Source organism: Pholcus phalangioides, unplaced genomic scaffold (assembly GCF_987345545.1).
Source record: "Pholcus phalangioides strain wild (caught in Gottingen) unplaced genomic scaffold, Ppha-v1.0 ptg000004l_1, whole genome shotgun sequence".
Classification (NCBI taxonomy): domain Eukaryota; kingdom Metazoa; phylum Arthropoda; class Arachnida; order Araneae; family Pholcidae; genus Pholcus; species Pholcus phalangioides.
The window spans coordinates 51,319,833-51,380,780 of record NW_028301597.1 but is presented as its reverse complement, the minus strand read 5'-3'; the positions used below and the strand labels follow the sequence as shown (position 1 = coordinate 51,380,780).

Here is a 60,948-nt window from a genome sequence, read left to right as displayed (position 1 = left end):
GTCCCACCCTCCACTAACATTTTTGAAACAATTTGATGAAACAAGAATTTACACTAGTCTGCCCTTCTTTCCATGGAAACCAGGCATGTTTTCAACACGATCATTCAGGCACATGCCATTTTTAATTCAAAATATAGAAAACAGATGACAGCTTCACTAGAACACACTAACAAGCATACTTTAACACCTTAGGGTCATACATGCACTCAGAATACACATTCTGACAGATTCATTAGAAATTCTCCAGAGAAACAATGGATTAGTTGCACGTAATTTTTTTCTTTTTTGAACCTGTTGGAATCTCATTAATCTCAGTTATGCATGATTGAATAATCTTCATTTATATGTGAAATAAAATTTTCAAGTCTGCCTGCGCACCACAGGTTGAGAAATGCTGGATTCCACTAAACCATGATCAGAAAAATAAAAGCTTATAACACAAACAGTTAAAATATTTATTTTACAACACAAGATTCATACAGGGTGATCAGTGAATAAGCCCTTATTTCAAAATTAAATATCTCTACAACAAAGATCAATAGAATTATGCGGTAAACGGTACATTTATTAACAAAACTGTAAGAATGTTGTACAGAAATTTCGAAAATTTAGGTTTTTTTTTTAGTTTTTTTAAAATTTAAAAAAAAAACGAGATTTTGGGGTCCCGAAAATCCTCATTTGTGTGAAGAGAAACCACTGCATTCGCCTTAAGTTACTGCCTGCATGGGTTGCGGTATGCGCCAGAGGCATTATCGGCCCCTTCTTCGTGCGAGAAACGATTACTACTGAACGTTACGTTACAATTTTGGAACAATTTGTCAGCACACATGGCGCATACCGTAGCCCATGCAGTAACTTTAGGCGAATACAGTGGTTTCTCTTCACACAAATGAGGATTTTTGGAACCCCAAAATCTCCAGTTTTGTTTTTTTTTTTAAATTTTTAAAAATTAAAAAAAAAAACTAAATTTTAGAAATTTCTGTACAACATTCTTACAGTTTTGCTAATAAACGTACCGTTTACCGCATAATTCTATTGATCTTTTTTGTAGAGATATTTAATTTTGAAATAAGGGCTTATTCGCTGATCACCCTGTAATTACAAACACTGTTTTTTCATGTGCCACAGGTGAAGTATACAGAAATTCACGAATTAACCAAAAAAGTTCTTGCCAGTTTCGACAGTCGGGAAACAAAACTGCACGCAAGAAATGTCACACTGTTTGTTCTCAAAATTTTTCCCAATCAGCATCCAGTACTTTTGTCAACATGTCTCGAGTCGCAAAAATCTCTGGTGGTAAAACTTAGGGATGTTGAAAGAGCAAATAAGTTGGCAAGGGACTTGACAGAGGTGATAATCTGTTGGTGGATTGTCACCTTCTATACTCTTGACAATAACCCCCCCCCTTTCCCGTGGAAAATCCTCCATAAATTACACTTGTAGCAGCAGCAACTTAAGTATTGCAAAATTACAAGATTTTCTTGAAGCTTGGGCAGGGTCTTTTGATAACCTCACATAGCAATTTACGACTGTAAATGGTGAATACCAAAGTTTTCAACCTGGGAAGTGATGTGTTAAACTCGCTATAAGTAGTTCAAAAACGTATTGATAAATGCCGCCAGTCACAAGTACTGCAAGGAGTGGACTTACTTTTTGTTGTCCTGTAAAATTTGCAATTTGGCACTTTTAGTTTTGTTTTTCATTTCTAGTATTAAAATTCGCATCAATAGCCCATGATGCTCTTTAGATGGCTCCTCTCTTATGCCAGTGGCCTTGGCGGTACTTGACTATTGCTATGCAGTTTTTGCAGTTTTCTGATGTTCAGAAAGGATAACTTTTTTGATTATCTTATAGTATACCAGAAATATGCATTAACCACAGCAATTTTGAAATCATTAAAACTTTTGTATTCAATGAATGAAATAAAAAGATTGTTACTTTTTAAATTCACAGGTTGTGAGTATTTCAATGGTTTTTGACCACGTTCCAAGGGATCCGGGATCTTGGGAGAGAAAAAAATTAACTTATGGTTTTTACATTATTATGTGCTGAATATTATTCCATAAAGGGACCTGGCTTTCATTTTATTGGCACGGAGGTCCTTGACCATCGTGTTGTTGGTACAAATGGTTAAGAACCCCTGGTGTGTGTTATGAAGTGAATTATCATAGCAAAAGCTATTACAACGTTGTGGGTATTGGACACAATTGTTGCACAATTGAGTTTGTAGCTGTTATCAGAGAATTGAGTCTGTGTACCTAGAAAGAAAGAAAAAAAAAGAGAATTTTCTTAAATGATATCTTTCGAATACACAGAGTGGTCATTGATTGATGAACCTTATTTCCAATAGATTACTGTGCGTTTAACATCATAATAATAGAGGAATTCATGGAACCTGATGGAGGTACAGAATTCGAAAATGCTTTATCAGAGTATACTATACCTAAACAAGTCTCAACACAATTTGATAACGTCTCAAAATTGTTTTTACTGCCACCGCACCCTGTATAAGAGAATTTCTTGCATTTCCCTGCTAACACGTCGTAATAGTATCGATCAATCTTATCGGTGCACGAACCTGTGTCGTCTTCTTCGAGACAGACTGGAATTTAGAAAATATTGTATAAAGAAAAAAATATATATATTTCTAAAACGACAGAAAATGGAAACGTGCCACCCTCTTAAAAGTTGCAGCAGAGAAATATTTCTCACACTCACTCGAGGATTTGATCTTCTCGAAGATTTTGTCTGGGCATTGGCAGGTGTAGCAACCTGGATACATTTTCTTCGATGCGCAGTGCAAAGGACACCGATTGAGCGATACGCAATTCACAAACTTGTCTGAAAGAAACAATATTATTCGAACTTTCATAGCAACTTCACATAAGAATTATTTGCCGGAACTTTTGATCATAAAATACAGTATAGTATTTAATATTAATTATTCCGAAAAACTCAAAAAACATGTTCAATTACGTTTACGACCAATTTTCCAAATTTTGAGTTAGTTAATGCTCCCCCCCCCCACCTGTAGATCTTTACAAATCAGTTATCAGGGACAACTCTTGACTTGACTTGAATATTATTCAGGGCCTTATGCATCCATGGCCATACCCTGGAATGAATCATGGTGAGAAGAGAAGGCAGAGACCTATATGCCTCAGAGGAGATATCCCTCTATAGAAAATCATCACAAAAGGGACAACTATAATTCTCGCCATAAAATTTGCAAATCGTTGCCAAAAATGTTTTGTTAAATTATTTACGAGTATGTTGCGAGGGTCTGCAGTAACATGTGCTTTCTAACGGATTTATGACTAGCTACCGTGGGAGAAGGGGGGGATTTGAATCTGGTGAAACGAGCGTTGAACAATAGAGGGTGCCCGAACTCACTCTTTTAAAGACACTTCAGCATTACACAAGATCGCAAAATTGTGTTCTTCGAGTATCTAGTTGTGGCCGTGTTTATGATGAAACTGTGTTCTGCTATGTCCCTGGCCGAAAATTTGTGCAAAATAGGATACCCGTGAAAGCTCTCTTGTTACTTCATTTTTTCTTTGAATAACTCCCTGTACATAATTATATTTTAGAGAGAGAGAAAATATACATATGAGAGAAAAAGTCACCGACGACGACGTTTTCACAGTCGCATTCGATGCATCCATCACTTTTTTCACGGCAACATGGCGGACAGTGCAAGGCGCATCTAGACGTATTCCTACAAGTCCGTAATATTACGTCTCCTGTGAACATTATAAAAAGAGAGAACAGAAAAAAAGAGTTCACATTGCTGGAACCAATTCTGATAGGTTGGGAGAGAAAAAGTTTAAAATCAGAGTTATGAACACATAAAAAATGGCTTTTAAAAAAGTCATACTCTTCAAAAATCTTGTACATATTTCACAATTGCGATTACGGAAAAATTTCTCAAATTTGTGTTTTAAAGCATCCATCATAATTAGGGATGTTTGTTCATATTTGTTTCAGACAAAAAATGGAAGCGTTTAAAAACGGGAGTGGGGGGGGGGAGAGAATGGTGAATTTTAACACAGTTCATCCTTACCTTCGGGCTGTTCCTCTTCGGACAAGTGAACCGGTGGGCATATCCCTGAAAATCAATCGTTTAAAATACTGTAATAAATTCACCCAAGTTTTTTTTATATTATTGAGCAATTTATATATAAAAATGTACAGGGTTGGCGAGAAATAATTTCCCTATTTCAGAGAGCTTTGTAGTGCGTTCTACCGCTCCAAATGAGACGAAATTTGTACTACTGGTAATTCAAAATGATGGGCTTGTCATTTATTGAATTGAAAAAAAAACCCTTCAAAAATCCGACAATAGGTGGCTCTGGAGAACACATATAAATACTGAATACGCTTACGCGTATGAATATCGAATATATCACACAAACTACCCCTTTCATTTCGAACAATATAATTATATATATGCTGCAATAGGAAAACCATATTTTCCACAACTGAATGTTGCGGGTCTTCCGAAACATCCGGAACACGATTCTGAACGCTGCTCTGAATGGTTAGCACATTGTTCGAAATGAAGAGGGGGGAATATATTGAGTAGTTAAATGCTGCAGTTAAGCATTTAAATGCTGAAGCGATCGTTGATTATTTTTGGCGCGACACGGTCATTTTCTGCACACGAGGGCTAATTAGACCCGGACCTGCAATTTATTGCCGATTCCGAACACGAAAGATTTTTTTTATACTCACCGAGAGGTTGGTGAGCTAACACCTCGGTGCGGAACTCTTTGCGGTAGTAATCTTTTCCTGTAGCCATGTCGCCGTTTCTGTTGTACCCGTGTGTCAGGAAAGTTTCTGGCAAGGACGGACCGGGTATCGAACTCGCGACACCTCTAAATACCCTTTGGTACTTTAGGCGAGTATCTTATCGATCAGAGCTACCACGCCCTTGACGAGGGGAAGGGGATTTTTGAAGTTTTTTTTTTTTTTTAAATAAATGACAAGAGTATCGTTTGAATTATCTGTAGTACCAATTTTGTCCCATTTAGAGCAGTAGAACGTGCGAAGTCCCTCTCTGAAGTGGGGGAAGCTACAGGAAGTGTGTGTGTTATCGCTAACCCTGTATATTGAGTATGTACAGTGGAGCCTCCCATGACACTTCCCAAAGAGCAGACGCATTTTTCAATCACTTGGAATAGGGCTTTAATACATTTCACTACCTGTTAAAAACACTACCCGTTAGCGGATAAAATTTTCAGTCCCACGGATGTCGGTTATCGAGAGGTTCCACTGCAGAAAAATATTTATTTATCGTCTATGAAACGGTTGTAGAACCTTGTCCATGTTTGATCTTGATCAAAATACTGAGATTATCGATACAGGCTCCATTCAGGACTTCCAAGGCGTTGTTGTAAACTTGGAAATGCGGATAAGACGAACGGGTCCACATGGCGCCTATCACAGCGGTCGGATGACAATGGCCGTCAGACGTGACGTACATGCAAGTGTACACGGCCGCGAACGTTTCATAGTCCGTGTCGAGAACTCGGATTCTTTCTGCAAAATTGAGAAATGATGAATGAACTGAACAAAGTGGTAAAAAGAAGTGAAACGTAGTTCATTATAGCTTTAATATTTTACTCACCTACAACTTTGGATTTACGAGTCCAGTAGTTCATCAACAATTCGCCTGGGTTATTGGGCGATGCGACAGCCCTGCCTGTAATAGGTCTCATGCAGTTTCCATCCCTGTATAGAGGGTAGACACGTGGTTAGCTATTGCATTTAATAATCAAATCAAAAATCAATCGAATCCAGTCAATTGAACAGGGAATCCAAAAATTTTCACGTTCGTGGTATCCTACGAAACGAAATAAGGTCTCGAAGCCGTAGGCCAGGGATCTTCAACGTATCACCCGTGGGACACATCTGGCCCTCGGAGCTTTTTGTCGTGGTCAGCCGATCGTTTTCAGAAAACGATTGAGTAAACATTGCAAAACGATTTGTTCTAGAATTAATTAAAAATATGATTTTGGAATAAATGAAAGTAATAATTACAGAAATAATTGATGGAAATTGAGAGAATTACTGAAATAAATAATTTTTGAATTTCTTAGAAAGTAATAATTTCAGAATTAGTGAAAAAAAAAAGTGAATCAATGAGAGAAATAATTTCGTGATTACTGATAAGAATTGTTTTTCACAATCAATGAAATGATAATTGCATAATTATTGAAAAAAATGGTTTCAAGGTGTATTGAGAAGGAAAATAAATTCAGAAATACCGCAACAAAGAATCACAGAACCATTTAAAGAGATTTTAGATTAAAACTAATCTCATAATTAATTAATTTATTCAGTAATTAATCAAAAACTTCTTCAGAATAAGTGAAAAAAATTATTTCAGAACTAATCAAAATTGATAATTAGTAAAAGAAATAATTTGAGAATAAACAAAAGTCCTCATTTATTTTCACCCCTTTGGCCCCTTCTGTAATTGAAACGACGCTAAATTGCACGTGTTGGTGGCCCGCAGGCTTCGTGGGAACTCTCATCCTGAGGATCCAGGTTCGAATTCTGTTCACGGGGCAGTGGTTGTCGGCGGAAGTTGCCTTTTCTGCTGTTTCCCAGCTGAAAAAGTCTCTCCGCAGACAGCAGGCAGATCTACAACGCGATACTGACGTGAAAATTCAAGTATTCACATCTTTACTTCAGAAAATGAAAGACAGGTGGCAGTACGAATACGAAACGAGCTCAACTCGACAACATAAATACATTAGTGCCACACATACACTGAGAACACACATTCCGGCACGTGCCGATTCGTTAGAAATTCCGTAGAGGAATGTGTACGAGGTGCGTGTACGGTTGAGTAGTAGAAGGAGGCTTCGTGGGAAATGACATCGTTGCTGGGTGTGCCATGAACGAGAAAACCTTCCACTAGTTTGTGCGCACCTCAACTAACATTTCTCCCTATTGATAAGTCCTCTACAGAGCCATTCTAGTGATCTGAAAATATGTTGCGGGCCGCTGAAGTACTTTAGAAATGTGTCACGGGCTGCTTGACTGCTCTGGAACTGTGTCGCGCGTCACTCAAGTGATCCGTAACTATGCCGCGGAAAACTTGAGCGATGTAGATAAGCTGCACTGCGGGCTGCTTCGATTCTCTAAAAATGTGTCACGTGTCACTTAAGGGATCTCTAAATGTGCCACGGGCTGCTTAAGCCTTTTGGAATAGCGCCACGGGCTGCTTAAGCCTTTTGGAATAGCGCCACGGGCTGCTTAAGCCTTTTGGAATAGCGCCACGGGCTGCTTAAGCCTTTTGGAATAGCGCCACGGGTCACTTTAGCGATGCGATCTGTGAATATGCCGCTTAGTTCATTTTCACAAAATTATGTTTGAGGTGGCTGGCCACATCATTACATCCGAGGGCCACATTTGGTTCGCGGGTCATTGGCTTAGCATATATGGCTTAGAGGGCGGATCGCAATGCGTTTCTTAAAGAGAAATTTTGAGTTCTCAGCCTTCAAATACTATTTAAAATTTACAGAAATTGATTATAGCATATAAAGGTATTTTCTTTTGAAATCTTAATTTTTGCAAAAAAATATTGTTTGCACGAAATTTTTTTTTTTGATCATCTGTGGGGGGGGGGGGGCTGGCACGATTTCCCCCTATGCCCCCCCTCCCCCTGTACGTCTCTGATCCCAATATGCATTAGAAGGTAGAAAGCAGAGCTGACGAAATTATTTTGTTGACAAGGAAGGGGAGGTCAGAGTTTTGCTGACTTTTGTTGACGGGGGGGGGGGGGGAAAGGGGCAAAAATGACTGAAAATCTACTGACGCAATAAAATAAAACCCCTCTTAACGAACGCCCCTCAGATGCGGACCCCCTCTTTTAAGGCCAAATAATAATTTCCCAACGCATGACTAAAGTATGCGTACCAAACCCCTGATTAACGGTCGACTCTTTTACGGACGAATTCTTTTGTCCCGCCATTGGCCGCAAAAGAGAGGTTTTACTGTACTTGAACGTCCCCATAGGAGTTAAATAGGGAAAATATCACTCGACACAAACAATATAATAATATTTACCTACTTCGACCTTCGTAAACGAAGTTGTAGCCTCCAAGTGTGAAGTTATTGGTGAATGTCCATTTGCCGTCGTCCGGATCCATAAATCCCGAGACTGTTTTTCCCAGTTCGTACCAGACCCCGGAAAACTGGAAAGCAAAGCACGCAAATGTTAAAATCGATTCAATATCCTTCAAACTTGCCTTAATATTTTGATGCGACGAAATATTTACAAAATTTTATTTGTTTTTAGGAAGCTAATAAATGCGTTTTATGATCTGGTAGCCATCACGTACAGTTACCGTGGCTTATTAGAATCACGGATAAAGTTATCATTTTGGTATTGTTATCACTTTCGCAGAGAAAAGAACGGACCAATATCATAGCATGGGGAACAATTTATTTGTAGTCATCGTGACTTCGATATACAGGGTGGGCAAAAAGTCCCTAGAAACTCTAAAAAGGAATAAAAACCGGAAAAATAACCGAAATAAAAAAACGGTTTGCAGGGTTGGCATCGCTAGGTCACGGGAATTTCTTTGACAGGGTTTAAAATAACTCAAAACAGCCGATAGGTTACGATGACGTACACAAGTCAAAGAAGAGATACGCAAATAAACGAACAGAATGCCTCCAAATCGTTTATCACAAAAGTATGTGACCGCATGACCACCATCACAGGGGATAACACATTGCAGGCGAGTCACAATTCAAGCAACGGCAGAGGGCAGCTGGTTCACATATACGGTTTACAACGGTGAACTAGTTGGGAATCAGGAGCGTAAGTTCTTATAACCGTCTCATTTGCATATTTCCACCGAAGTCACTCGTACCAGCGTCACCTATCGGTTTTTTCTCAAGTTATTTTTTTTCCCATGTCTAAAAAAATTCTCGTTACCTAGCGATGCTAACCCTTTAAACCGTTTTTTATTTCGGTTCTTTCCGGTTTTTATTCATTTTTAAAGTTTCTACGGACTTTTTGCCCACCCTGTATTAGTCAGAAAACTGTGTGTGTGTCGTGAATATGGAGATCATAAATGCTCGTAATTTTTTACTACATAACATGATGTATATAGATAGATTGGTAAGGAAATTAAACTTTTACGCGATCGGAAAATTTCATTTTTCAACATAGTTTGAGGTGCATTCATGGTTTTGTCATTAGCGCGAGCTACAGTGTTAGATGATTTGCTGCCCTCCCTCTCCCCACGCAGATGTGTAAACTATTTGTTGTGTAAGCTATTTGGGGCAGCCTGAAAAAACAACTCGCGCATACATTGAAGCATAGCGTGCACAGTTTGATCGTCATGGTCCGATGGTTTCATCATCATCATGGAAGAATGTTTATGACAAAACTACCAGGCGTTACATGAACTTGATGGAAAGTAAATTTTATTTTTATTCATTATTGATTGCGTTAAATATTATTGTCCACCATCGTATGAGATAATTATGAGAACCATATTTTTATATTGGGTTGCTGTATTTCGGTTATATCTACATTAATATTTTTTATGGCATAATTTTCTTTTCAACCATCCCGTTGGGCAATTTGCTTGTTGTAACCCCTGTATATGTACGTATTTTTGATTTTAAAAAAAAGACCATTTAATTTGAATCAACGTTACCAGGAACGAGGGATAGAACGTATATTGAACGAGAATAATGTGTACTAACTCTATCGACGTCGAAAATATCCATAGCAGGTATTTCCGTCTGATCGCATGTCTTCATCCTGAGGATGGAAGCTGGAAAACAAAAGAAAAAGTGTCAATAAAACTTGATCGATCAAGAATTATGACAACACAATAAAATCTTCGATTGAGAACCATTTTGATACCATAAATTGCCTCAAGATCGGTGAAGAGGCGTGATCAAACGGTTGCATGTACGGTCATGTAGTATTAGTTGATGCTAAGTATATCTATATCTCCCTCTTTCTCAACAATGATTAGTTAAATACAGTGAAACCTCGATATAATGATATTCTGCGGACCGAGGAAAAATGTCGTTGTGGAAGGATTATCGCGTTACATCGAGAGGCAACACACATTGTCATCACGTGCCGCCAAGTTTATGCTGTTGTTGGCATCTTTTCTGAATCGGTGTTGCATCAGAAAACGCGCTTTAAAGCATTAATTCACCGCGAAAAACTAACCAATTAGTTGATTAATGAAATTTATTCAGATACATTATTCCTGAAAATAAGTTTACCGTATTGCACTTTTGTGTCCTACAAAGAAATTAGAAATACCAACAGCTTCAACAACATTTTCGGTTATCATGTGGTGCAAAATGCCGATGTTAATACACGCTCCTGGAAGAATGAAAACAAGTGACGAAGTTAAAATAGAAATTTAGACGATTTTGACTGAAATATATATGTAAAAAATCATTGTAGTGGGGTTTCAAAATCTTTTTAGAAATGTCGTTATAGAAGGATTCATCGTAGTTGAGGATATCGTTGTATCGAGAGGGGTTTAACATTAGACTATAGGCAATTCTAAACAAGACTTGAAAAAAAATTCGTTGTAGAGGAATTTATCGTTACACCGAGTATCGTTGTAGCAAGGTTTCACGGTAAATATCTGGTTGTTTCATTATTCAATCGTATATGAAGTATCTTGAAATAAATATTAGAAAATGAATACAGTAAAGAGTATATCTATAAAATGAAAAGTTTCCCTTCACACCATTACTGATCGAACACAACTTCAATCCATTGCCATCAAGGTATTTGATGTTTTACCAATTTTTCAGAAAAAAGGCTAGTTTAAAGAGACAATTTTCACTTGAACGTGCTCATTCTTTGTTATATAATTAACTCTAAAAGGCAAATTATTTGCCTATAACGAATATTTTGGTGGAACAGGAGCCTCTTCATAATATAGGGACTAGGACAGCACCATGTGGGCCTCACGAGCAAAATGTTTTGATACTCCTACTTGGTTGGAAGTATCTTCCTACGAATACTCTTAAAGTACCAAATCCCGTTATTACGAGGCTCCTATGAAATTGAGGTCATCGGTCCCAACCTGGGTGGATCCATGTTTTAAGACGACCCTGATGAAGATTCGGCTCTCAAGAAATTTCCAATTTTGATGATTGAAATACTTTAAAGCAGTGTTTCTCAATCTTTCTGAAAACACAAGGACCAGTAAAATGTTTGGAAACAATTTAACGGACCACTTGCGTCCCGTATTACAGGACATTCCTGTAATTTTTTTTGTTCCGTTTTTTCAACAATACTTAATTGAATTCGCAATATATACTAAAGTCGCGTGAATATACACAATTTTCATAATATAAATTATATTATCATAACTTATGGCAAAAATTATATAATTTTGTATGGGGTTTTTTGACACAAAATAAAGTGTTCCAGACTCTGCCACGAAGCTGGGCCGGAAGAGATTTCGGCAACGGGATAAGTCCAGTGGCAAAGCTGGCGTTCATTCATTCATTGGCAAAAATTATAAATATCCATCTCACATATTTGTCGGGTTTAACGCTTTGTCTTAATTTTTTTTTCAATTTTAATTGCGATTGTGGTGATTGTGCCTAACTCTGACAAGGTTTTTGATAAAAATTGGCGGTATCCCGTATTTATAATTTTATTATAAATACGAATATTTTTTTTTCGTGAAACACATTTTTGTTTGCAGTGATTTATAGCAGCCCTTTTATTTCCGCTACCTTCAGCAATTATCAAACTTCTTTTGAAGCAAATAAATTGCAATTTTTGGCAAAATTTAGTGATATCCCACATTTAGGATCGCAATTTCTCCCCAAAATAATTTTATCAAGTCTGCCACCTCTGGTCCGCGGACTCTTTTAGGACTATAGGCGGACTATAGTTGAAAAATCGAGGCTGTATAGGATTATTTACCTTCGACGGGCGAAATCCTCCTTTTTACTCTTTGCCCGTAGCGTACCGTCGAACTGCACAATCCCGGATCCACTGCGCAGTAAAATGCCACAGAAAGTGTTAGTGCAATTGCATAAAACTCTCTTTCATGCATGGTAATTAACAGAATATATGCATAACATATGGGAAGAGAAACGAGCGTATTAGTCCAGTTTTTCGATGTCTGTTTTTTGCTCGCGTTGTGACATGAGTTCAATCTCAGAATCTGTTGTGTGTCTGCGTCCAATACTTCGAAAATGTAGAAGCTGTACAATCTCATTCATTTATCAGTCCAGCAAAGAAACTGATAACGTTCTTTTTTATTTGTATGCATCTCTCGAAATATTTTGATATGATAACGGACGCGGGAGCAAAATAACCTGCTTTTGTCACTTAACAAGTCATCTTTTTATTTTTTCTTCCTTTTTCTTTTGCTATTTCTCAGGAACGTATGCCTATTTGCGTTTGAATGGGGCTAGGAGGAGGAGGAGGAAGACTTTCTGATAGCAATTAATACTAAGATTGTAAGATTCCAAAAAAGAGAAATTCCTTTGAAGTTCTCAATGCTAAAAATATCTAAATTCTACAGAAAAGACTAAAACACGAATAAACACATAAAAATGTCGAAAAAGTCATCTACGGCAGGAAAAATTCAAAGGGCATTATTACGAAGAAAAATTGAAAAAAGGCATTTTGCGCCTCTAGTGATAACATCATCCTTGATTTTAATAGGCGCTGTCGACTGCAATAAATTGAATAACTACTCCGTATACTAATTCCATCGAGAAGAGAAAACGTTTTGTTTGTGGGGCGCGAGAAAATCTATCGACATTCGTTTTTATAATAATATTTTATGTTTATTTTCCAAGTTGACAGCACCAACGCGTTGAAAGTATGAAAGTCATTCTTTTTGCCATCATTGTTAAGTAGATGGCAGCACTAACAGCGGAGGACTGGAAATCTGACCATATTTCCTCGAGAAAAATATTCTAAATGCGATGCATCAGCAATTATTACAGCAGTGTTTTATCCGGAAATGGAAAAAAAAGAAGAGTAATTTCATTTCTTTTCAAATTTTTAAGGGAAAGTTTTGTAAAGAGAAAAGTATTTTATCAATAAAAAACAATGAAAAAATAATTCATTGAAAAAAAAAAATTACTGAAATTTTTGGAAAAGTATTTTCCCTCCTCAATGAGAAAATCGAATTAAAATTGAATTTTGATGATTGAATTACACAACTAGATGCGTATTGGCGAACACTGCTACAGTGGATCCCGCTTACAACGTTCCCACTCAGAACTTTTAAATACAGTAAAACCTCGATAAGTCGTCACCTCAAGTTATCGAAAAATTATGACGGCTTAAGCGGAGTTCCGTCAGTTTTAATGTGCAATGTTATGAAAATCGTATAAATTTAAAGAAATATGACATTTATTAAAGTATGAATCAAAATAACAATATTAATAAAATTTATAGATTGCGAAAGAAAAATAATAGCAATTTATCTTTTTTATCTCTTATTACTTATATTATTGTGGTAAAATGTACTGTACACTTTGATTTATACTAGCAATTTTTAATTTAGACTAACAGAGCCACTGTTAGAATAGGTAGCTTTTCTACATAATAGAACTCTCTATTGCACATTAATTTTACATATACATCAAATTTAATTTTAGGCTTTAATTCTTCATCAGTAGTTTATGATACAACTACAAAGTAATCTCGAACACTTTCGACTTGGTGGAGGGGCCCTGGGCAGTTAAAAGTACACAAAAGACCTCAACTTGAGAAAGAATGTCTGATTTTTTTTAACAAAGATATTTTGTTTAAATTTCAAGCCCTAAATTAGGTAGAGTCCATGCCTTCTATGATTATTTATTATCCGTGCCCATTGCACTTTGACTTAAACTTGATTAATTTGATTCTTTGATTTACGTAAATTTTCATTTCCTTGCACTATGTGCAATCTTTGACATATCAATAAATTTTTGTTTTGCCGGAGATGCCCTGCGTCCCCCCCTACCCCCGTCACCTGAGGCGAAGTGCTTACGTTGCATCTTGCGACAGAGCTTGGGTGTCTCGCGGTTTGTCCAGTTTCTCCAATTGAGCCCATGCAGAAATGAGATCTAGCTTGAACAGTCCACAACGTTCCAAAAACCTTAGTCGGCAAATGAACTTCCCCAGCGTACTTTCGTTACTTAAACAGTTCCATTTGGGTATATAGGATTTTATGGTGGCTTTTAAGCAAATGGCAATGCTGTTAACAAGCTCTTTTTTCAATGGGAGCAATAAAAATATTTTGTTCCTCTTTCTCAAACTTTTTCATAGTGACGACTTAACCGAAATTAGCGACGAGTAAACGAGGGTTTAATAACATTGTGGTCTATGAGAGCTGGAAGTGCCTGAAGAAAAATGACGACTTAATCGGAGTGACGACTTATCAGGGTGACGACTTAACGAGGTTTTACTGTAATAGTAAGACTCATTTTTGTGATCCCGTCTCTTGTTAATGCAGTAAAACCACACATAACGGTTACCTCCGAACAATGGTAACCTCTGCACAACGGCCGCATTTTCTTGAAATATTGGATTAACATTAAGGTTAACCTCCGAACAACGATTTATGTCACCTTCCTCTTTGGGGAATCGAGCCACGAACCTCGCACTTTCCGGGCGCGTGCTCTACCATTAAGATACATTTTCTTTCCTAAGAACACTTAGGAAAGTGAAACGTACCCGGAAAATGTGAGGTTGGGGGTTCGATTCCCAACAGAGGAATGTGGCTCTTTCCAATTATCTTCGCTTGGTATCAAGTCATCTGTACTTCGCACAATTAGCGGAGAGGTCCATCGTTTTTTTCCACAATACTTTTCAATACCTGATACACGGATTATACGCAGGAAAATACAGTACATTGTCACGATCGCACCTCTCCCCCCCCCCCTCCCCATAGCATAGCGAAACCACAAACCACACGCTTTCACACATAAATATATTAGTAGCAACACTTTTGTGCTTTTCTTTTCCCTGACCAGGAATTCTACGAAGCATTTATCTTGTACTGAGATACCTATAACATTGCGCAACAAAGTACAACATTGCACGCAAGGGGGGGGGGGGAGGTGTTTGAGGTTCTCTCCCTTCAAGCCGAGATTACAGTAATACTTTCCGGGAGAAAAAAACATAACCCCCCCACACTCTTCAGAAGTAAATAATAATTCAACCTCCCCCATTAAGAGCATTCTACGTACACCTATGTGTGTGTGTGCGTGTGCGATTTCTAGAACTGCACTCCAAGCAATTACACAGAAAAGTGCAAGTACAACGCATAACAAGCAACCGCATTTCTTGAAATTAATGCCGCATCTCCCCGCTGCATTTTTCTACAATGAAATTCAATTTCCACATAATTATTGTTCTCTTTCGTTTCATAGAAAATGCATTTCAAATACTAATAATCAATTCTGAATAGTTGAAATGAATTTTATTCCGCTGACAACATTATGTTACACAGATTGATACTGTAAAGGGGGGAATAAAGTATTTTCCGTCCTCTTGGAACATGAAGATTGTTAGGGCCTCGCAGTCTTGGGCATAAAGTAGTTTACAGTCAATGAAAAGAAAAAAAAACAAACCGCCCAACGTGGGGCTCGAACCCACGACCCTGAGATTAAGAGTCTCATGCTCTACCGACTGAGCTAGCCGGGCGTCGATGTAGCTGTTGTTATGATTTCATCACAGAATTTTTTATTATGCTAAGAATTTCTGAATTCGGTGAAAGTTCGATAGAACCATAAGTGCGGACCAAGAAAAAATACCGTTGTAGAGGGATTATCGCGTTGTATGGAGAGGCAACATTATATTTTTCTACATCGGTATTATTAATACCCCTGGGAAATGCGCTTTTATGCATTTATTCTCCGCAAAAAATTATGATTGATTCGTTTATTGATATACGGGGTGATTATAAACAAACTATCCCGACATATGGGTCCCTAACTATCATACCATTCACAGAAACTGAATGAAATTTTGGCATAAGGTATTTTGAGGTATGCGCTCAAGAATGATATGGAAAACAACAGTGTCACTCTAACAGTTACGGTTACAGTAAGAAAATTTCGAAAATATCAAATGGCAACACCAAGTTTTTTGTATTGGAATGCGATCTCCATACTGAAAAACACTAAATAGCTTTGGAATGGCACCTGTAGCACGAAAATCCTCGGAGCTAGGCAAGGAAAAAGTAAAAAGGACTTTGCCGTGCACCAGAGCATTAATGTTCGTTTCATTCGTCACACCGTTTCTTCGGCTGAGATCCCAGCCCGATTAGTCCTCCACAAGGTCACGTGGAAAATTTGTGAAACACAATAAAATGCTTTATTTTATGCTGCTTCTCTGTCCTTATTGGTTGTCCTCACTTTTAGCCTATCTACTACCGGTGATTTTCATGTTACAGTTGAAGTTCGAACGCTATTTAGGGGTTTTCACAATAGAGATCACATTCCAATACAAAAAACTTGATGTTGCCATTTGATATTTTCGAAATTTTCTCACTGTAACCGTAACTGTTAGAGTGACACTGTTGTTGTCCATATCATTCTTGAGCGCATACATCAAAATACCTTATGCCAAAATTTCATTCAGTTTCTCTGAATGGTATGATAGTTAGGGGCCCATACGTCGGGATAGTTTTTTTTATAATCACCCTGTATATATACACTGCTGGCCACCGTAAATGCAACACCCTGAAGGAAGCATGCAAATAATATGAAATTTACAACATGCATTAGCGGAGGTGAGATATGCAAATGATTAGAATTTCAGCGCAGACGCACATCACGCGCGCCTGTGGCGCCACTTCAAAGCGCTATTTAAGGCTTGGAGATTTCGACGATTTGAAGTACGGCAATTGTGTTTTTCTTATGGTTTTTTCAAAAAAACGATCAATTATGCCTCGTAGAAAACAGCGATCATCTTTTGATCAAGTATCCGAGTTCGACAGAGGAAGGATAGTGTCCTACCGAGATTGTGGATTATTTTTCAGGGAAATCGGTAGTCGTGTTGGACGAAACCAAACAACTGTAATGCGGATATGTGATCGTTGGATGCAGGAGGGTACGACGGACCGACGTGTTCGATCGCATCCACCTCAATGCACCACTTCACGTGATGACAGGCGTATTGTGCGTATGGCAGTCACATCACGAACCATAGCACAGCACATTCAGTCTGTACCGCATCATCCAGTGTCTGCGCGTACCATTCGACGCCGTTTACAGCAGAGTGGTCTGTCCGCAAGACGTCCATTGCTTCGTCTACCCTTGACGCAGAACCACAGACGTCTCCGCCGCCAATGGTGCGATGAAAGAAGGATGTGGACGGCACAATGGAATGAAATTGTCTTTAATGACGAGTCAGTCACGCTTCTGTCTGCAACACCACGATGGTCGGATTCGAGTCTGGAGACACTGTGGAGTGAGGATGCTGAACAGCTGCGTTATGCACCGCCACACTGGTCCTGCACCGGGTATTATGGTATGGGGCGGTATTGGATATCACTCTCGCACTCCTCTAGTACGCATTGCCGGTACTTTAAAAAGCCAGCCCTATATCTCCGAGGTGTTGGAGCCAGTTGTCCTTCCTTACCTTCAGGGCTTGCCCACAGCCATATTTCAACAGGATAATGCGCGAACACACGTGGCACGCATTGTCCAAAGGTTCTTGGTCAATCGCCAGATTGAATTCCTTCCCTGGCCAGCTCGCTCTCCGGATCTTTCGCCGATAGAAAACATGTGGTCCATGGTTGCTCAACGATTGACCCAGATTACATCCCCAGCTGCCACACCAGATCAACTTTGGCAACGCGTGGAAGCTGCTTGGTCTGCTGTACCCCAAGAACACATCCAAAGTCTCTTTGAATCAATGCCGAGGCGTGTGGCAGCGGTGATCTCCAACAATGGCGGCTACTCTGGCTACTGATTTTGGCAGGAACCACACTTCACAGAAGTCCATAAATTTAATCATTTGATGCTTGGTCAACATGTTATCTACAAAATAAATATTGTTGCGATATCTCTTGTCTTTCTTGGTGTTGCAATTTGGGTGGCCAGCAGTGTATTTGTCCTGAATCCAAAGACAAAATTTACTCATTGAAGATCCAAGACTCGCTCTCTCTCCTCATTTCCTAGTTTCTAAAATCGTGATTCTCCGCGTTATATGTTGCTTAATAAATGTTGTTATGCTGTAGCGTTAAGATACGTTTTTGCCCCACCTTTTCCTTCATACATAGTTGGCAGCGAAATATTCTAGCTAAGTTACAGCCCCGAGTTCATGCGTTTGTGACCATAGGCACAGTGCGCAGGAGAGAATATAGGGAGGGGGGGGGGGCGTACCCTCCCCAAGACGATCAAAAATTACAAATATTTTTCTAATATTTCTGTAAAAAATTAAAATATCGGGAAAAATACCTTTATATACCGTATGATATCTTTATCAATTTCTGTTAATTTAAGATGCTTTTTGAAGATTAGTAGAGCTCAAAATTTCTCTGGGAGGGATTCCTTATGCCCCCTCTAAAGGGCGATCTCGTGCACGCCAATGCTCGTGATCAGGATGCTGAGTGTTGTAATGTGGTAGGTCTTCTCATGGTGCAACTTGGGTGAGGCAAATTCTACCACCAGTCATTGTGAAGACTGGCGGAAGAATTCAGTCTTGAAGAATTTCTTGCACACAATCAAGCCGTGTCCTTACACCAATTAAAAACAAACTCCAGTCCGAAACGAAGGTGCATATGCTCACCCTCGACTGAATGACAGAAAATGCGTTTTTGGTGAAGTGCTGGTGTGCACACTCCAAAAACACTTTCTACCGCCTTTGCCATTGTGATTCAACCACCCATTGTCCGACACAGGGCCGCAATTGGAGGGGGTAGGCTGGTCTGGTTCCCCGGGCGCTGAACCAGAAGGGGGCACCGAATTCCCCCTTTAACTGCTTCTTCTACATTACAAGGGGCGCCAAAATGCCGGCTTGCCCCGGGTGACAAAATATTTAGTTGGGGCCCTGGTCCGACCGAAAGTTCTTGTCTAGGTGTTTTATATCACCTCTTTAAGTTTGTCCCATGAATTTAAAATCACCCTGCATTATATGTGAGGAACATCAATGAAGTGGAACCCCTTCCGCCACCTGTCAAATAAAACTGTTACAATTCCTTTGATCAAAATCAGCGACTGGATTTTGATTAATGTGCCGCGTGAAAAAAAGCAATATGATATAATATTACTGTACATAATATTTTCTAAACAATAATATTAGCTAAATTTTTAGGTTTGCTTCGAAAGTTTAACAGTCGTTCTTTGTGTGCGGTAAAAAATATTAGTAAAAATCGCAAAATAAATTTAGTGTAGTGATAGCAACACATTATTCTTGGTGTGTGAGAGGAAAATCATCCGTAAAGATCTTACCACTGATCTTGGACTATAGCAAGGAGCTTGCAAATGCTCATTTTGACAGGCTACGATCTTCTGAACACCCGCGTCTTAGAGAAATTGTCTATTATGACCCTAGAATACCCACAGTACACTCTAGGCCAATGGACGTGCTAAACGTGGATTGGGTGACGAATTGATTTAATTGTCAGAACATTTTCATGATTTTTTTTTTTCAAACAACTTATCAATTTAATATTAGTTTTATTTTATATTGCAGATGCTGTGATCGCAATTCACCGGCATTTATATATGTTTTTTTTCGTAATTAATCTCATTTATTCATAATTTGCTCTTGCATTGGCTTAATTGTGCATAGCTTGCAGTTGAATTTTCTTATTTTTGCAATTTCAGCAATATGGTTATTTTCCGCATTCTAGATTTTTATTGTTTTAATTTAATTATTCTTGTGATTATTACTATTTTTGGATGAACAAATAATGCATCAAATTCATGTGATATTGCAATTGATGTGATTAAAACACAGAGGTTGTGTGCGTCACGTTTTCATTATAACTTTTTCTTTGACGTTCTTGATTATGGTTATATGACAGAAGCCGGTTCTACAGTACCTGTACTGCCGAGTGAACTTGTTTACACAAAAGTTTTGTCATGAACTATAAGCTTTTATTGATTTAAACATCTCTGATTGGTGTCTCTCGATTGTGTAAAAATTTAAAATGTTTGGGGTTTTTGTGTGGGTAGCAGCTACTTCCCTTATGACATTTCGCCCTCGTTCTTCGACTGTGTTGGGTTTTATCTGGATGAGCATTCATTTCGCAAAGATTTGTAAACAATAACTCTCTCTTTCTTTCATTCTATATATATACATACACTACACACATGCACACACCACCCCTGGTGATCTGTTAGTCGCCAGACAGCAACATTCAATTCCGGTCTCGCATAGTGATCCTCCCGTCTTAGACGGTGATTTTAATTATGAACAACACGAAGGAAGAATAGAAATTTTTATTGTTAATTTTTCTCCTGTTTATTTACCTCATACAAGTAACAACTGTTGAAATTTTGAGCAAGCAAGATAATTTAACTAATATTATTGCTTATAAAATATTCGTTAATATCATGTGGTATTTTTTTTTCATGTGGCACATTAATGAAAATCCAGTCACTGATTTCAATAAGAGGAATTGTAACAGTTTTATTTGATAGGTGGCGGAAGGGGTTCTACTTCATTGATGTCTTTCTCCCATGAAATTTAATACTATACTGTATAATTTGTTCGTCAATAAGGTGTTAAGTGAGATGACTCGCTCTTCGATGGATAATTTATATTTCACAATAAGATTCTCATTTCGTTTGTGCGTGTGTTTTTTTTTGTACCTATGTATATAATATGACAATGTAAGATAACAGATGAGATGGCGTGGGGCTCCTTCGAATTGCTTTTAAATACCTACATCTTAATGCAGGGCCGTCTTAAGAACATCATGGGCCCCCGGGCCAAGTGGTTTTTCTAGGACCTACCAAGTAAATTCTAGTAAATTTCAACCAAATCTAATTTTTGTGAGGCCTCTCTTCGTTTGACGTCTTGAACCCATGCGTTAAGATGGGCGCAGAAAAAAATTCCCTGCATTGTATAAGGCATCATGTTATTTTATCATTCCCCACAGATATCGGAATTCTGTGAGCAAAGAAACAGATCTTTGCAGGTGAAATAAAAGACACTTTTAATCCCTATTTTGTTTAATTTTGTTTCCTTATCTGGAAACAAAAAACTAAAGGGCATGTTTCATTGTAAGAATAACAATTTTTCCTTTTTACTGCGAGCATCTCTTGGTGCTCATCATTCCCCCCCCCCCCCCAATCCTGGAGCTAAGCAATCCTCCAAGACAGATTTTTGGTGGGGCCTCCTCTATAGTGAATTTATAGCGCAAACAAAAAACAATGAGATTCGTCCCGGGTCCTGTGCTACGGCTCTGCATAGCACGGGGTACTCACTTAAACCATTGAGGATAGAAGCTTGATTTCGTATCTAGGAGATATTCACCGACAACTCAGATGAACACCCTGTGATTCAATGATTATCATCACGATTATTTCAGCTAAAGCCATATGTCAGAGTTCTTGTACAGGTGCTTTTCGTCTGGTGATGGTTATAATCAAAGTTGTTGATTCGTAAATACGACTCCCAATGGGCTGACAGGGCCCCCAACCTCGTGAATCCCAACAATGAGTTCAACCTGACACGGCACGGAGACCCATGGTCCCACATCCTGCAGTAGGGCCCCTAGGATGAGATGTTTAGTGGGCCACAGGACAGACTCCTTCACGGGCTCCCCCTCTAATATGAATTTGTAGTGTGAAAAATAAAAACAGAATCACATTTGGTGAGAATTATCTCGCGCTCCGGGCAGGAGTCCTGCCAGACCCACTCCTTTTGTGGGGCCATGCAGGGCCCTCAGTTGAATAAGAGCTTCCATGATAAGATCTAGCACAATGATTTATGACAATAAATACGCAAATTAAGAGGGACTGCCTAGGCCCTCTTTCATTTTGCCCTGGGGCTATGATGCTCTTGTAACAGCAGTAGCGACACACTTTTTTTGGATAAAATATACAAAAAATTGTTTGAGTTCTGTAGAACAGCCTCATTTTCAAGGTTCCACGGACCACTTTTATAACTATGAAGGGTTCCGCGAGAAATTTTACCCTGCATAGAGAACAGTTATAGGTATACAGAAATGGACAGTCAGAACATCTTGGGGGGGGGGGGGTCGACTAAAGAAAGGAAAGTCATTCGGAAAAAATATTAATAAAGAGTGAAAAGATCTTAACAAAAAAGAGAGGGAACCTAATTTTTCCCCCAGAAACCAGCTTCTCTCGAGATAGGTTAAATTTTTTGGAAGTGCAAGAAAGGAGGTGTGTTGAGATGAATCAAGCATTGAATAGCAAAGAGTTGAATAGCATTTCAACACTGGGAGGAGTGTTGCATTTACATGCGCTTATTTATCCACTTCCGCTTTTCCTTCAAAAATTATTTCGATAAAAATTTCCAAATTTTCATCGATATAATTTTCGTAAAATTTTTCGCCCTGTAATCATGCCACCTTAGGTGCCCGCCTCGTGCTTGGCACCGGGTCCGGATGCATTGCTTCTGTAAGGAAGTTTACCGCATTGCACTTTTGTTTAAAACTAGCAACATCAATAACTTCTTTTGGCTTTTAGGTGATCCGATAGTGCAAAATATCGATGTTATTAGACACCTCCGGAAGAACGGAAACAAGTAAAAAAGTTAAAATTTTATTCAAAACAGTTTTTTGTAGTAAAATATAAATAAGATATCGCTTTTTTATAATGATTTCAAAAATTCCTTAAAAATTATCATTATAGAGGGATTTGTCGTAGTAAAGGATATAGTTGTATCGAGAGGAGTAACATCAGACTATTGGCATTTCCAAACAAGATTTAAAAAAAATATCGTTGTAGAGGGATTTATCGTTATATCGAGTATCGTTGTAGCAAGGTTTCACTGTTCATTTAAGCAGCATTTTATTTAAACGCAAAACGATTCTGCTTTAAATTTCAAAGAAGAAATTGTTTTTGAAACAAAAGAACGTAAAAACGGAAAACAAACGGGATGCGAATCAGGAAAAAAAAGAAAAAAATCTCACGCAAAGTAGACATTTTGTGACTTGCACGAGTAAACTCGTCCTATTCTACGCAGAAGAAATTCAAGTTTCAGCAAAGTTTCTTGCGATTAAGTCCGAGGAAGTGGGGCAAGATTTCGTAAGCGGGTGTGCGCTAAACCTTATCCATTTTGGCACCATTTTCATTTCTTATAGTCACCAGCCAGGTCTCGTTATCGTGTTAGTCGTCACTGAAAGTTGTTGAGCAATTGGTCGAAAGTTTGTTCGTTATCATGCACCCTTTGCTTACGAATTTTTCAATTTTAGTATGCATGGTTAAGGCAACGCGACGCTATAGCTGACCATTACGTTGGGCCGCGAACAGGAAGAAGTTGGCCACTCCTGCCTTATACTAACTTAACCGCATCTTAGAAAGATAAAGAAGGGCAAAAGGGGGAAAAAACATATAAAAGAAAGAAGTGAAGAATATAGATAAGGTAGATAAGAGTTTTTTTAGAGTCCTCTTTTCACCCTCCCCTTACGTGTTCTCTTTCGCTCTTACATGCATATAGTAAAAAAATGCATTATATGCGTGGAGAAAAAAATCATTTGCAAGAGTATAGAAAGAAAGGAGGAAAAGAAAAACAACTTTTGTTAGGGTTATTATAAAGCTTCGCGTTGGTGAAGAGAGAGAGAGAGATGGGCTGGCTTTTCAGAGAAGTGAAGAGAGAGAGAGAGAGAGAGAGAGAAATGATGATTCGATTGAGTTTAGAAGATTCTGTTGAGGATTATAAGCTCAAATCGGCCAATTACCCGTCATTCCATTCAATTTTGGCATCACGAAAATATATTTCAGTCGTTTCTTTTTGTGCCCTAGTCCGTAGGAACTAATGGTAAAAGTTAAATAAAAATTCAACAATCTGTTGTTTTCTGCATTTTGAGTGCACGGCACGAAGCGTTTCGGATTGCCGAATGTCCACGATGACCTCCTCTGGCGTACCGACCGCTTGTCAAGAGCCCTTGTTACGCTCACGGTAGATATATTGTACGGTAATTTAATTACTAAAGGCTGGAAGGTTTCCCACCAACGCAAAACAAATTAATTCGATAAACGAGGGAAAAAAATGAGGGTTGGGAATACGAAGAAGTAGCCTTTGCCCTTGTTGCGTGTGTGCAAGGCCGTTGTTAATTCAATATGAAGAGGAGGAATAAAAAAAAAGTATTGCCTGTCTTTGCTTTTTCTGGATTCATTACCGAAGACGATACACTAAGAAAACAATAGGAAAAAGCTCTAAGCGACGTCTTTGAGTGTTATTTCTATAGTCTTTTACCATTTCCCTTCGATTTTCTTCTTGATTTCGCGCCAAAAACTGTATGGTCAATTCTTCATAGAAGCGAGTGCTATTTGGTATGGTAGGCCTTTTTATCACATGCTGGGAAACATCACAGACGTATTATCACAGTATCTTTGGTCTGTGATATCCTCCACGTGTTCCGAAATTACCACTTTACCCCTAAACTACAACTGGCCATTATTATTATTCTTTTTTGATTGATATGTATTTATTGTACGTCAAAATACCCCTTGAAAAAATTCATTAAAAATTTAATTAATTTATCCATTAATTTGGGCTGATACCTTTACTAGAACCATTGGAGTTAGATATGATTATGTGTACCTCAGGTTTTAACTTGAAAAAAGAGTCATTAAAACCATTTAAAACCGTTAAACCCGAAGAGAATTAAGAGGTCGGTATAGATTCGATCTATCAGCATCGAATTAGAGAAAATCAAGAATCTGAAGGAACGCATTTTTTAGCATCGATTGCTACCAGGTCCTGTTCGAAAATTCTTGTATCCAGGTGTACATGTTACTCCCCAATCCCGAAGTGCGGCCAATTTGCGAAATGACCAGCCAGTTCACGGATTTGCCGAGAGTTTCGGCCAAAGTCCAATTTTCAGAAATATTTCGAACTTTGGCCGGAGATCCCTGGCAAAGGTGGAGGTGTTGATATAAAACCGTCCGTTAGGCACCAAATCCATTTTTTACATCGCCAACATGGCTATATGCACTAGCTGTATTTCATTAGTTCCATGTGACGAGAGAAAGACAAAGAGAAATTTTTGAGGGAAAAACTATAATGATGTATAGACATATGGCTTTTTTCTGTAAAATTTAAAAGAAATTATTACCGCATCATGACTGTGGTTCGATGGGTTGCTATTGATAACATTGACATAATTATTACGAAAAAATTCGCCAACTTGGCGATGACCCCCCCCCGCCCCTCGAATCATGTCTGTTGTTACCGGACTTTGGCTAGGGATATCCGGTCACTTAGGGAACTGGCTGGCCAAAGCTCGAAATTCGGACACCCGTCAATTCGAGAACTGGCCAATTTAGGGCTTTGGCAGTAACATATATAAATTTTCACACACAACCTCAATAAAATCATTTTTTTAAATAATTATTTCTAGCGAAAAAATCAACCTGCATGAAATACCTGGGTTTAGACGCAGGTTTTTTCGTACATTTTCATGAAAGATCATGTAGTAGTTCAATACAGTTATTTCAATTCTTTCGATTGATCAACTTTTATGATGAATAATACTCGGAAACACACTTTCGTGCTGCCGAGAAATACAGGAAGTCCTATAAATTCGTAAATAGTTTAAAAATCCATAAAAATGAAGGAATTGGTATATTTGAATGCGGTTTGCGAAAAAGTTATCCTCATGGAGGGATTTTTTTTATGGGGGAAAAAATTGGTTAAAATTTTTGTCGATAGAGTGTTCTGCGCGAAAAGAAAAAAAACGGTGATCGGGCATGAACCTTCCTTCAATCTCTTCCGTGTCCAAAACGTTCGCGAGGTGTTCAAAGTTTCAGCAGGTGATTCGTGGCTGGGATAAAACAACTTTGCGACTTAGGGCTTTATCCGCAAATGTCAACATCACAATGAAAAACTTATGCGAAAGCGAGTAACAGGAAAATTCAGAAACAATCTGTTAATCTTACACCCTGTATTTCATAGGACTGTGATTTGCATTTTTCTAGTGATTTGCTTTCGTGCAACTCCTCTAATGACAAAAATTCGAGCTAAATATTTTTCATGTGCCAAAAAATATCCTCTCTTCTTGAGAATAACTCATTTGCAAATCGCATTCGCGTATTCCAATTCCTTTAATTTTCATCAATTTCTAAATTATTTACGAATTTATGGGACACCTTGTATTATTTTTGGATTGAAAATAGCAAAGTAGGAAAAGAAAACCACACATGGAAATTAGGGTAACGAAATAATTATGAAAACAATAGTCGTGGCGCCATCTACCGAAAAGCAATCATTTCGACGATGCACATTACTCTACCCTCCGCCATATAATCCATTATAATATACTTTTTTATGATGGCGCAACGTAATAAGGAAAAAAATAATAATAATCAAACATTAAACACATGAAATATCTGTAAATAATAAAACATCAAATAAAGCCGAACGAAAGTGTTATTATTTTCGTTATTTGAATCGTTGCAATTAAAACAAAAAACGAAGACGTTTCACGGAGAAACTTTATTCCGAACAACACCATCTTACAAGGGAAAAAACACTTGCCGTCAATAATTCCAAGAGAGAATTCATTCGGGAAAACTCATTACCAATGTGTGCTGTTTTCCCATTTTTAGCATAATTCTTTATTTCTACTTTTTCTTCTTCTTTTTTTCAAATGTTTGTGAAAAGCAGTGATAAAGCTTTAAGGAATTCCTGGAGAAATTGCTTTGAAGTTTTCACAAAACTGGAACATCTGCGTCTCTCTCTCTCTCTCTCTCGGTCTCGTTCCCGAGGCAGCCATTAGCACTGAATATGAGAAGAAACAAGTTGGAATATATTTATTATTTTTTTATTTTGCATATTCTCAGATAGAAAGACATAAAAGTTTATTTATTTATTTTTTCTATTTCGTCGTGAAAATTTTGTCTGAAAGCGCGGGAGCCGTTGAATTTTATTTTTAAGAGGATGGAAGAGAGAGGGGGGAAAATCTTGCCGTTTTGGGAATTGCTTTTAATTACCTCGCAGCTGTTGGTTTTTATTATTTAAACTGCTCAAGACGTTTGCTCTCGTTGATGATTGCGGCGCGTTTTCTTTTAAGAAATTGCTCCAATATCCTACTCCCCGAGCTGTTAAGCCGATATGAGCCTCCCCATCCCCATACCCTTTGGAAACGTGCTCCAGAATGGCAATGGAAGGATACCTTTTCGAATGTAAATTGCTCGATCCATATAAGAATTTCATTTTATGTGTAATCTAAGGAGAGGAAACCACCCCAAAAAATTTTCTTTTATGTCTTTTGTTATTTTATTTGTTTTTTTGAAAATTGTTATTATTTTAACTCGCGCGAAGTTTTCAAAAGAACAGTGATAGGCATTTATGGGTGTTGGGCTTCATTATTTTTTTCTAAGATGCTCATTGTTAGGACTTCTATGACCGTATTTTTTATGCATTTTGCATTTTTCGCTATATTTACGTGATAGAGCATTTCTTTACAATTTTCAGCAATTTTAGAGCATTTTTTTTCATGGTATGCAGAATTTAAGGCATATTTTTCTATTTTAGATAATTATTTTGCATATTTCAGCATAACAATGAGGAGAGGATTTTTTTACCACAAACTTTCTCTTGTATAGCTCCATTTCCCGCGATTGGTGACTTTAGCATTAATTCCCAATTTTACTTACCCTCGGCATCTTTTTTTGACAATGATAGGTGATTTTTTGGGGGATAGTACTAACACTTGGCAATTTTATTTATTTTTGTACCTTTGGCACAATTTTTGACAGTGATTGCCCTGTAATTTCCCGTATTTTTTCTGAGGAAATATGGTCAGCCTATTTATAAAAGCTTTTTTTTAAAGGTTTTTACATCTCAAGTTTTAACGTAATCTTGTCGTCCTGGGAATTGCTTTTAATTACCTCGCAGCCGTTGGTCTTTATTATTCAAAATACTCAAGACGTTCGCTCTCGCTGACGATTGCGGCGCTTTTTCTTGTTGAAGAAATTGTTCCAATATCCTCCTCAAGCTGTTAAGCCGATGCATTGCTTTTCCTCCTCCCCTTCCAATGCTTTTTTGAAACGTGCTCCAGAATGGTAATGGAAGGATATCTTTCCGAATGTAAATTGCTCGATCTATATAAGAATTTCATTTTATGTGTAATCCAAGGGAGAAGAAACTATCCAGGATTTTTTTTACGTCTTTTATTTTATTTGGGTTTAGAAAATTCTTACTATTTTTGAAACTCGCGCGAATTTCAAAATAGCACTGACAGGCGTTTTATGGGTGTCGGGCTTGAGTATTTTTTCTGAGAAGCTGTTTGTAATTTTAGTGACGGTTTAAAACGTTCAGAAAATTAAAAGAAAAAAAAAAACTCGAATGTGAATGAACAATTTTATTATCTGTATTTTTGAGGCGTATGCTGCTCAATAAAGTTCCCCATAGCGAGTGACTGTCATTGACAGGGTGGGAGTTGCTAGTCCGAGGTTACTCAACCTATTAGAAAGTGCGGGCCACTTCATTGATTTGAAAACGGACCACCTAATTTATCTGTGAATGTGCTGCGAGTCACTCACGTTATCTGGGAATGTTGCCTCTGGCTATTTAAGTGATCATTTAAGTGTACTGCTGACCGCTTCATTGAAGTCAGAATGTGTAGCAGACCACTCAAGTTATATGCAATAGCACCGGAGCCCCCACAAATAATTAATGAAAACACAGTGCAACGTACCATAGCCCCAACTGCACAAGGGCTTGAGTCCCGTATTTACGGGACGATTGGATACTTTCAGCTCCCTCAATGTTTTTTTTCATGTCGATACCTCTGAACAGCCGTTCCAGGTGACTTAATAAGTGCTCTGTATAGGTGTCCTAGGCTACTTGAGTGATCTGTAAATGTGCAGCTATTCAATTAAGTGATCTGGCAATGTGCCGCACACCACTTGAGTGATCTAAGAATGTGCTGCAAACCACTCAACTCATGTGAAACTATTCTGCGGGTCACTAAAAGCGAATATGGAAATGCGCCTCCTACTTAGTTCATAGTTTTGAGGTAGTGGCTCACATAAGATAAGTTCAAGGGCCACATTTGGCCTGCAGGTCATGAGTTGAGCATATGTGCAAGTCCCTCAAGTATCCTTGCTCAGTTAGCACTTTTCAGAAATGCTTTCAGTTCATGTTTTGAATGTGCACCAGATTTTAGGTTTATCCGTCAAAGAATAAGTATAAAAATGTCTGGAAAAGCAAATATATATAATCTAAGAAATATTTCAACAATGAAAAACCTGCATTTAGTGTTAATTACAAAAATCTGACATCGAGATGTATTCATTTCGGTAAGAGCGACCATCTGAGAACCGCAAATGATTTTATAAATACTTGCTTCAAAACACGGCGAATAAACGAACATTCTCAAAGAAATGTACTGTTCTCTACTTTGTTCCCTAAACTAAAATTTGTGCATGTGATTTGTTTATAAAACTTGATATATCTGTTTTTATTTATTATTCCACATGTTTTGCATTTTACCCATTTTCATTTCTGTATTAATAAAAAAAACGTATCTACTGCATCCATACAGTGCACACAGTAAGTAAAATTGCATATGTATTTAGTTTGTCAAACAAAATTTACAAAATTTTGAAACAGAATGCAAAATGCTTGACTAGTATCAAAACTTGCGATTTTTTACTAAGATTGAAGTGTGAGTGAATTAAATGGCTTCAATGTTCAACATGATGAGGAGAAAAAAAGTTTCTTCTCATGATGAAGGAAAAATGAAATATACCATTAAAAAATTATACAAAATGTTTCTGATTTTAAAAATGAAAATATTTTACATATGTATATCTTACGGTAAATGCGATAAAGCTCTGTGCTTACCATAATCACTGGCCATCATGCATAATCATGATTAATTTTGGTGTGTTTCACCATATTGTGAATTTCAATATATTGGGAATTTATCATGTTTACCGGTGATTATGTATAGTCCCCCAGTCGTATTGGTAAATATGATAAATGAACAATGAAACTATTGTTCAAATTTACTGAGCGAAAATTTCAGTCTATAATGATGAATTTTTGTCTGGAATTTTGGTTTTGTTTGCACGTGTCAAAAGCCAACATCATAACACTGAAAATAATTTTTGGTTTTAGCACTTATTGTCATTGAATTTAGTTTTTATGACAAAATACTTGCGGCGTACGCACGACGCAAGAACAAAACTGATAAACTGGTTAAATGAAAATACAGGTGATGAGTTTTTCCATATACAATAAAATTTGTGTATAATGATATTGACTATGACGGCATTTTCTTCGATTCCAGCGGAATTCCTATTCAATAGGAAATAGCGTAAATGCTCAACCTGACTACAACCCTGTCTATAACAATATTTTTTTCAGGTCCCCACAGTATCGTTATAGACAGATTTTACCTTAATATAAAACTTACAAACTTTATTTGGGAGTTACGCTTAATCACCAGTAAAAATGATAAATGTGTAGGAAAATTTATCAAACTTACTGAGACGCTCAGTGATGACGCTTGATAACTGACGATTATACGTAATTACTAATTTATCGCATTTACCATAACATACACACTAAAATAACTTTAAAATGATTTACACTGGTAACATTGAAATAAGATAACATCTTATATAAATAAAAGTAGACCTATGACTCCTATATCTCAAAAATTGTAGTAAGACATACGGATATTAAATTTACAAATCAATCAACACTTCATCTTATCATATTTATTTGCTAAATAAGTTTAATAAGAGTTCGTCACTTTTTAATTACACTTTGCGTTGGTGGCTCTTTCATTTTCTTCATCCTATTCAATATTTCTTTCTTTAAACTTCTGGAACTGGAGAAAAATTCACAAAAGCAAATACACACTAACGGTCTCTTACGAGAACCTGAGACTCTAGTACGTAACCAAAACCAAATAAATAAATACTATATTTTCATTTGCAAAAATGCGAAGGGGTAATTTGCGAGTGAAAAAAAAAACAAGAAAGATTTACGTAAAAATTAACATTTTCGAGCTGAATAATGAAAAATTAATCAAGGAGGCGTAAAAGAACCCGGATACAAACAAACTTACATTCTTGCATATAAATATACACAAAGCAAGGTTTTACTTCGTTCGTGACAATTAAGATCGTGTTTACATTCCGTGTTTTTACTTTTTTCCATTCTCCATAGATTATCGTCTAACTTCCAGTGCTAATTGTCCTCGAAGTAATTAGAAAACACGGAAAGAAAATTCATTTCTCGTGGAACATTCATTTGTGTTTTTGGCTTCCTATTTGCTAAATGGTTTGTTTATTGTATTGACTTGGTCTACCTCTTTTGTTAAGGAAAATAAAAAAAAAACTGCAAAGCTTCGAATCGATAGATTTTTGCTGCGAGGGACCGAAAAGTCGGGGAAAAAAAATGAGAAGCTTGCTGGTTAAATGTTTACAGAATTTGGTTCCGTGAGAGACACCACACAACTCTTGGTATTGATTATTTTCTTACTATTCTTCTTGATGTTTCGTGATTTTTCTTTGAATAAAATGTGTAACTGGAAAGACGAGAGCACCCAGGGAAAAGTTTATATTGGTTGCATTTTTCCCGTCTAATAATGCCGATATAGTGATATGTAACGGCATAGAGAATTTTATTGCTGCATAATAGCTCTTAATAGCTGCATAATTGCTGCATAATTTAGGAGAACTCTTCGCGTTCTCCTAAAGTCATTCTTCCGCTTTTTCGAGGCTTAGTTCGTCCTGGAATGGGGTATGCTGTAAGGTTTTGGAGACCATACCTACAGAGGGACATAGACTTGGTTGAAGGGGTGCAGAGAAGAGCTACGCGTGTCCTTATTGGCACACAGGGCTTGAGTTATGAAGAAAGACTTCATTTTTTGAATATGTTTACATTGGATGAACGCAGGTGTCGAGGAGATATGATCGAAGTGTTCAAAATTTTCAATGGGATGGATAGGATGGACCATGAACTTTTAGTACACCGCCAATCGACTGCTTTTACAAGGGGACACCAGTATCGATTGGTGAGGGACAATGCAAGGTTATGGTGTCGCAGGGAATTTTTCTCCAATAGGGTTGTTAATAAATGGAATAGCTTACCCCCGGAGGTAGTAAATTGTAACACAATTGACACGTTTAAAAAGAAATACGATAAACATGTTGGGGTAAATCGAGAAGCTATCCATTCTTAGAATAAGACAACCATAAGTATTCTTTATGGGCATTGTATAATATTTTATCATGTGTATATATGGTTTGTAATTTGTGTTAATTGCATTTTTAATTGGGTTGCTGTATTTTTGAAACATATGACATCCATATTTTTATGGGCATCTTTTTATCAGCCACCTCGTTGGGCATTTTGCCTGTTGTGGCGTTGTATTTGTATTTGTATTTGTATTTGTATAATACATAGTCGTGCATACTCGTGCTTGCATTGAACGTGTGTATGGGTGGGTATATTAGAGTTGATCCGAGATTATTCTCGATCGAGTAGATTTATGAACGCATGTTTGATAATATTTGGCGGACAGAAAAGTATACTAAATGTTGTAGCACAATTAAAGCTAGCCAGAATGCTTTTGAAGAACAAACAGCAGGCATTCAAACACTAGGTTAAAGGGTGATTTCGGCGTCCCCTTCAGTCCCGCTCCCGAAGCACCAGACCTCCCTGCTCCCCACCTAGTTGTGGCCCTGAGGACGGGCTCACTTTTGCTGACAAGGGGGAGGGGGCGGGGTCAAAAATTGCAAAAAAATTTGCTGACGTAATACTTGAAAGGCCCTATTTGGAAAGAAAAGTGATTTGTGTCCCCTTGCATACCGGGCAAGAAGTGCGCTAACCAATACACCACAGACACACTTTTCAATTCCCCATAACAAGCATTAGTAGCGCGAAGCAGCCTGACTTTACTACAGCGATTTTCGCCCTAGTTGGGCGTTTTTGTATTAAGAGATGGTATTTTTCGGCCCAAAATATACGGTATGGTTTCGGCATAACATCCAGAAAATTTAATTTCTCAGTAAATGTGCTGTTAGAGTTGTGATTGAATGAGGTTTAGTACCGGCCATTTCGCAATCGACACATCTCATAAAGTAGCCAAGACAAAAATTTGGCCATCTCAAATGAGCATGAAAATTCAGGAATTTAACGTGAAGAAACTTCTACGTATTTACCTTCCCGTATTAGACATAATGGAATTTCTATAGTAATGGTGTAGAATGAGCGTGCATTTTTCGACACTGGAGTTTTTGATTTTGAAATATGCGTGTTTTTGGGAATTTTGCATATTTTTTATGCATTGTGCATGTTTGGCTATTTTTACGCGATAGAGTATTTTTTATAATATTCAGTAATGTTAGAGCACATTTTTCGTGATCTTCAGATTTCAAGTCACATTTTCATATTTGGAGCATTATTTTGTATATTTCAGCATACAAAACGGAGAGAGATTTTTTCTTCTCTTTACCGCTCTCTCTTTCCTACCTTCATTTTCCTCAATTGGAAAATTTATTTATCTTTGGCATCGTTTTTGGCAATGATTGGCAATTTCCTGTACTTTTACGCATTTTTTGAACGAAATATGGTCGGTCACACGTCACACACATAGAGCGCGCGCGCCTATATTTTTACGGAATATTTTTATTTTTTAGGGCATAAATGTATTTTTTACGGAGCATATTCTGTCGGTTTTTAGGTTATAAAAATCCCAGCCCTAGTATAGTAATGGGAATATTGATCTGCGTAGAAAATCATATCTTTTTTTTTTCCTTTCATGCTCTCACTGTTTGTTCACTAATATCAATGAAGTTTAAAATTCTAAAATTTTCTGGGAACGTTTCTCTGCCAGACTCATTCATCTTTAATGAATATGAATGATTAAAATTCATATTCATGCGAGGAATATAAATGCCATTCATTTTTTTCAGAAACTGCTTAGAAAAATAAAATGTGGTATCATGACTGTAATGTGCTTCATAAAAAGCAGGTTCAAATTCAAAGATAAAGTCAGCGCTGACATGAGAGAGAGAGAGAGAGAGAGAGAAATCCAATAAGGGAATTTAGTAATTCCCGTAGCCGTTGTATATCACGGATCCAAATGAGCGAGGCCTGATGCTGCGAAAAGCCATTCGCTGGGCTAAAAATAAAGAAACGAAACCCATTCTTACGCAGCAAGACGTAAAGGTTTTAGAAAAAAAAAGTAGAAAGAAGGGAATGTGTGTGTAGAGAAAATAATGCGTCGTGTGTGATTACACGCGGAGAAATCGCACGCGTCCATCCATTTGAGAGCGAAATTGCGTTTGGCTACGACCGAAAACTGTACAAGCAACGCTCCAAAAACAACTCCCATATCTAATAACACAAAGAAAAAGAGAGGATATATATGTATGTGGGCTTGATTTATGGTCGTTAATGTGACCCCAGGGTACTCACTAAACGACTCCATGGCGTAGAGTGAGAAAAAAAATTCCATTAAAGTTGAATCAGTTGGAAGTCCAGTCGAGATGAGATAACTTCGAGGTTTTAGTATCGTTCAAACAGCGTGTACGGAAAGTTCTAATAATGCTGATATTGCATTAGAATAAGAAAAAGCCATAAAATATGGATCGATCAGTGATACGCGAAAATGTCATTTTTTAGAAAGCTAGTGGAAAACTGGAGGATTTATTTACATTTACAATGACCATGTATAAGTATAGATATTGGATTATCTTCTGTACTTATAGTTTCAAAAAAAATTTTTTTTTTTCATGCAAGATTTTCAAGGCACAGCTATAATGTGGGTGAATTTAGTCAGAGCGGCATTTAGGGGTGTGTGACAGGTACGGGAGCACTGGGGCCCCGTGTTTTGGGGGCCACCCGCACTTACGCTACTGATCTTTTCTTTCATAAATTCTCCATTTTTTTTATGCAGAAAGAAATAATTCTGGACTTCTACATTTTCTTTTATTTCTTGATTTCCACACATTTTGCAATTGCTTCTTTCATAAATTCGGAATTTTATTCAATTATGAACTTTCATCCTTTTTGGGATTCTGAATTTTCATTCTAGTATTATTTCGTTCATTTATTCCGAATTTTCATCAATTTTAGAATTTTCGTGAATTCCGGGAATTTTTCTTTTACCTATTCTGAATTTTCATGACTGCTGAAATTACTTCTGTTAATTATTTTTCTTATTTGCGATTCATCGATTCTAAATTCTCATTAGTTCTCAGACAATTTCTTTCATTTGGTTCTAATCTTAATTGCTTTTGCAATTATTTTTTCATTAATTTACAATTTCTTTAAGTTCGAAATTTTCATCAATTTTTGTTGTGGTTCATTTATATTCGATTGTGTCTATAATTTTGTGTATGATTGATATTTTTTAACATTCCTGAAAACTTTTTAATAATGTATGAATTTTCAGATGCCGATTTCCATCTGCCAGAGAGTATATATACTCAGGCAGGGCTCCCCGAAATTATTAAGATGCCGCGCTATTATTTTCGCACCGGGTCCCGCGTCTTGTAAGGGCGGCCCTGAGCTGTGAGTACTGTTTCATGAAGAATGACCGAAAGAAATAATAATTCTAGAGCTGATTCTGAAGTCAATGTAAATGTGGAAAAATATAAGTAAAAAAATGGAGAAATTTTGAAGTGTAATAGTCTTTTTTCCACCACGAAGTTGCAATTGGTTTTGCTAACTAATATAGCAATTGAAAAGTGAAAAGTTTATACGGCCCACAGTATATAATATATTTAAAAAAAATTGCGCTTCTCTCTTCTTAAAATAAAAATCATGCATGGGAAGCAAAATTTGTCAATAGTTCAAATTCTTAGTTTTTCGGTTATTATATGAGTTCGTAAAAAAAAGATATTTTTACTTATCTATTTATTAACACCCACAAAAGGCTGGTCGCTCTTATATTTCGAGAAGGGGGGGGGGAAAGAAAAAGCACGATAAAAATCAAAAGAAAAGTGAACATGCATAGGGAGCATTAAACTAAAATGAGTATCTGATCAAGAAACTCGAGATGTCAAAACTTGATAGTCTTTTACAAAATAACACGTACGTCAGTGTATAAACGGATGGAAGTCTATTCTAAGCTATGCCAGCCCGATATAAAAATGAATGTTGTAATCGGTTCCTTCTGGCAAATGGAATAAGTAACGTATGTACCTGGTGACTTCTGGTGCGAGAGTTCATGAGCTTCATGTTCCATGAAAGAGCCGATGTATTCGTAAAGTTTCAGCCGTTGATCCGGCAACAACTGTTGTTGTTGATAAAACAACTTCACCAATAGTGCTTCTATCCACCAATGTCAGAATCGCAATGAAAACCTTATGTAAGCGTCAGTAACCGGAAAATTGAGAAACAAGCTGTTAATCTTACATCTTACATTGTCAAAAACTCTGATTTGCATATTTCCAGTGATCTACTTCCGTTTAGCACCAACTATTGACAAAAATTTGAACTATTTTTTTCCCGTATCAAAAAATTCTCCCTTTTTTTAGAATAACTTTTTCGCAAACCTCATTCAAATACAGCAATTCTTTGCATTTTTATGAGTTTTTAAACTAGTTAAGAATTTATGGGACACCCGGATATATAGCTTCCGTGAATGGATTTAGAACTGAAAACCAGAATATTGATATAAAAAATATGTGAAAGCCTCTCTAAAAATGTTTTTGAAACAATACAAAAACTTCTATCGCTTATTAAGCTAGCATGATTATGTATTTAACGCTTTAAATGGCACAAAACGTCACGACTACGCATAAGCATTTTTGAGGAGACTTTCTTTCATAAATAAATATTAATAGCAAAATAGACATGGAAATCTCTCCATTTGTATAGGTTTGACTTCATCTCCGTCACGTTCTCCAACAACTAAATTTCTCCTTTCGTGAAAGACGCTTTTTCGTTCTGTGTTTGAGAATTTACTGATAAAATTATGCGAATCTTCCAAAAAAAAAAGCACCACGATTAAGATAAAAAAAAGATAAGTTGTGACGGCGACAGCTGCTCACGAAAAAAAGAAAAGAAGAGACTGAAGTTTTTAAAAGAGAGCAAAGTGTTAAAAGCCAGTTTTTCGTGAACCGTTAACATTTTTTGAACACGCGAAAGGCACATTACGTCCGAATCGAGAAAGAAAACGATCTAAAATGTGTACATTGGGCTGTAAGCGAGAAGAAATATTACGTCTGTGTTCGAGCTCAAAAGCAACTTTTCTCCAAAGAATAAAAGACTCATTTTGTGCATGTCTGAAGGGAACAATTCAAGTAAATGATGTCAAAGTTTGTCGAGAAATGAAACAATCACGAACGGAGGATGGAAGAGTCAATGGATTAACACCAAGTGTTCGGAATAAATTCCCACTTAACATTGCGGTCTCTTTTGTACGTAGCATTGGAAATCATTGTAATTACCCTCGTCAACCTGTGGAATCGAAAAGCAACTGCTCATCACAAGTATTAGATATTATGAAGTCTCATATACGATAAACTGGGGCGACTTGGGCGCAGATATTAGACATTTTTTGCATTATCTCTCTTTCCCTTAAGAACTTACATTTTTACTAAAAATTGAACCACTAGAGAAAGAAGATGTTTAAATTGTTTTGCAACTCATTTTGATGGATAAAAAGGAATGCAAAGTCGTATCCAAGTCACCCATCTGCCGCCGTGCGGTCGTGTGGGCATCGTGCTGGACTCCCATCGTTAGGATTCAGGTTCGAACCTCGTTCACGCACAAGGGTGATCGGCTACCTCTCACCTTTGAAAAGTCTCGTCAGATAGAGCAACAGGTACAATTATTCAATTATTGCACTTTACTCATAGATAGAAAAATTGATGGCAGCAATATACATAACAACCATTACACTGTAACATACGTCAACAACACGTACACGCACATTCCAACATGCACAAATTCATTAAATATTCCGCAGAGGAATGTGGACGAGCTGCATGTGCGGCTTAGTAGTAGTGGTGATCGGCTGAAGTTTGTTTTCCACGATTTTCTAACTTCAAGGCGTGAATGTCAGCGGGGCTCCCATTTGAAAAGTTTCTCCGCAGATTGATACTTACGTCACATAAAATTCAAGCGTTTACCGTCTTTACTTCAAAATAAGGAGCACTGCCATCAGTGCTAGCAAGAACACGAAACAAGCGCAACACTTTCAACATAAATGAGTTAGGGCTATGCATGTACATACACTCTCACAACACGTTCCAACACACATGCCGATTCGTTAGAAATTTTTCAGAGGAATGTGTACGAGGTGCATTTCAGGTTAGGTAGTAGTAGTAGTCACCCACACCTGAAATGGGGGGGGGATGACTACACCATTGCCTTAATATTTCGTTTCTCGAAGCGTATGTTTTCATCTCACCCCAGTGGAAATAATTAGAGGCAAATAAGAAAAATAGTAAAAATACATAAAATTTGCTTTTATAACGAATATCAATACAGGGAATTAGAATTTTATGTCTATAATGCAAATCTGCCTAATAGCGGATGCCTGTTTTGGTATTAGTATTTAAATACAGTGTCAATGTCTTAAATTAATTGATAAGTTAATCTGAGATCCGTGTAATTTCTGTAGGGCCTCGTGGCATATGTATAACTGTGCGCATGCCTGTAACGAATATTTAATACGTTTCTCAAGCAAGCAGCAAATATTAGACATTTCACTGATAAGCAACCAGTATTTAACGAACTACTTTACCGCACACCAACTCCGGTCATATATCGCTATACGGCAATTTCTAGCCAGTGGAGTTTGTGTGGGAATTAAAGGCTCCATCCTTTGTCAGTGGTCGTCCCAGGTTCGGAAGGTAAAGAACTTACTTCTGACATTCAATGCCCGGATTGGAACCAGTGGACCTTAATGGTAACCTTCATAGTGGAAGACGAGCATCTATTCCACGGCACCAGTCGAGCGCCAAACAGCAATAAAAAAACTGGTTTAATTAGATTAATTATTATCCACAGTTAAAACATTAAGTACACTACCACGGAAAACTCCTGTCAAGACTGTAAAAGGTAATCACTAAGAAAAGTTAACCAAGTTTGGCAATGCTTTCACGAAATCTGTAGGGGGGGGGGGGAAAGGCGAGGTAATTGTGAAAGATTTAGGCACCGTTTTTAATCATGGAGGCTCACTCTGGCGGCTGGACTTTGAATTACCTCTCTATTTAATTTAGAGTGGCTGCTAAACTGCAGCGTAATAAATCATTTTTTCAAAATTTCACGAGAACAAATTTGTAAACAATATTTTGTAAAAATTTGATATGGTGGCTTTATGACTCATTGCAATTTGACTCCGTTGGTTCTTCATAAACCGAAAGAGATGGACAAAATTTTGTCACCTTTCAAAATTTTGACGAACGATACTTCAGAATGTGAACAACTCAATTTTTTGGGAAAAGTGACTTGTGACATTTTGCCATCTGATCACAGAAATTATCATTAAGAAAACGACCAGATTCCTATGACCGTAAAAATTATATAAGCAAGTTGTAATTCGAAAAATTCAAATCGAAAATATTTGTACCAAAGGTGAAACGAATCAGTTGTTAAATGATGTTTTCACATATATTTCTAATATCGCAGAGAATTTTTATGTTATATATTATTGTTATTCTAGTTTTTTTATTTCCTAAACAAAAAAGTTTTACTGTCTTTTTCCGATACCTACAGTAGCTACTGAAATAAATCTATTACTATTTAAGAGCTCTTCTTATTTCGAAAACCACCATTTATTTGAGACATAGGAAACGAAAGAGCTATAAATAGCATCAGATTTGGTAAAAATCCGTTTTATTTTTATTTTCAGGGAAAAAATAGAAAATTTACGCAATTTTTTTTATTGTTTTTGAACACATTTTCACTGGCAAATTAATCTTATCAGTAAATAAATATACGCTCAGAAAAAGAAAAATATCTCGTGATTTTCTTTTTTCCATTCACAAAAGCATAATCTTTAGCTTTAAATTTATTTAATTTTGAAGAGTATAAAAATAAATTCCAATGATAAGAGGTAAATATCGATGTTATCCGAAGAGTAAAAAAGAGGAATAGGGAATAATAGAAAAATTAAAAAAGAGCCAGCTTTCTTTCTCTATTAATTATTAGACGTATTAAATTTTCTGTATACATAACATATATATTATCACAGTAAATTTTCATTTAAAAAAAACAACCAGTTTCCTATGGCCGTGAAGATTATATAAGCAAGTTGCAATTCGAAAAAATTTAAAACTCTAGAGGGCTCCAATTTTTTTGGAGACGTTTCTCCGTCGCCAATCTCCTTCAATAATCATAAAACTCTTTTTTTATTATTCTCATATTTTTCTATAAAAAAACACGGAATATAGATGATGAGTAAGAAGATGAATCCATAGAGTCGATAAACGGTCCCACGGCTCATAAAAATTTGATCTTGATCATCTACTTTGTTGAAATTTCAAGCGGAGACTGAAAAAAAAGAGGAATTTCAAGCTGAAAGTTTGAATATTTCAAAACTTTATAATAAGGAAGATAAAGAAAAGAAAAAAGATTGAAAGTAAAAATGTTATCGCACTTTGTGTAAGTGTCCTCTAGAAAATAGGTGGCCCCTAGGATGATAGTATAATCCCAAAAGATGATTTGAGGCGAAGAAAAGTAAAGAAAAATTTAAATTTTCATCCTCTTACTTAATCTTTGGAAGTTGTCTCTGGCCTCGTGACTCCATTTATTGAGAATCCAGCGGATAATATTCGGGAGCGGGCAAAAAAAATTATAATTGCGTGCTGTGTTTTTAAAAGAATTTTAAAGAATTTTTTTTCCCGCTTACTTGGAATTTTATAGCTTTTTTCTTTTGGTGATACGTGTGTTTATAGGAGAGAGCGGCTTACCATAGCAAACATTACTTTTACTTCGTTTGCTAGAAGAGCTGTAAGAAGTTTTTTATTAAAAAAAAAATAATCTATAATATATAAAGAAGGGTTGTGCTGAAAAGTTATTTCATACAAATCTTGTTTTCATAATGAATTCACATTTCGAAAATCAATTTTCACATTAGCATTGTACAGTAGAACCTTCCATAACCAACGGGAAAAAAACCCGCTGAAAATAAAGGAAAGAACCGCATAAACTCTAACGGATAAGCTCATTCTACGCTTCAAATGCTGTTCTTTCCCAACTTTTCTCCGATTTTTGAGCTTGGATATTTCATAGAATATTGCACTTACAAACATAGATTTTTTTTTTTGTTGGGCTCAGGGGAGACAGGGTAACAACTTTTTAATTGGATTTTTTAGGACAGGGTAACCGAATAAAAAGTGTTTTCATTTTATTTTAATAACTACACTACCCCTTGCAACATGAATGACGTATCTGAGTTATTTAGATAATTTCTCGAATTGGAAGTATACTTCTAGGATCAATGGTTCGCGTGTTATTACAAGGAACATTCCCATGCACATTGTCATAGGAATAACTCATCCTTTATCTCATCAACCATTCGTAGTAGAGGCATGATTTCGGTTTTAAAAATATGCTCAAAATGTGCTCAGGAATTACTTTGTACCAGTTTTGATAGTGAAAATACAGTGTGTCACAAAATAAAAAAATCTAAATTTTTTTACAGACACCCTGTTGGGATTTATAGTGCGACTCGAAACGTCAGGAAAGATGAAAATTGTCTCTATGAGACTGAATATTGTAGACCGTTAGACCGTAGTGCTAATTCGGCTTTTATCTCATCAACCGTTCGCCGTAGAGCTATGGTTCCGATTTAAAAAATGCTCAAAATACGTTAAAAAATCACGCTGTATCAGTTTTGAAAGCGAAAATAGTGTGTTAAAAAAACTATAAATTTTTATACGGTTCTCCCTGTCCTCTAATTTCTAGTTAGAAAATTGTTGCCTGTTACTTCTGTGGCCAACAAAAAAAGTTTCCACGTTTATAAGTGCATTATTCACTCAGATATTTGAATTAAAAAATCTGAAAAAAATTGGGGAAAGAAAAGCATAAATGAGGGGAAAGGGGGCATTGTCCGTTAGATTTTGTTGTTCTTTCATAACTTTTCTCCGAATTTTGGATTCAAATACCTTAGCGAATATTGCACTTAGAAACATGGTACTTTTTTTTATCGGCCTCAGAAGTGACGGGGCAACAACGTTCTAGACGGTTTTTTGAGGATTGGGTGTCCGTGTAATAAGTTAATTTTTTGTAAATATTGTATGTGACGCACTTTATTTTCACTCTCAAAACTGACACAGAGTGATTTTTGAACGCATTTTGAGCATTTTTTTAAATTGGGACCTCTACAACGAATGGTTGGTGAGAGATGAAGACCGAATTAGGACTCACAAGACACCCTGTATGAGTAACTTACTCCGACCTGGCGAATATGATTCGCCATAACAGGGTTCCAAGGAGGGAGCATTTATTTTCCTCAATGAATGAATGAATAAATAAATAAATACTGTACTGTCAGCATATTGCTACAAATGAACTATGTATGCAGTTATGAATTATGTATATAGAGTTCTACACTTTTTTCCATTATTTGCTTTATGACAGACACAGTCTTTTTGTTTTTTATTAGTGCCTGAATGGTCATACTTTCATTTTTAAAATTGGTATCTTCTCTGTTTTTCTACCAAGCTTCGCATTTATGTATTAGATGGTTAACATCACTAATTACTTTTTCACAAAAGATGCATTTTGGGGATCTTTTATGAAGTCTTTTTTAGCAACCCCAAAGGCTCCATGTTGTGTCAGAACTTGATTAAAGTGGAAATCACCCTGCACCTGCATCTTCGATTTGGTGAATAGTCCCAATGTTGCTGCCAGTTTTCCATTATGGATTTCTTTACCATGTTTCTCAATTGTATCGATGAGATTTTAACTGAAATAATTAAAATCTTATTGATATAATATCCGGTATACAGAACATCCTATATACCGGAGCGGAACGACCACAATCATGCTTTGAAATGCGATTTCCTCTTGGAATAGACTTTCACAAAAGAGGAAAGTACAATTCCAGAAGAAGAATTTTTACTCAAAATGCATGAGAAAAAGAAAAAAAAAGGTGCCTTGTGTGTGAATTTACTCGATAGGAATAATTATTCGGCTCAGGATGACCTTCAGATAAATAATATAACGGAAGAAATGTTTCAAAACTTTTAGTTGATATTTCAAGAACACTTAATTGCTATTGCTTCGAGGATAATACCCGAGAACAATGTATTCGGAAACACAAATACTACGAAGTATATAGAAAAAAAATAAAAAATAATGATCTATATATATTATATAAAGGGATAAGAGTTGGAATTAAGAACGAGATTTCCAATGAAAGATAAACAACATTCTTGCGCCGCCAGTAGGGGTTTTCAAACTTCGGAAATTTGCTTGTAAATGGTTGCAGCGGAACAATCAGTTGTTTGCGAAGAGTTCGTTCGAGTGCGCGATCGAATTGCCCTCAAGGGCGGCAAAGCTGGGGAAACTCCATTGGATTGCACGGAAATTCATTTACCAATTTCCGCTCCGTATTGATTGCGTCTCGAGAGTGTCTGCCTGTCTACGTCGAATCGGATAATCTCGCGGCAAAATATTAATGCCGGTATTTGGCAGCAGGTCCCTCTGGTCCAACTACTGTACTTCCACTTCGTGGGAATGATTTATGATAATATTGCACGTGCTGCTTCTGCTGTATGGATTACTAATACGAATTAGACATTGGAAAACCAGAACGATGAAAAGTTTCTTTCCGTTCCATATAAAGGGTAACCTATTAACGTATAAATATTTTATATACCTATAACGTATAAACACCAATCGAACTGTTTTCTAACGGTTTAAAGTGTTTAATGAAAAACCGTTTTAAGATGATTCGGAATGAGATCTTCAGAATAATAACGACGAGAAGACACAAAATTACATCAAATCGGGTAAAGAGAGAACATTCATGACAGATCAAAAAAAAAAATTAATTTGTTCGAAATTATGATGCATTTTGTCGTTTTGGGTGATGAAATGTGTACTGGTGGGACAAGTATTAAAGGTGAAAAGATGAAAATTAGCATAGCTTTAATGCCGCACTACATACTACTTAATCGCCCACGCAACTCGTATACATTCTTCCGTGGAATTTCTGATGAATCGGTACATGTGTTCATAGGCGTTCACAGGTAAAGGGTGAAGGAGGCGACCGCCCCACCTCCTTTCCCCCAAAAAATTTTGTATTACCAGCATAAGCAGGAAGGTAAAGGTGAAAAAAATCCTACCCCGTTTACTATACTACCGCCCCACCCAGTCATTCGAAAAGTATGTATACGCTTATGGATGCCGTAATGTGTGTTCTGAGAGTATGTATGACCTCTAACACACACCAAATTCGAAAACTGATAAAGGAGGACACCTGCGTGAGCACCCTTACTATCCCGATTTTCCCAATAGATGGCACTACTATTTCTATTAATAAAACCGGCCTCAACAATAATTTTTCCCAACTCTAAAACAGAACCGCTATAAAAAGCGGAAACAGAAATTTTTTTGGGAATTTTACGACTGTTGATTAATAATTAGGGGAAAAAACTCAAAGATACACTCATACCAAAGAGAAAAAAAAAATCCCAAAAAGAAAAGAAAAATTATTCCGGGAACATAGAAAATAAGAAAAATGGCAAATTTTCCGAAACGTAGGAGGACGCTTGAAATGACAACAAAAAGGAGGGCATGTCCTCCTAAAGGAGGATGGTTGGTAACCCTATCTAACGTATTTATATTGTGCTTATTTCATGTTCTAGCTGGTGCTGCCATCTTGTCTTCCCTATTTTGAGTATTAAGATGCTAAATGCTCTTGAATTTATAGTATCACGTTATGTGAGTATCATGTTGACGGTCTGCCTGCTCTCTGCCGAGAGACTTCTCATATGGAAGACCGGTTCACGTTTAGAAATTTAAAGGCAATCGAATCCATTCAAAACTGCGCAAAATTCGCGAATTAGGGAAAAAGCGTATGACATATTTGATCTCTCAGTGTAAGAACAATATTACAGTCGACGCTCGCGATAATGACTTTTATATTACAACGATAGGTAGAATAAATCCCTAATTCTCCCGTGTAACGCCTACCCTGTATGTTTTACTTTCCTTATAACGATCACCCTATACAACGGCCAATTTCGGGTCGTTATAAAGAGCGTGGACAGTATCAACCATAACTGCACTATTTTTGAGAATAATTTATTGCTGAGATATGAAGAAATTTCACATACATTTCAAATGTATATTTTTTATATATTTACAATTTCCGTTCTTTTTATGCTCATAATAACGCGAAATAAATTCAATTTTCATCTTAGAATTTGGCACTTTATTTTGTAATGGATATTTCAAAATCATTCAACATACGGGTGCTCGTGGGACAACATAATTTGTCAGCTGCAGTGTCGCGGGCCGCATCAGTGGTGCCACTTCGGCGTATAAGCCCGACCAATATTTAAATTAATTAATTATTAAATTAATTTCGTCACTATCAATATGTAGGAGTATTGTGAGCAGTTTTCTAATCATGAAATCTGCTGTTGGAAACGATAGCTCAAATAATGGTCACTAGGGCTCGGATGTTTATGACCTAAAAAATTTTAAAAAATGTGAGCACTTATGACCTAGAAACAAAAAAATATGATCTTATAATTTTCCCATTATTCCATCTTCTTTCTCTGGTATTAGTCCTTATGATAAAAATAAGTGAAAAATTCATCAATTTACTTTTTTAATTAAAATCTTTGTGTAACTGATACCTAATACTTATGCCTAATCGTCTGGTGTTGTACGTGAAGTTGGGGCTGCCATCTCTGTATTTTGCTTGCAAATTTCCACAGTTGTAGGTAGACTATTTATAGGTTGCGAGACATTTTAACGGGGAGATCGACTCACCTTTGCTCCTGAAGCTAGAAAACGACAGAAAACCAACTTCAGCCAACCATCACTGTGCCACCGGGAGGATTCGAACCCAGTTTGCTGTGATCGGAATCCCTCACGATACCACATGACCGCACAGTGGCTACCATCGGTGCTGAAAATATTATCTCCGAAGTCGTGGAAGACATTAAGTAACATTTTGCTCTCCGCAGCACCCAAATTTAGGCAGGGCCAAATTTTCGGTGATAAATGATAAAAAAAAAACTATTACTTGAAAATGGCGATAATATAACCAATCGTTCAAAAATGTTTAAAATATGACCAATACTTTGAAAATGACCAAAATATGACGTATCATAAAAATCCAAGCCCTAATGATCTCACAAATTTAATTTAATACACAACACGGTACTTTTACCTTGTCAGGGGCGGAAAAAAAAAATCCCTTCATGGGCCAGCTGTTGGCCACCCCCTGATTAAACTCCCGCGTCAATCACGCAGATAATTTAAAATTCAAGAACAAATATTATGAAAGAATTGCACGCGCACATGATGAAAATTTCCATCAACTTATTTAAATTTCCACCGATAGGAATCTCTTTTATTTTAATTCCATGTAAGCATTTACGGACAAATTTCATTACTCGTAAAAACAACGCAATCAATCGCCGGCCGCTTATCATTTCAACGGCTTCCGTTCCTTAATTAGAACGAAAAAGCAAAGAATAAATAAGAAGAGAATAATTACCGTCATGAATCAGCTCAAAAGAATCGCTAATGAACATCTTCAGAGGGAGGTTCGGCATGAATTCAATTTTGAAGGATTAAAGAAAGAAAAAACACGATGTGAAAATAGAAGAAGCCTGAAAATTATGCCAATTTGTATATTAACGAGATATTTTTTTTGGAATTATTATATTTTCCATTATTAAATATTCATGAATTCAATTGCATTTGATTTTTTCTTCTGCCGAAATCGCTGATGCTCGTAAATGAAGGGACGAGAAAACAAATAGATGCTGCGTTTTGATTCGGTTCGACTGAGAATAATTAACGCAATAATTAAGAGTTCGCAGTAATTTATCTCGTGCGCGTAAGTGTAGTATTTGTTTATGTTTTTTTTTCTAAATATCTCAATATAGTGAAATAGTTTATTAATAATTTCTGTTATGTGTGAAAGAAACATGGAAATGTTCGCTTGAACTGAATTCTAGAAGGTGATTTTGACGATAGTATCATCGAGCTTATATTACTGGAGAGAGCGTGACGTCAGTGGTCTCCGCTTTGGCAGTCCTTAGAAAACGGTGTCCCCCAACATCTTTCACCGGAAGATCATGTGACTCGGTGAAAACACACAAAATCCCCCGTTATTTTCTTATGGCATCCACAGGAATTTAAAACAATAAATGAAAGAAATAATTTCAGTATCGACGAGATAATTCCAGAATTAATGTAAGAGATAATTTCAGCATTGATAAAAGTGATTATTCCAGCATTAATGAAAGAAATGATTCCAGTATTAATGTGAAAAATAAATAATTTAATATTTTTTCATCTTTAGATGAGTTCTCTATCCTTTTTTTAATCTTTGAAACCCAATATTTAGAGACCGAACTGCACATTTCTATGGGCAAATTGCCAGGCACAAGCTTCGTTTTCACCGGGTCACGTGATTTCCTTGCATTTGATGTCGCTGCCGTCGCGGCGGCTGGATGGTCTCTCCAGTAATATAAGCTCGATGAATAGTATCCATTGTGTTTCCGGAAAATTTTCCGACAACAATTCACCGCTAGGAAAATTCACCAACAACAGTTCGACATGAGTTAATGAACGATCGAATGAGCAAGTGAACGAGTGAATGAATTAGCGAGGGAATGAGCGATTGAGTGAGTGAATGAACGAGTAAATAAATGGTTGAGTGAGCAAGTGAACGAGTGAGTGAGCAAATGAGTGAGTGAATGAGTGAGCAAATGAGTGAGCGAATGAATGAGGCCACTCACGTACTCACCAGGTCACTCACTCAATATGTTGCCCAATATGCCACTAGGTCACTTTCTCAGTAGGGTAGTACTTACTTGATCATTAGACGCTCACATATTCTCACTAGGTCACTCACTTACTTACTAAGTCACTCACTCTGTCAGTTGCTTGCTCACTAATTAGGTCATCCACTTTTTCTTTCTTTCAAACCGAGCACAACTATCGCCATAGGCAACTGTGCGGAAGTGTAAGTGCATGCATCTAACAGTCTGTGTGCGTGTCTAGTGTTATGTCTAATTTTTCAGTGCTGCCATCTATATTTCAGAAGTGGATCAAGTTGTAATGATTGAATATTTGTACTGTTTGTAGGCCTAATGCTCTCTGTGGCGAGACTTTTTAACGGGGAGATCTCGGCTCGCATTCACGCCTTGAAGTTGGAAACCAAGTCACTCACTCTGTCACGCTCACTCATTCATCAGACCAAGAACTTACTCTCTCTAGGTTACTCATTCTGTCACTCGCCCGAGGGCCAAATTTTGTCACCAGGCCATGCGTTGAAGATCCCTGATTTGCGCAATAAAACCGTGATGAGCAACCTTTCGAAGCCCTTACCAATATATATCAAGGCCAGAATTCTTACGCGTTCTACTTTCAAAACATGTAAATTTATGCGCTCGTCACTCATTTTTTTTATTATGTCCTCGTTCAATGTTGAAAGACGTCCCGGATTTCGAAGAAATCTCCCGATGCCCTCAAAGGATGTGCCCGTAGGGAAAAAGGGGAGTGGGGGGGGAGTGAACTTTTTCATTTGAAAATAATTTTTATGAACTTTTTTTGAGGCTTTCAACATGGCCACTGATTCATTGTATAGGTTTGATTGATGAGTTTCACAAGTTATTTTTGTTTGCAAACCATAAATTACAATTCAATATAGTACCTTACAAGGTCATAAAATGGTTCACGTAGATGTCTTTATCTTAATATAAACGTTATGACACATTTTAAGAATTAATAAAGAAGAATCTACTAACTGACATCATGGGGTGGATAATTTTTTTTGTTAATACATAAACTGAAAAAATCTGTTTGAAATTCCAATCACAGATGGTGCTGTGACATAAAAAATTGGACATAACACATAACCCCCTCCCTCCTTACGCTACACGGGAGTTGAAATTAAGTATTGTTTAGATTAGGGGGTTCTCAAACTGTGCGCCACCAACCTTCGCCAGGGGCGCCTCGGAGTGGCGGCTCGACAAAGTTTTTTTTCGAAAACATACTTTGCTAAACTGTCCTAGGGAGCCGCGGATAAGGAAGTTGCGTGTTAAGTTGTTGTAGGATGATTAGGGTAAGAGGCATCGCGAGCCGAAAAAGTTTCCGAACAACCGGTTTAGATCACATATGCTATACTGTGGCCAGCGGACCGAATGTGGCTGTCGGAGCCATTCTGTTCGTTATTTGCGCATCTTTATTTTTCAATTGTGTACGTCAGCGCAACCTGTCGGCTGTTTTTGAGTCATTTTTTTCCTGTCTTAAAAACAATTCCCGTGACCTAGCGACGCTAACCCTGCAAACAGTTTTTTTTCGGTTATTTTCCCGGTTTTTATTCATTTTCAAAGTTTCTACGGACTTTTTGCCCACCCTGTATCTAAGTGACAAGCGAAACATTTACAGGTCACTTTAGCGGCCCACGGCACATTTGCGGATCGCTCAAGTGAGCCACTTCCTATATACAGACTATACAGACCCCAGCGACACAGTTACACAGAGCATCCGGCGACAAAAGGCACATTTGCAGATCACTCAAGCGACTCACAGCATATTCACAGATCACAGAGGCACACTTCCAGAGCTATTAAGCGACCCGCGGCTGGCATACTGTTATGGAGAATGGGAAAAATGGAAGGTGTAGTGTTATTATTTTTTGTGATTATCATTCTTCATACACACACACACACGTAAATACTCCCTATTCATATGTGGCCCACACGTAAAACAAACACTACACAGTCACTAATTACTCTTATTAATTATTATATGTTTCAGCGAGGCTGAAAATTGTATTATTTTTTATATATTTTAAAATTGTTAAATCCCTCATTTGTGGACATTTCCTCTGTTCCCCATGCTCACGAGCGGTAAATAAAATCAAGAAATCAAATTCCAGATTTCTATCATGAGCGTGTTTCGACATGAAAGTTTGCTTGCTCTCCCTTCCCTAGTCCCTCCTCCTCTTCTCCCCCCCCCCCAGGGGTGAGTCACCATTTTCGCGCTCTTTCATCGAGAGGACGTGAGAGATGTTGAGGTAGGACGTGCTCTCCTGAAGCTGCGAGGCCCCCTCGCCACCTACTCCCCCGTAAGTCCGAACAATCCTCCTGCCCACGACTGAAGAAAAGCTCCCCTCCCTCAACCATCCGGGAGGAAGTTGCGAAAGCCGGTATCGCCATGGGTCAGCGACAGGGCCGTGGCCTTACTACCTGCCAAGATGCCGAGCTCCAGTTCCAGACATTACCAGTAAACGACTGAAAAGAGCGACATATCCCGACGAACGGTATTAGCCAGCCACCGGAACATCAGCATGGATCAACAACCAGTGCCGAGCTCTAGTTTCTAGATGTCACCAGTGAAGACGGAAAATTCGACACTTCATCCATGAGCGACCTGTCAGCCACCACCTTGGATCCGTCCGTATCGCTCCAGTGAGTGACACCTGCCTTCCGTCTTCCTGAGACAATTCGCATCCCACCCGAGAACGAGCTGAGGTCTTCATCCTCCGTGGGCCAGCTCGGTAAAGTACTCTAAATTTACCTATCTTTCGGATACCCCCCCCCCCCCGCCCCCACTTTTTGTTGGCTCCGTCATCTGACGATAATGTCCATGTACAGCTATTAATATCTCTAATATTCATATTATTAATATCTCTGTAATATTCATATTATTCGTTCCAAAAGGGCCCCTAGAACCAATGTTTCATTTTTTTTTTTTTAAATTAAATTCTTAATTATTGGAATGTTGTCTTGTTTGATTCACTGTATCCTGTCATTTGTTGAGATAGCTTTTCCTTTCTGGTAATAATATAATCTCTAAAACTATAAAAGAACCTGGGTGGTTATTCACCTCTTTCCCTCTCTTATCACGGCATTCCTCTATTTAAATTTGGTAATGGTAAACTTAAATATCTAAATAAACGATATAACAATACCGTTCTCAGCTGACAAGCCGAATTAGAAAAACTGTTTTGTTTCCAGGTTCAAGCTTCAGCATCAAAGCTCCTTTCTTTCTTTTTTTTAAATGTCTTCCATAAAATAGAATTCAAACACGAAAATGCCGCTAAATAATTGAAAAAAATTAAATTTTTCTTGTGCGTGTATGAATAGGCTGTGACTATTTGCTCATTTAAAGGCTTAAATCGACTGTCTAATTCCTATACGTGATATACAATTAGGAAAAAAAAAATTAACAAAGTCACATTTTAGTGATATTTACATACAGCTCATGAAAAAAATGATTTAAGCGGACAATTTATATTTACATTTTTGATCATTTAATCTAAAGCTAACACTCGATTTGTTTTTCTGTAGTTTTTCATAAAAAAGGAAACCCAAAAATTGTATTAAGAGTTCATTTTTCGATATTGATATGAAATTTGAAAGGAATTAAAAACTCGAAATATTATGTACAAGATAAAAAAGAGCCATAAGTTTCTTTTTTTCTTCTTCCTCTAACAACACATACACGTGTTATTCCCGAACTAATCACACGATGGCTCCAAAAGTACCTCATGTGAAAAAAAAATTTCAAATATTTGTTGTCGAATTCAATAGAAGTCATTACGAGAGAAGCTCATACTCATTCCATCCAGTCAAAGATTCTGTTTCAATCTCACACATAAGATAATATTGAAAGAAATTGATTGAAAATTTAAGTTGGGAATTTTTTGTTTTGTAAATTCACATCTAATTCGAAAAAGCAATTTGGTTTCGCTTTTTTTTCCGTTACTTACAAAGAAACAACATTAAATTCAGCGTATTTTATTTATCTTTCATTGAATTCTGATCAACGGAAATTCAATTTTGCTGTTGAATTTGAAGGAATTCAGGCACGAAAACATATATTAGGAGTTTTTTACCTGCTAAATTATAACAAACACGTATTTTTTTGGGAATGAAATCTCTGCTATTTATCGCAAAATAAGTAGTAGCGCGAACTATTTTTTGAAATATTCTACCGTATTTTCGTGCGTATAAACTACGAAATTTAAGTTAAAGGAAAACATTGGATTTTCTCGATGTGGATTGTATACCGCTGCGTAATTATCTACAGCTTCTGAGAGGTTGCTATAGAAATAAATATTTAAAATTTTAATTATAAAAATAATTAAAAAAATGCATAATAGACGACGATAGATATTAACTATACATTTTCTATACAGAGCACGTGACAAACAACCCTTACTTTTCTTAAGGTTTTATTATTCATCAATGGAATTTGCCGATGCGTATTATATACACGTTGCGGACTAAACGACGATTTTTTTTAAATGAAAGTAGCGAAATTTGCATCTGCGGATTATACTCAAGATGTAACGGTATTGCTGCAAAAAATTTTTTTACCCATATATCCTAGCGGGTTACACATACTACTACCAACTACGGTCCATATCGCACTACAACAGTTTATTTCGAATAGAGATGGGTAGGAAATGAAGGCGCTGTCTATCGGTGGTCGGAAAATCGAATGTTAACTATGTTCTTTCTTCAGGACCGAACCCACGGATCTAACGGTAACCTTCATGGTGGTGAACGAGCATCTTACTACAGCACCACTCGGGAACGGTCGATTATAGCTGTATTTCTTCCGACATAAGGGACAACTCCAGGTTGTAGTGTCGCATGGAGTTTTTCTCTAATAGGGTTTTGAATAAATGGAATAGCTTACCACCAGATTTAATCAATTCTAACACAACTGACACGTTTAAAAAAGAAATACGAGAAACATATTGGGGTAAATTGAGAAGCTTATCCAAACTTAGAATAAGACAAGCATGATTTTTTATGGGCAGAAGTTTATTTATATTTTATCATAATTATTGGTTTTATTGTCCTTATTGGGTTGTTGTGTTCTTGATATAGTTCAGATATTCGACAACCATATTTTTCATGCAATCTTTTTCAGCAACCTCGTTGGACTTTTTGTCTGTCGTGGCCTTACTTGTATATTTGTATCTCTATTATACTGTAGGGCTATCCCACCAATTCGGAAATAGTTTAAAAATTCATTATATATATATATATGTAACGAAACAACGCAAGCCCTATTTGAATGCAGTTTGTGAAAAGTAATTCTTAGGAAGGAGAGGGAGTTTTTTTTTTTTGTAACAAAAAAGTTCAAAATTTTGTCGTTAGAGGGCGTTGCACGAAAGCAAATCACTGGAGATATGCAAATCGGAGTCCTATAAATGCAGAGTTTACGATAAACAGCTTATTTCTGAATCTTCCTGTTACTGGTCCTTACATAAGGTTTCCATTGTGATGCTACTACACCAACTCCGGTCATATATCGCCATACGGCAATTTCCAAATTTCCCGGTGGGAAATGAAGGCTCCATCCATCGGTGGTCACCCTAGGCTCGGTAGGTAAAGAACTTGCTTCAATGTTCTATGCCCGGATTCGAACCCATGGACCTTGATTGTAACCTCCATAGTGTAAGACGAGCATCTTTACCACTGCGCCACTCAAGCACACATTGTGATGCTGACATTGGTGGATAAAATGCTATACACGAAGTTGTTCTACCTCAGCCACGAATCACCGGTTGTAGTTTTACGAACGTTTTGGACACAGAAGAGACTGAGAAAGGTTCCGCGGAGAAACTCTGATTTCCTTTCCCACAGTGCCCTCTAACAATGAAAACTGGAACTAAATTTTATTAGTTTCCGAAATAAAAATCACCTTTGTGAGAAAATAACTTTTTCACAAACTGCATTCAAATACAATATTTCCTTCAATTTTTATGCATTTTAAAAATATTTTACCAATATAGGACACCCGGTATATCATGGATTCTTACGTGGTTTTTATGAAATTTAGGAAAACTTCACTGTGTTTTTTCCCTGTACGGAATAAAAAGTTGATTTATGTTATCCAGTTACCGTAGAGACTCTCAAAAAAGAATCTTTTGGAAGCCACGAAGAGTAAATGAATTTATCCTAAGTATTACTTTTCTGCGAAAATTCGAGTTTTCAAAGTACAATACAAGAAAAATAAAAAGAAATTTTATTTGAAAAATCTAAGAAGAAAAACAAGACGCGCCTAGTGTTTTATTCCACGGAGAAAACAAAAGTTTAAACAATTTCTTAACAAATCAACTTAAAGGAAAAGAAGAGTCACCTGAGAAACGGTTAAGAACCAGAGGAATAAAAGGGGCAGCGTATCATCATCAGCGTTTATAACTTCGTACGACGACGTTTCTTGTCGTTACGCTGAAACAACGGCTACCGGGGGCCCAGAGTTTCGTAGGAGTCATCGGAGCTAACGAATCGTGAATATCTCCGAGAAACAAGCTCAGGAAAGCAAAGTTGCCACGGCGACGACAATTACCCGAATCACAGAAAGAAACAGCAAAAGTTTCTTAGCTCTTTCTCTCTTCTCTCCGGTGAAATATCTCGCATTCTCCGGAAACCCCCACCGGAATCACGGGAAAAACGCTGGAGTTTGCGATTCGTGGAGGCCGATTTATGCTTTCACCTTGTCCTTGATTTTAATTAAGGGATCGATACACGACTTACAAGCCGATCACTACTCTTACTTCTACCCCCAAACCCATCACTGTATAATAATCACTTTTGTCTCAAGAAAGTGCTTCGCAAGGCGGATTTCGGGATCCCTTTCTTGTTCTTTCCACTCGATCTTTGGGAGGATAAATTAGGAAATGATGCGGATGCAAATGAGCCTCATTAAGAAGGCGTTTGCTGGTAAGAAGTTTATCTTTGTTGTTGTTGCTCGTCCAAAACTAGTTTCTAATCTTCTCTTCACTTATTTCTTATTTGGTTGGGTTTGTTGGCTTTTTACCCTCCTGATCCATTGGAGTGATCAATGAATTTTCTAAACTTTGTTGCGACGATATCTCTCGGAAATCGAGAGCCGAATAACAAACCGAGTGTGTCCGGTTCTAACGGGAATCTTTTCATATTGAAGGATTTGTTTTCATCGAAGAATTTATTCTTTTTTCTGATTAGACGCGTATTGCACTTTTTTTCTGGTTGAACCAATTTTGAATCATTTACGTATCGAAAAATTAATAATAATTCATTGTGATTTTGATCCTGGACGCATTCTAAAAATTGATAACGAATCAAACAATTAGCATAAAAACGTGCGGTTTGCGCTGAAACACTTACCATGACATAAAGCTTTCTTTTTAGTAAATTGAAAAAAAAGGACAAATTTCACTCACGGGAGGCACTGTAAAAGGAAAACCTTGACAGAACACATAAAATGCAACACAAACAGTGTATAATTAATATTTATAACATTTTTGCGTTACACATAAAACTATCACATTTCAATATGAGCACCCATTTTAGCTCGGACAAGGACTAAACGAGTGAACGAGTGCTTTACGGATAAGAAACGGGTAAAAGGCTCATGTTGAAACATGGTAGACAACAGGCAAATTACCCAACGAAGTGAAGGAGGTTAAAAGATGCCCATAAAAATTTTGGATGTCAAATATAACCAAAATACAGCAACCTAATAAGAAAGCGTATATCACGAAAGAGAAAAAAACTAATAATTAATAATATAATGAGTGCGCTGCCCATAAAAAAGATTATGGTTGCCTTAGTCTAAGTATGGATAGCTTCTCGATTTATACTACTATGAACTCACTTTGCGTAACACAAATCGTCATAAACATTAATTATAAATTGTTTGTGATACATTTGCATGTGTTATGTCGAGTATTTAGTTTTACAGCCCCACTTGTGAGTGAAATTTAGACTTTTATGTTTACTTATCAAAAAAAAAAAAAAAAAACAAACCCTCCTGGCCATGATAAGTATTTTGACGCAAAGAGCACCGTCTTCTTGTTAATTGATTGATTAGTTAACAATTTTTAAAATGTCTCCAATACTTCTCGTTCACCCTGTACTTGAGTAAATGTTTCTTTCACGAATATGTGTTGCTTTTGACACGTTACGCTAGAGCTGTTAAAATTTATAAATTACGTTGATATCAGCGATTGACTGTAGGCAAAAGGGACTGATGAAGACAAACTTTTTTTAGACATGAACATTCACATAGAACATGACAATTAAACGGACAATGAAAGAACAAAAAAAAAAGAAAAAGAAGAAAAAGAAAAAAGAACAACAAACAGCAAAGAAAAAACATTGAGCACCTATATTATGTGCCCCCAAGCGACAACCGTCCTTCCAGGAGGTCAAAAATGTTAAATACTTGACATTGACATTTGCTGCCGTAACATATTTCCGTATTACACATGTATGATAATAATCAATTCCATAATTTTTGCTTTAGAAACATGAAAAAAAATTGCTCATTCAGGTACATATACGTAACAGTGTGATACAAATATATATATATCATATACAAAATATTCAATTCTGTATAGTAAATGAATACATACATACGAGCATAAATTATGTTTTCATAATTTGTAATATTTTTTGCATAATTATGCACTTGGTTTTATTGAAGGGATTATATATTTGTCACATCTGGTGTTTTAATTGAAATTCATTTATTAATTTGAGAGCAGTGAAGGAAAAATTCTTTTGAAATAGATATTTATTCGTTTTCGGCACATGTTTAAATCTTATTGCTATTCTTCCTGTTTTCAAAGATAACCAGTTGGTGTTTCGTATTGCAAAGTTAATTAATTTATAAATATATAGCTGACGAATACTTAGAGCGTGACACTGGATGCACTTGCTATTTTAATTATCTGTCTTTATATTCATGTCCCTTATTTTGTTGTAAATATTGTTCAGCTTTTGGATATTGCTCTGGTAGGCTCCACCCCATGCACAAAGTCCATAATTTATAGAAGAAAAAATCCAAGCATATAAAAAACATCTATCAAATATTTTTCATCGATCAAGCTTTTTAGTTTATATAGAATGGCCAAGTTTTTTTTGCTAGTTTATGACAGCATATATTCCATTTCAAGTCTCTCTCCTTGGATTGCTATTCACAAATATTTCCCATTTATATTTTCTTGCAATTGCAGTTTTGCGGTGTAATTGGATCACAAATATGAACTTTAATATATATTTCTGTATCTCTATTTATTTGTCTTGTTTTCATGCACTGATATTTAGCTTTTTGTATATGTAGTTTGTTATTATTCATTCACTGATTTTTTCGCCTTAGATCATCTTCTGTATCTCGTATTAGATTCACTATGGTGTCGTTTTATTAATATGGTGTCGTGACATATAAAGCTGCATCAGCAGCAAATGTGACTAGTTTTTCGTTTAGTTTCAAAAATAATCATTACTAAGAACAGTGAATCCTAATCTGTCGCGCATGATTATATCCGAGGGTATATGTCATGCAGTTCAGAGGCGCATGGAAATTTATTAGCAATTCCTTTTCATGGTATTTCATGTTTTGAAAAGTCAGTTATGATACACGTAATGTTGTTGCAATCCATATTTCTTTTCACTTACCACGAGAATTTATTCTAATCGCTTTATGCTTGAAAGAAAGTTTTTTCAGAGTCAAAAAATTGCCACACCATGTGTCTTTTATTCATGACATTCTAGAAGCGAGCATATAAAGATTATTCACACATTTTCCAGCTTGAAATTACGGCATAATTAACCAATTAAATGATAGGTAGAAATAAGATACAACAGGCCTTCGTATCATAAACGAATTCCAGAACCTGGAATTACAATACTGTACATATGCAACCTTTCATGTCATAGCAAGAACCAGATGAAGAGTTTCTTTTAAGTGCAAACTGTTTCCCCGATTGACATAGCAATTAAAATTATTAAAAAAAAAATCCTTCTATAATTTTATTTTATTAAATTAGTCGAAGGGCTTTCATGGCTTTGCCTTTAACTGAGTACACACCATAGACTAAATGCATAGACCACCATAGACTAAAGATATAATTATTATTCTTATATATATAATATTATTCTTACTCTGTGGTACACACCAATGGCCGCTGTGGTGGTCGAGTGGTTATAGTGACGGACTCGCGATGCGAGGATCCGGGTTCGAACCCCACAGTGGTGGTCGGCTGAAGTTGGTTTTCTGTGGTTCCCAACTTCAAGGCGCGAATGCGAGCCGATCTCCCCGTTAAAAAGTTTCGCCACAGAGAGCAACAGCCCTACAAACAGTACAAATATTCAGTCACTACACATCACTCATTTCACTTCTGAGATATAGATGGCAGCACTGAAATATCATGCACAACACTAGCTACACACTCAGACTGTTAGGTGCACTCACTTTGTTCCAGACTCTGCCACGAAGCTGGGCTGGAAGAGATCTCGGCAACGGGATAAGTCCGGTGGCAGAGACCCTGGCGTTCATTCATTCATGGTACACACCAATGCTGGTTAATCAGAGACGAAGAAATTCTACAAGTCTTCAATGGCACTTAATAATTGTGCGTACTATGATATAAATTAATTGTAATATGACCGTAAGTATTCTTTATGGGCATTGTATAATATTTTATCATGTGTATATATTGTTTATAATTTGTGTTAATTGCATTTTTAATTGGGTTGCTGTATTTTTGAAATATATGACAACCATATTTTTATGGGCATCTTTTTATCAGCCACCTTGTTGGGCATTTTGCCTGTTGTGGCGTTGTATTTGTATAAATTATATCCACGATAAGTTTGAATAAATACAGGGTGTCCCATAAATTTGTAAATGGTTCAGAATTTCATAAAATTAAAAAAAAAATTGTAAATTTCAATACGGTTTGCGAAAAAATTATTCTCATGAAGGGGATTTGTATTTGGTGAGAAAAAAATTTAGTTAAAATTTTCGTCACTGAAGGGCACTCCACGAAAGCAAATCACCATTTTATAATTGTAACATTCAATAAAAATATTGTAATACACAATTTTATAACTGTAATTTATTTACATGAATCACCATTTTTCGATCACAAATTTTATACTTGTCTACTGGCGAGGTGCGTAATGGCACCTGCCCATGTATGTAATATATCTTTCTCAAGATCAATAAATGGTTAGGTTTTTCCGGAGGCATCCGAGTCCTCAGGGACAATGTACTTATATCATTGAGTGTGACAGAGCCTGGGTGTCTCTCGGTTTCTATCACTATCACGAAAGCAAATCACAGAATACTATGCCAGCGTTCCTCAACATTTTTCTTCCCAAGGACCAGTAATATGTCCGAAGCTATTCTTCGGGCCACTAATTTACAGCATGAGTAGTTTGACCATATGTCCCGTAATTTGAGGAAGATTCTCTATTTTCACGTATTTTTTGGCTGACTTGCTTCACACGAAATTGTCCCGTTTTGTTGACGAAGCTTAATTGAAAATTCATGATTTGGATGGGGATAATTTTCCCCCTTATACATTCAAATGTGAGAATTGCTTGAACTACATTTCAATTTATCAATTGCGATTTTCTGTAGCCTTTCATTTCAGACCCATTGCTTATTTTTTGATTTCTGCAACAATTGGTGATTTTGCAGACTGACAAAGATTTGGCGAAAAAAATTTGTGATTTTTCGTATTTTGTCGTATTTAAGATCCTACTCTTGAATTAATATTATTGGTTTTTTTTCTCGGAACTATATATGGCCACTTTGACATGAACATTTTTTTTTTCACCTTAATTTTTGTTTTTTACTGTGATTTGTGCCGGCCGTTTGTTTTTCCGGGCTTTAGAAATTGTAGCTAAAATTAGCAGACCTGTCGAAAATCGCGTTTTGCTACTAATTAGTGATATACTTTGCATATAGGATCACAATTTTACGTAATTTTCTTTGATGAGATGTTGTTACCCCTTAGTAAGAAGGTCTGGCTTTTTTTATTTGAACCCGATTTTATAAATATCATTTACAATAGATATTATTTCATTAAATCAGAATTAAATCATATCATGTCTGTCTGCGGAACACTTGTGCCATCGTCGCGGACCAAAAGTCGTCCGCGGAATATAGTTTGAGAAACGTTGTACTATTGGAAGAAATATAGGCGTTCGCAAGGATTTCTCGGGGGGGGGGGTTAAATTTTATTTTCCTCTGGGGGGGGGATTTCTTTTTTTTCTACAAAATAACACCATAATCTCGATTGCGGGGAGTATTCGCCCCCCTTGCGTTCGCCAATGATGTCAAAGAACTTTTTCAATCTCTTCTGTGTCGGAAACGTTCGTAAAGCTTCAGTCGGTGATTCACGGCTGAGATGAAACAACTTCACCCACAGTGCTTTCTCCACCAATAGTCAACATCGTAATGAAAAACTTATGTAGCGCCAGTAACAGGAAAATTCAGAAATGAGCTGCTAATCGTACACCCTGCAGCAAAGCTTCATTAAGAGTTCACTAACTTTCAAGCGGCTTTGCCCTGCAGTTTATAGGACTCGGATTACATATTTCCAGTGATTTGCTTCGTGCAACGCCCTCGCAGTCGTATCGAGAGAGAGAGAAAGACTAAGATTTGAAATAAATTTTCCCTGTGCCGAAAAAAATCCCTCTTTCAATTTGTTTTTAATGAATTTTTGAACTATTTGCCAAGGTGTGTGTGGGGACATCCTGACCTTAAGAACATATTTACATTTACACGTAAGTGCATACACCGAAGTACATATTTACGCATGTATTAAATATTTTTTCATTTTAGTTGGCCTTCAACTCTAATCACTTCTTCATTTTAGAGCGCGAAATCTATAG

At 36.9% G+C, this 60,948-nt stretch overlaps 1 protein-coding gene and 1 non-coding gene across 2 annotated transcripts; both read right to left on the bottom strand.

Annotated features, from left to right (window-relative positions):
• Nucleotides 1–441: 441 nt before the first annotated feature.
• Nucleotides 442–12,201, bottom strand: LOC149087813 (uncharacterized). The gene is made up of 10 exons (XM_089231722.1): nucleotides 11,948–12,201; nucleotides 9,736–9,806; nucleotides 8,080–8,207; nucleotides 5,630–5,733; nucleotides 5,320–5,541; nucleotides 4,064–4,108; nucleotides 3,627–3,743; nucleotides 2,719–2,841; nucleotides 2,444–2,602; nucleotides 442–2,258 (listed from the first exon to the last, which is right to left on the bottom strand). The coding sequence occupies exons 1-10, from the start codon at nucleotides 12,078–12,080 to the stop codon at nucleotides 2,131–2,133; spliced, it is 1,230 nt and encodes a 409-aa protein (XP_089087848.1). The 5' UTR covers nucleotides 12,081–12,201; the 3' UTR covers nucleotides 442–2,130.
• A 3,402-nt stretch (nucleotides 12,202–15,603) lies between these two features.
• On the bottom strand, nucleotides 15,604–15,676 carry TRNAK-CUU (transfer RNA lysine (anticodon CUU)). The gene has a single exon. It is a non-coding gene; the product is annotated as a tRNA-Lys (tRNA).
• Between the last annotated feature and the right edge of the window lie 45,272 nt (nucleotides 15,677–60,948).

What these genes read in the sequence shown, in the direction of transcription:
- LOC149087813 (XM_089231722.1), bottom strand. Translation starts at nt 12,080, where the DNA reads ATGCATGAAAGAGAGTTTTATGCAATTGCACTAACACTTTCTGTGGCA. An exon ending in GTTTACGAAGGTCGAAGTAG is followed by an intron (nt 5,734 to 8,079) that starts GTAAATATTATT and finishes CCCTCTATACAG; the next exon opens with GGATGGAAACTGCATGAGAC. An exon ending in CGAAGAGGAACAGCCCGAAG is followed by an intron (nt 3,744 to 4,063) that starts GTAAGGATGAAC and finishes TAATGTTCACAG; the next exon opens with GAGACGTAATATTACGGACT.